Source organism: Lactuca virosa, chromosome 4 (assembly GCF_052849685.1).
Source record: "Lactuca virosa cultivar CGN04683 chromosome 4, Lactuca_virosa_CGN04683_v6, whole genome shotgun sequence".
Lineage (NCBI taxonomy): Eukaryota > Viridiplantae > Streptophyta > Magnoliopsida > Asterales > Asteraceae > Lactuca > Lactuca virosa.
In genome coordinates, this window is record NC_136429.1 from 523,253,597 (window position 1) to 523,325,685 (window position 72,089).

Sequence of the window (72,089 nt, forward strand, 5' to 3'; positions counted from 1 at the left end):
ATCAACCACGTGAGTAAGGAATGCATGATATTCTTTTCGTAAGTACTTCTAGGCTTGTATACTTAAGATGATTCGAAGGTTCGTGCCTGGTTTGTCACCATAGATAACTAAGGTTTTGCTATTCGGTAGATTAAGACGAACGGCTTTCTCGAAATACATGATGTCAGCACAATGAAGACTCAACCAATCCATGCCGATAATGATGTCGAAACTTTTAATTGAAACAGGCATGAGGTCGATTTGAAATGAATGGTTATCTAGAGAGAGAGTGCATCCTATGTATATATCGTTAGTGTTCTCAGTTTTCCCGTTAGCCATTTCTACAGTGAATGTTTCTTTTAGTGCTCGTGGTTGTTGTTTAAGTAAGTGTGGAAATTTTTGGTTCACGAAACTCCTCTCCGCTCCATTATCAAATAGTATGCATGCATAAGAGTTATCGAGGAGAAACGTACCAGTGACCACTGTAGGGTCTGCTACTGCTTCCTCATGGCCTATCGCCAAAACTCTTCCCACTCCGCCAGTATTCCCTGCCTTTGGGCAGTTCCGTTTGTAGTGACCAACTTCGCCACACCCGTAGCATGCCTGGCCTACTCCAATGCCAGGGACCTGGGTGATTAGTCTTGTCAGAGCTTTGCAGAAACGAGCAGTATGCCCTTTCCTGTTGCAGTTTGCACAGTGCATCTCCCGAAAGGGTCCGACTATTGGGTTTTAGTATACTACAACATCCTATGGTGCACATACAACCCTAAATACCTTGGATCTATGTTTTCTCTATTATACATGCAAATGGTTTCCAAGTCATTAAACCTATAACTAGCATGCATTTGACATAAACCATATAATATACTAGTTAGGGAAACATACCTTTTATGTGGCTTGAAGTCTTGATGTATTTGGCCTTAAGAGATTAGCACCAATAGTATGAAATGACTCAAATGGAATCACAACACACCTAGGACAAAGGTGGCTCTTCAGAGAGAATTCCATGCACCAAAACACCTCCATATTTCTCTAAGAAAAGAAGTCGTGATTTTGGCTATGGAGTAACCTATTTATATGTAGGATTCCAAGGGTCATGGGTATAACCCATAATCCATACCCATGGGTTTTATGATCCATGGTTCATGTGGCCCAACTCTTTATGTATCCATACATAAACTTGGTCCAACATGGATCATAAGCCCAACACATATAAATATAACTAATTATCATAATTAGTCCCCATAGATTTAATTAGTCTCTTTTGATCACTAAATTAATTCCAAATTAATTCTTGATCGATACTAATTAAAACATATGATTTCATATTAATATATTATAACTTATAATATATTAATAAACCATAAATAACCTTCTCTCAAAAGTCCATCCTAACAAATTGTCCTGATGATATGAAACCCAAATGGACCATGCTACTCTCGGGTCAAGTACATACCAATAATAGTTATGGGCTTAGACATCTAATCCAACAGTCTCCCACTTGGATAAGTCTAAAACTATTATTGCAAGTACGACTTCATAACCCGACTAGCAATCGTAGCTCTTAAAACCGCTGTCGAACTCTGAACAAATCAATGACGCGTCCATTAGATAAGGGATCATATATTCCTCTATTATAGATATCATATGGACTGAGACATGGATTATAATCATTCTCTCTGTCCATTTGTTGTTTCCCGATTTTCGATTTATGATGACTGACTGATTGAACAAATCAAATCAGTCCTGGCTTGGCCAAGCACTCACATGTGTCATCGCTAAATCATCGAGGGGCCCACAGATATCGCTTTTATCTCGAAGGTAAAAGGAATGGATAAACTTCGACTCATATGGCTTGTTCTACTACTTGTTGAATCATACACAAAGGCACGTTTTATAACATTGAGTTACCAAATGTGTTTTCGTGCAATCAATGTATAACCAACTCATAGTAACAACTCATATCTCTAGGTTTGAAGAATATAAGATATTATCGTCTCATGATCACTCGTGATAAAATCCATGAAGTGATTCAAATGAGCGCGAGTTGAATCCAATACTCAGAACTTATGAGCACTCATGTGTGTTGTAGCACCACTTTGTCCACCAACTTGGACCTCTACAAACCAACCCATGACAGTCTTGATTCATATCTACTTCCAACATATGACCGACTGTGGATGGTTTGAATAACTTAATCATTCAGGAAGAGCGACTTAGTTATTCTGGAAGTCAAAACATGCAAAGTGAAACACAAGAATAAATGAATCAAATATGGTATCAAACCCTATGAATATAAATAAACACTTTTATTTATCACCATACTGATTACTCATTATTCATTGTTTCGGTTTTATCAACTTTATACTTGAATTAAAAACACTAGTTGTCCCATGCTCCAAGCATGTACACTATGTTTTTCTTAAACAATAGCTTTGCCATACACCAAGTATGCACTCTATGTTTGTCTATGATCCTTACTTTGTGAAATAAACGAATTGAACATAATTTCAATGATTCTAATTTCACACTCCTAAATCCTTATCGAAAAATGTGAGAATTTCAAATTCCTATCATTTATCGAAATCTGTTTAGATTTTAAACTTATATGCACTGACCCTCCTGTAATGAATATGTACAAAGTCACAAAGACTTGTCAACAGTCATTATAAGGTATTCCAATGGAGATCAACTCCATGGAAACTAAGTCTCATATTCAAAGTACATTGCTTTGGACATGCTTCTTGCATTAAGTTTTCTAATCTTACACATATAACTTCCACCTATGGAGACAACTCCATATTCTCATTTTGACTATCACTTCTGAATAAGAGATGCCTCTTTTCAGAATATGTCAATATGGTCCTTCCAAAATTAGCACTATACTTCCAACTGTCCCTGAGCAACCAATCTTTGGTAAACCTTAGATTGTCCTCGACAATTGCTTAATCATTTTAGTCATATCCAATTCTAGACCTTTTCCCTTCATAATGCCCCAGGCATTTGGAAAATTTTTAGAAAGGATGAATATAGCACATGTAATCGATCCTATATCCGAAGCATATGGGACACGATTCATGATGTCTCACATAAAGACTAAACCAGTCTTTTGCTATAATATTTTCATTTCAATTTGCCAAGTTCTCAAAATTCAGATTATGAAAAGGGATGCCGTAATCATAATCGAATTTTAGAACGCAAATAATGGACCCCTATATAGAATTTCCTTATGTTGAGCCATTCCAACATGAAATTCATATATATATCCTTGATTAAATACGATTAAAATCTCAATCTAAGCTTTTAGAATTGAAATGAAGTATAATTTCCTCTCCCTTAATTATAGCAAAACAACTTTTTCAACCCCTGCAACCTCACGAATTGAAACTTTTGTTTTCTATAATTAACATTGCTAACTTGCAACCTTTTTCATAATTATCATGCTCCCACTAACATGATGATTATTAGCATAACACTTATGCTCCCACTAGCTTTGACATGTACTCAGAAATCAGCTGACTTTCTTACCAAAGTTCAGATTTCTGATACTAGATTGTTTTGATAAAACTTTATCAAAATCATACACCTCTCTTAGATAGCTCACATGTGTATCTAAACAATTTTAGAACTATGAAAAGGGATGCCGTAATCATAGTCTCAATTGTTTAGACCTTTGCCACTTCTCACAAGTCCATGTTAGTGTGCCGGTGAACCACACACGCTCCACTAACGACTTTGAGAATGCAAATATCATAATTGCTATCTAGCTAAAATCTACTTAGTGAAAGTGTTTCGTCACCATCATTTTCATGAATCGGAGAGAAACCTTATGACACTTAGATTTAATAGTGTATGTGTTCTTATCCATGTGAATTTGTCAAAACCATAATCACAAGACAAGGTTAGTGACAAATCCAAACTCATATTGATTAAACTTGTGCAATCTTAAATTCTTGCCATTTGGCAGCTCAGGTGCCTGCCATTGCTTCCAAGTAGCTGTGCAACCAATTGAGAACTCTCAGAACTCCTATGCAAAGCCAACTTGAATAGGCACAAAAATTTCAACACGATAGGTTATAAACCTCAAGTCGTGTGCTAGTGAAGGACTTTAGGTTTTATTCTTGATTAAGTCTTGAAACTTTCAAGAGCTTTAAGACTCCCACTGTCCTCTTGACATATAAGACTCCCTTGTCAAATATTCAAGAGATAGTGCGGATTCTTTATCAAGACTAACACTTTACACAATTGGCCTAAGTTGGTCTCTGTTTTATCCAAAACATCACAACTTACCAATTTCAAATGTACAAGAGTAGATAACCTTTTACTCTTACATTTGAATAGTGTTAACAAACCCTCTTTAAGATATATCACTCAAGTTACAATCTTGGAGTATGACTCTAAGAATTGTTTTGGAACGAAGTATGACTCATTTTTTTTTTATTTAACAATTTCAACAATTCATGACTCCTCTTCTTAGTCATAAGAATGCACTAAGATGACTTTAGAGGACCAATTGTGATATGGTATCTTAATCATTAAGATGATCATAAACATGATACTAAAGTACTCTCCCATCTTTTCAGATTTGAGAAACTTTTATCTTTCTGCCATGCTTTGATTCTTCTTATTCGTTCTGTCTCACATTGAAACTTCTCCAATGCTACAGACTTATACTTAAACTTATAAGTATAACCATATTTACTGAACTTAAGTAAATCATGACGAATGGTCTTCTTGATCTTTTGTGGTGGACTTGACCAGTGCACAAGAATGTGTACTCGATCCCTTAGTCCTTTCCTTATTCACATAAGGAATTAGTCTTAATTTTCCAAGCTGAAAGTTCTCATTCATCATACTATACAACTTGCATGATTCCAAGTTTCGGTCCAATTGAACCTTGGGTGATGAGAATCTTTCCTTATTTGGTAATATTAGACACTACCACAACCGAAAGAATCAAATCCATTTTTCCAATATTGCTATCAATGGAATCTTATAAGCAACAACTTTTCACAAATGCCATTGTAAGGATACTTAAAATAAATAAAATCAAAACCTTTTTCTTTTATTTTAAAACTTTGCGGAAAAACTTATCCTTACAATCCATATGAAAACCTTGTTGTTATCTATTCCTAAGCAATATAAATATCATAACTCTTAAGTAATAGCCCAAAATTCTGATCACCGAACCATGCGATTGAAATCCATCTTCGCGATCAGAATCAGCATGTACTTAATAGAGTTAGACAATGGACTTTACCTGAAGTAGAGCCAAACTTATTGACTTTAACATCCTTAGGTAAATTTGGCAGCTTTATAACCAATGCCCCTTCCTTTGGCAATAGTTACCTATGGACCCTTGATAATGGGACTATCTCAGACTTCGCCTCTCTCTTTACCATTGGGTCAACCGAGTTGACTATGGCCGATCCCTTTCTATTGGGAAGAGAGAGCTTTACTGGATATCCAATGTCATCATTGTCAATGTCCATAGCGTTTTAGGAAGTTGATCTTAGCAAATAGATAAGATCATTAAGGCTCTTGTCTTAGTCTGTTTCATAGGATTCCCAAAAGAACTCACTATGTGACTTAGAAAGTAGTTGAGCCACCAACTTTCTCAAGACTTTGACACCCAACTCTCCCGGCTTGTCAATATGTGACTACATCTCCAAGATGTGATCACACCTAGACCTTGCCTTGCCAATAGGGCTTGAGTGACCTTAAACTTTTTAGGAACTTGTGGGTTAGGGAGAATAATTGGAGGAGGTGAAAGAAGTATGATATCCATGGGACATCATCTTCATTTAGGAAAGCTTGTTTCAAGAGATTTGGGAAGATCATAAATGTCTAGACCAGACATCTTTTTTTTTTGGGAGATATTCAAGATAGTTGATTTAAAGTCCTTAATATGACACCCAATATGAAATATTAAGGCTAGGACCCAACAAACTATTTTATAACTTAGAAGAGGGATGTCGTAATCCAAGCTATAAAATATTTGAAGGTAGGTGAATGACGATTCACCAATTTCCACCATGAAAAACGAAATAATTTATTAGGTTTTAATTGGATTTGAAAGTCCTAGATCTTTGAGATTCATTGAACTGTTCAAAGGCATGTTTCAATCTCGAGTGTGCCCTTCAGGTTTTGTGACTGGGATGCCGAGGATCACAAAACAAGGTGTGAATAACCATGCAAATATACTTGGTACCCTTAATATTTACCCCTTAATCAGTGTGCCGGTTAACCACACACGCTCCACCGATACTATGATAAATATTAAGTTACCCTTTGCCTACCTTGTTAAGTCCAGGTTAGTGTGCCGGTTAACCACACACGCTCCACTAACGACTTAAGCAAAGTGCAAAGTGTAATTTCATGGGTTAGCACCAAATTCACATTTTCCTAAGTAACTAAGATTGGGTATTAATAAGAGTTTAGTTACTTAGTATTTATCATTAATACTTTTAATGAAAGGAGAATTATAGTCCTTGTCCTACCCGTTCGGCTAACGACCCTCCACCAGTCAAGGAAGCGGTGGGTGAGAGTGGGCACCCATTAAACTGCCATTTTATAGGCAGTAACCTTATACCCCCCTTATAGACCGGCTTCGTGAATGAGGCCTACTAACGGTAAGACTGACTTTACTCTTATACATATATATAAATATTATTAACTTATAATATTATAAAGTATAAGGGTTGAATTTTAACTTTTAAAATTCTAAGGGCTAACTTGGAATTAAAGTATTCATAAGTGAAAACTTTTCAAATTCCAAAACTTGAGGGCAAGTTTTGAAACTATTCAAAACTAATTAATTCCATAACTTATGAGTTTAAAGTAGTTTTAATTAAAAAAAAAACTCTTCAAGTTCCATAACTTGAGGACAAGTTATGGAAGACTTTAAACTAATTAATAAAAAAAATAACTTTTTTTATTGTAACTTATGGAACTAATTAAGGTTACACTTTTTTTTTTAATTTAATGAAGAGACTCTTCATTTTGTAACCTTTGCCAACTTTTATGAGTTTTATGATTCTTAAATGTGACTTTTCATATAACTTGAGGACAAGTTACAAAAACACACTTTGGAATCAACTCTTAGATTAAAATGGATTGAAAACAACTATTTCACACAACTTTTCTATTAATCTAAGAACCTCATAAGAACAAGATAATTCAAATCATCAATCTTCAAGAAATTAGCATGAACATACAAACTAATACAAATCTTGAAATTATGACAATTATCTTAGAAATTGGATTAGCATGAACATTATCACATCAAAAACAAGTTTATAAGTCCAAAAACATCTTAGGGTAATGTTCCTAGTCCAATTCCAGCCAAAACAATCGAATATATGCATCCAACTCGATTTTTCAGCTACTTTTGCAAGTATAACAAGAAAACAAGCCTAGGCTCTGATACCACTGTTGGGTTTTAGTATACTACAACATCCTATGGTGCACATACAACCCTAAATACCTTGGATCTATGTTTTCTCTATTATACATGCAAATGGTTTCCAAGGCATTAAACCTATAACTAGCATGCATTTGACATAAACCATATAATATACTAGTTAGGGAAACATACCTTTTATGTGGCTTGAAGTCTTGATGTATTTGGCCTTAAGAGATTAGCACCAATAGTATGAAATGACTCAAATGGAATCACAACACACCTAGGACAAAGGTGGCTCTTCAGAGAGAATTCCATGCACCAAAACACCTCCATATTTCTCTAAGAAAAGAAGTCGTGATTTTGGCTATGGAGTAACCTATTTATATGTAGGATTCCAAGGGTCATGGGTATAACCCATAATCCATACCCATGGGTTTTATGATCCATGGTTCATGTGGCCCAACTCTTTATGTATCCATATATAAACTTGGTCCAACATGGATCATAAGCCCAACACATATAAATATAACTAATTATCATAATTAGTCCCCATAGATTTAATTAGTCTCTTTTGATCACTAAATTAATTCCAAATTAATTCTTGATCGATACTAATTAAAACATATGATTTCATATTAATATATTATAACTTATAATATATTAATAAACCATAAATAACCTTCTCTCAAAAGTCCATCCTAACAAATTGTCCTGATGATATGCAACCCAAATGGACCATGCTACTCTCGGGTCAAGTACATACCAATAATAGTTATGGGCTTAGACATCTAATCCAACACCGACGTGGTGGAAGTTGCACTTGTAGCACTTCGGCAAACTCCCAGTGTATTGTTTTGTTGGTGCAGTGACAGCAGGTGCTATTGCGGCATGAACAGCCACAATCTGTTGTTTCTTGGCAGAGTTATGTGTTGAGTTGTTCATCTTCCTGTCCCAAGACTTCCTCTTGTTGTCGGTTGTTTTGGTTGATTCTGGGACAGCAGGGGTTGTTGTTGGTGTGCAGACTCCATGGTCAATGAATCATTGTGCCAATTGCTTGGCACTGTCGAATGTAGTGGGGTTTAAAGACAATGCGTTCCCATGAAATGGAGGTACCAGTCCCCAGATGTACATCTCAATCTTCTTGCCCTCAGTGGGGACCATCCCCGGACATAGAGCCAGCAGATCACTGAACCTAGCAGTGTAGGCTACTATGTCTGAGCCTTTCATGGTTAGGCTCCAAAGTTCTTGTTCAAGTTTCTGAACTTTGCCCCTCGGGCAGTACTCCCCTATCATCAGGTCCTTCAGTGCTTCCCAGCCCATCGAGTTAGCCACTATTAGAGTAAGTGACTTGACATGGCCATTCCACCATGTGAGGGCTCTGTCTGAGAAGGTGCAGGCAGCAAATTTTACTTTGCTTCCTTCTAGGCAAGAGAAAATCTCGAAGATAGACTCTGTTTTCTCTATCCATTGCGATAGAGCGATAATTCCTCCGCTGCCATTAAAGGATTTAGGTTTGCAGTTGGTGAAGTCTTTGTATGAACACTCCCTAGGGTGCCCATGACGATCACCTTGGGTCGAGTTAACACCCGTTCCACCTCCGCTAGTACCGCTAGCGCTTATTTGAGTTAAGACTGCCATTACAGTCGCGGTCACTGCAGCTTGAAAAACTACAGGATCGTATTGTGGAGGAGGTGGTGGTTGAGTTGGAGTTATCGGAGGATTGCGTCGTGTTGATCTACGAGTAGGCATCTTTCAACTGTAAGTTTACAAAGATGAAGATAATAGTAAGCATTCAATAGTGAGAATAATGAGAGTGATCCCTGACCTAAGACACCATAGATCAATATGTAATTAACAAAATGTTTGCAATTGAGTTCTACCATTAGAAAGATGAAAGGATTTGGATAAGGATTTTCCAAGAGGATTGGATGTCTGTCAATATCATTAGTATTATAGATGTAAAGAGTTCATGAAAATTTGACCTTTTAATAGGTCTACAAATACCAATATAGGGAAAAACTTGACATCATAAAGACCTAACAAAACTGAAAGTTCAAGGTCTAGATACAAACAGGAAACAATACTAGAGTCTAAAAGTAGACTTATTCTATATCCAAAAGAGTAAGTAGAGTAGGCTCTACTCGCGAGGAGTATTGTTCTGATTGGTACTGGATTTTGCCCTGGATTCAGCCAGCTGCTGTTTTGTTTCCCACACACGCCTTTGCAATGCCACTTGGTTCTGTCTAAGATCTCTAACTTTGGATTGGCAGGCATTCAGTTCAATTTGTAGGGCGTCAGTGTGAGTCCTGGTTAACTCCTAGTCATCGGTCAGGTGGCGGAGACGAACTGTGTTGACTCCTGAGTTAGCCCTGATCTCCATGACTTGGTTGAAGTTTGCTCTTCCTTGTTCAACGTTGCGAGCAACATGGAGAACCAAGATAGGAAGGACTCTGTCTTCCGAGCCCCCCTCATTCAAGTTGTAGAATCTTCAGTCTCCATTGTAAGGAGGTGGTTATCCCTGTTCGTGGCTCCACCTTCCCACGTTTACAGCCTACGGAGGCGTCGGGCCTTGAAAATCCTAAGGAGGGTTAGGATTTTGAGCAACTTGGGTGGATTATAGACCTCGGGTTCTGAGTCTGAGTCTTCCTGTTCATCATCTTCGTTCTCTTCCTCAAAACTCTCCTCGGGGTCTTCTTCTACTGGGACCATCGGGTTCAGCTTCAAGCCATCCACCATTCCCTTGATCGGGAAAGTACGGTTCGCCAGGTAGATGGAATCCAACCATGATATCTAAGCAAGAAAAGGGGTGTAAGAGACATATAATAGATGTATCACTATAGATAATTATAGGATGATCCTTACCAGTTACTTCAACACTTGTGTAGTGCATACTAGTTATATATAACCAAGATAGAATAGACCTTCGAATAAGTGATCCAACTCTAAGACCACAACCAAACAAGGAACAGGAAGTAAAGCGAAGATCACAGATTCTAAGTCTATGACATCTTAGGAACACATAACCTTAGTTCATCCACTCAGGAACTATTGACCTACTAGCAAAGACATTTTTAGTTTTCACATAAGTAATTATAGTACAACAAAATACTCTTATAGTATTTTAAGTTTATGTTATGTTCTAGTGTTTCATTGTACTAGAGTTGGTAAGTTTTTAGATTTGTTGCAACACCACAACCATTCCTAGGAACATGCTAATCACTTCTCGGATAGATATAGTTGATCAAGCTATATCCATCCCAGACCTGATTATATGTCCCCAAGCCTACCTGTGCTGTTCAACAACCGCACTACTTTTGTTCTGTTCTAGTATGACACTGATTTTAGTATGAATGCATGTATGTATACTTTAGTAAAATATTTTATTATTTAAAAAGTATAAACTCTTGGTCAGAGTGTTTCAATCCCGATGTGTTTATAGTTGTATATCTTTTATGGGTTGATATACTCAGTTCACTATAAACAAATCTCTAATACCAATCTGTCACACCCCCAAACCGAGAACGGCGGAAACATTCGGGGGTGGAGGACGTCATGTACAGTATCATAACAATGCACAATAGTAAAACAAGCAACAACATCCATTGCATTAATAATATAGTTTATACAAGTGTGTTCTGTGTATAGTTGTAAGACACCAAAAATATATATTTAACAAAATATAAGACGAGTCTTGAACATGCTTCGTCTTCTCAAAACCTGGTCCAGTGTACCTGTCTACTGGTGACCTGAGAATACAAGTTATTTTGAAAGAGGGTATCAACATAAAAGTTGAGTGAGTGCATAAGTATTTATGTTTAAAGTTTGTTTTCTGATCCAGAAAATCCCATATTTTCTACTACAATTGAAAGTTAGTTTTAATTTCCATAAAACAATTTGGTGTAAGTGTCATTGTACTTATAAAATAGTTTTAGTTCCCCATAAGACTATAAGAAGACTGTTTTATATATTGTTATGTTTTATTTGTTATAACCCGGTACTTTGTAGATGTACCCCATATATAACTCGGTACTTTGTAGATGTACCCCATATATAACCCGGTACTTTGTAGATGTACCCTATACATAACCCGATACTTTGTAGATGTACCCCATATATAACCCGGTACTTTGTAGATGTATCCAAAAAGTGAAAAATTGAGGAATTTTTAGAGCTATAGAAGTATCAAAGTTTGAAGATCAAAGATCAAAAATTCTGAAGAAATATAAAAGTGAAGATACCAAGAATTACACAAGAAGGTGGTGAATTCGAAGAAATCAAATATCAAATATCAAAGAACGTGAAGAATTCAAGAGCTCCATGGTGTGGTATCTAAAAGTTGTAATTCTCTAGTTTATGTCTGCTTGGGTGGATTTACAAAAATACCTTGAGGTTAGGAGGTTTTCTGAGGATGGATTCGGAGGGATGCATAAAATGAGCATTGTTCAAAAGAAGTGGGCGCGTGTTTATGAGGATTGTGAGTGTTTAGAATTGAGGGAGGTTACTTAGGAAAATTTTTAGACACAAATGCACGCGTTGAGGTCTTGGCATAATGGTTGAGTTTGAGTTGGATTGTTCTATGTGATGTTAGTGATAAAGGTTTAATTTAAAAATAATTAGATTTGCTTGAGGGCAAGCAAAGCACAAGTGTGGGGTATTTTAATATTGTCATATTTATACATGTTTTTAGGCAATATTTATTTACATTTTTATTAATAATTTGGTTATTTGCATAGAATAATGGTACTTATAAGCTTAAATTATATTTTGCAGCCAAATTGAAGCATTTTCGAAGAAAGGGACTAAAAATTACAAAACATGGAACTTTGGAGACTTGGAGTACAAGAATAGAAGAAACCCAAGAATTCAGCTCAAATCACGACGTGAACCACAAGATCACGACGTGGCATGAGTATTCTGGAATATAAGTATTCGCGAAGTAAAATCCTTGCCCGATAAGGATTTCTCCGAAGTCACGACGTGAAGATGTTATTCACGACGTGAAACTCAAATTTCGAGATTATTATAAAAACCTGAGATCATTACGATTGGGGAGACTTTTGGCTGCCTTGGAGGGTTCCTGGAGACGATTTTGAGAAGAAGAAAAGTTCTGGAATTGGTTATTAGCATCCAAGGAGAGAAGAAGTTCATATTAGCTTAAGAATTTGTTACACTTTAATTATGTCTTTAGATATGAGATATTTGTGTTTGTTAGCTAGTATGTCCAGCTAAATCTAGCTGCTTCTGTTAGCTAGATGAAGTTGGAACTCATGGTTTTAATACATTAGATTTGACTTTACTTGTTGGTATTATGCTTGTGTTTGGTTGATTTACCTAGCATGTTTGATTCAATTTTTGATTGCTTAAATTTCTTGTTCTGTGTAGTTAGTGAATACAAATCTGCATGAATTTGAATACCTAATAATTCAGTGAAAACTAGTTTATTAGAGCTAAGATCAAACCAATCTTAGATAAGTAATTGGATCATTGAATTAGGCTGTGCTAGAGAACTCATATTATGACCATAATTGTGTTTATCAAATCAATCTTACATGGCTCCAATCTTATTCAATAATTAATTATGTGTTAACTATTGTGTGACCATACATAGACTTACATTAATTAATTAATGTTAGTAGATTTAGAATTAAATTGCTAATACTATCTTAATTGGTACCAACAGTAATTGTCATAGCTAATTTATAACCCATTGAGTGAAAGTGGATTTGAACTAACAGAAGTGTTTGTTTATTGATTGAGTTTGCGAATTAAGTTCATCTAAACTTGCAAAATTAGATAAAACCCCTTCCTTTGTTAATAATTAGATTAATTTAGTAGTAGATAAATTAATCAGTCAAAACCGTTCCCTGTGATCGACACCCGACTTTCCCGACTATTCTATAATTTGACTAGGTACACTGCCTAGGTGCAATTAGTTAGTTAATGTAGTTAGGTTATAAATTTAAAATTAGGTGTAGCTATTTGCACGCATCAAATTTTTGGCGTCGTTACCGGGGAACGACTTATTTGTTAGTTGATTTATTTGCTTTAGGTTGATCGATCCTTTTTGAGGGGTAAAACCTGCAAAAAGTTACTTTTTCGGCTTAGGATTTATTTTCAGTACTAGACTCACGACGTGAGTTCAGAAATTTTTAGATTTTCTTCGTTTTTCTTTTCTGATTGTTTTCTGCGACAACACGAGGTGGTAGCCCTTACCACGTTGTGGTGCCCAGTCCGTAGGAAAATTTTATTTAGTTTTTTTTTCAGTTGTACGTTTTCATTTTGTCTATTTTGCAGGAGTATATGACCAGAGGTTCCAAAACACCTTTGGTGCCACCACTTGAAGATCCAGAGTCGGCCCTTCATAACAACAAGGATAAGAACGTGACAGATCAAACACCCAAGAAGACACCTTTACAAGAACTCAAGTCAGTATTCCCAAAGAAGTCAGGAAAGAAAATGGGAGAGTCGAGTTCATCTTCAAAGGACAAGAGCAAGATTGAAAGCTTAGATCAAATACCTATCCCAAACAAATCTGAATACGAGTCCGAGAACGAGTTTGGACTATATACGAGCGAACCCGAAGACGAGCCAAGCAACGAAATGGTGAACATTGAAGAAATATCGATGGGAGCCTACAAAAAGCGTATTCGAGAAGATGTTGGTCCGGGATTAGTACAACCCGCGATTCCTGCCACTGCCACATTCGAGTTGAAGGGACACATCCTTAATGCACTAAAGGATATTCCGTTTTATGGAAAGGATCATCAGGATGCTTTCAAACATCTAAATGAGGTCAACGACATTGCTGACTATTTCAATGTCCCAAATGTTAATACAGATACTGTCTTGCTGAGGATGCTACCAGTTACTTTCAAAGGAGCTGCAAAAGACTAGTTGAAAGCACTCCCTCCTGGTACAATCACTACTTGGGCTCAAATGCGTGAGCAATTTCTAGACCAATTTTTCCCACCATCCAAGATAGCTAAACTCAAGAAGGCAATAGCCAACTTTGAGCAACAACCGGGGGAGTCACTGTACGCAGCATGGGAGCGTTACAAAGGATTGTTAAGAAATTGTCCTCAACATGATCTTAATGTTCAACAAGAGATGTCTATTTTCTATGATGGGGTCAATGTTATGACAAGGCAACTCCTTGATTCTCAAGGGCCACTGACAAAGAAAAATCCAAGGGAGGTCAAGGAGTTAGTTGAAGAATTCGCAAAACACTCTTATGAGTACCACAACCCAAGACAAGATGGAATAAAAGGCAGTGGAGGTGCACATTCTGAAGAGATGGCTGCTATGATGGCAATGTTGAATACTATGGACCGGAGATTGACCCAAATGGACCAATCAATTCATGAAATAAGAGTTGGATGTGAAAGGTGTAATGGTCCACACTTGACCAAGGATTGCAGCTTAGATGATAACGGGAATAAAAAGGCTCAAGTTTGTTACTCGAGTGGGGACAAGTATGATGAGGATTGGAGAAAACCAAAGAGGGTGTGGCTGCCATACGATGAGTATAAGAAGCAGAATGAGGAGAAATACAGACAGACTGGCCGGGGTTTCTACCAAAAGGAGCAACCACCAGCTGAGAAGAAAGCTGATCTGGAGACCATGTTAGTTCGTTTCATGGAAGCTTCATAGAAAAGACATGATGATACGGATGCAACATTGAAGGATCAAAGAATAATGATAAAGGAGCATCAAACTATGATGAAAAATCAGCAAGCAATGATGATTGACCAACAAACATCATTAAGGAATCAGCAAGCCTCCATCCATAACCTTGAAGCTCAACTTGGTCAACTTACGACTTTGGTGAATGAGAGATTATCTCCCCAATTTCCTGAAAAGAAGACTAATTCCCATGTTATGATGATTGATACCAATGAAGAGGCCATCTCTGATTTCTTAGAAGCACTATAGGTGGAGCCAAAGCCATCCGAACCAAAGCCAAAGAAGTCGAAGTTCGAAAACGAAATTGTTGCTGAAACACCAGACTCACGTCGTGAGCCCGCTATGCTCACGACGTGGGCTCGGTCTGAACAGAAAAATTCAGAATATGTTTTGGCTTACCGACCGCCTTTACCGTTTCCGTCTTGAGCACATCTCAGTCCACTGGAAAGGGAACATCTGGAGTTTATTCAGCAAATAAAGGGTATTCCTATTAATACCCCTTTTATTGATTCACTTTCAAAAATTCCAGAATACGCGAAGTTCCTACTAGATCTTATAGATACTCGTCAAAAATTAAAGAACCCTAAAGTAATTATTGGCGAACAAAGTTCAAGAATTGTATTGGGAGAGATACCTAAGAAGATGGGAGATCCTGGACGCCTCACTCTTCCATGTGAGTTTGGTAATAACTTGAAGACTTATGCTTTAGCCGATTCTGGGGCTAGCATAAACTTGATGCCATATTCATTCTATCAAAAGCTGAATATTCAGAAAATGAAGGCGACAAAGATGACCATCCACATGGCTAATTGTTCGGTTACTCATCCAAGGGGTATAGTAGAAGACATCCTAGTTAAAATTGGGAAATTTGTTTTCCGAGTTGACTTTTTGATTATGGATATGAAGGAGGATGTTAATGTCTCAATTATTCTTGGTCGCCCTTTGCTTAATACTTCCAGAGCTTTAGTATATGTTCGTGAATCCAATCTTACATTGAGGGTTGGTGATGATGAGGAGACTTTTGGAATACAAGATGGTTTTCAAGGAGAAGATGTAAAAGGTGAGGTGTTCAATATGGATGAAGATAATGATCTTGAAGAATTGGAGAAGCTCATGGAGGAAGAAAGCAAGACAATTCATCAAGTCAAACGCACCAAACCGAGAGCATCTGTCCCGTTCTTCGTTGAAGTCATTACCTACACAAAACCAACAACGTTGATAAGTGAGGAAAGCGATGATTTGACGAGTGATGAAGACGAGGCTACTTCCAAGGAGACGAGTCCAGTGGTGAAGGAAGAAAAGATTCCTATGGAGCTTAATAAGAATGATGAAAAATTAAATTCTAAAGGGATCAAACGCAAGCTCGATGTAGATGAAGCCAAAGCTAAAAAGGGGAATTCAAATAAGGCGTACATTAGATGAGTTCAAGCGTACAAGAGGCGATGGAAAGAGCAGAAAATCCAGGTGGTGATGGACTCCTCTGACAACTCAACGTAGGAGGCACGAAGTCCGGCCCACGACTCCATCAAAGAGAAGCGCTTCTCGGGAGGCAACCCGAGTTCGGTTTGAATTTTCTTTTCTTTTTATTTTTACTTTTTGCATTTTTAGGAAATTGATCATTTCATCTTCTTAAAATCTCTTAATTAGTAAAAATCAGATGTGGGGTGCTTTATATATTAAGTGGTAAACAATTAGGATAAATAAGTTTCATTATTTAAATTATATTTTGGTTCAGACTATATTTCACGTCGTGAACACCTGTTCACGTCGTGAATTTGAAGCCCAACACGTGTAACTGTACATGGACCGGATATTTTTAGCCCAGCAAGATATTCACGTCATGAAGTCGCCGTTCACGTCGTGACCTTTGAAAAAGTCAGGGGGGGACCAGTTATAGAGACACTTTGACCATATTCCCCATTTGTTTACCTTTGTGCATACGAACAAAAGTAGTCTCCCCCACAACTGATTTTCTTCCATTTTCCTTCTAAATTATTTGCTTCTCTTGTCCCCTAACTACATTTGGTAAGTATTTCATCTACTAAATGTTGCTATTGTTTAAGTTTTATGCGTTTTAGGGGCTAGGGTTTATGTAGATGGTAAAATTCCTAAAATTTGTTGAATTAGTGGGTAATTTCTAAACTCATGGCCTTAGATGTATGGAATAAACAAACCCCAAGTAACATACATGTCGAATTTTGACTGTAGAGTGGCCAATCCAGATTCACGACGTGAAACACTAGTTCACGTCGTGAATTCTGGGCGATCATTATTCTGTTTTCTGTTATAATGTAAAGTCTTGGGTATTTTGTTTTGTTTCTTTTGTTTTTGATTTTTTCAGGAATATGGGTCCTAGAAGAGCAGACCAGCAAGAGAATGACCTTATTGATGTTGCGAGCATACACCCGCTATATCGGTTTCCACAAAACCTATCTCGCGCTTTGTTGAACAATTATGCAAATCGGTTGGGATGGTTATACAACCGCGAATTTGCAATTGTACCTATTGTTGATTGGGATTGGCTTCGAGGAGTTGGAATGGTTTTGGAATTGGAGAGATATTGGACGAAAGTGTTTGAAGGAGATGGCTTTACATTTACTTGCAATGGTTGGAGGAATCTTTTTACCATTCAAGAGCCTGTCTATCGGGAGTTGTCGGTAGAGTTCATTGCTACCGTAAGCTTTGAGGAAAGGAACATTGATTTTGACTACAACCAGGCGCTTGTTTTCCGGTTGGGAGGGGTGTATCGCGAGTGCAGTCTTCGCGAGTTTGCATGGCGTATGGGCCTATACACCGAGGTGGAAATGCAATCACCATTTTTTGTGCCATTCTTGCAAGGGTGTGTTCGGGATTTTACTCCCGGATTGATGGATGTCCAATTTTGGAGGATCATTTAAAATCGCTAGTATAATCCTCGTGATGCAAGTGAGGGACAAATAAGGAGTCCCGTTTATCGATTTTTGCATCGCCTCATCACTTTTTCTGTCAATCACAAACATCATGGAGACAAGGTGCCAATCCAAAATTTGTTTTACTTGTGGAGCATCATCACACCCTGGATTTGTTGTGATATTCCTTATATGCTTGCGCGGTTATTGGGAAAGAAGGCGGCTAGCTCTAGGCCCAAGAGTCCTATCACGGGTGGACATTTAGTCACCCGCCTTTCTCGGTCTTACAACATTTTGACTCCTAATTTTATTAGGAACCTTACTCGCTTCCCGGATAACGCTTTGAGAATTCAATTTTTGGGTGTTATGAGGGTTGTAGTGAATGTAGGGGAGGATTTATGATATCCCCGGAGGATGATGAGCAACAATATGGGCAACCCGAGCAACAACCTCAACCACGGCCCCGAAGAAGAAATGTAAGAGCCCGGGGAGACATGGAGAGAGATCGTCAAGCGGCGCAACAATATGCGGGTGGAGTACCCACCGACCCGTTTCAAAGTCGGGTTGGTTCTTATTTGGATAACCTTCGCGGTGGGATGACGTACAACACTCAAGTTCTTGAAGCCATGTTCTCTCATATGAATGTGGTGCGTCCACCTACCATGCCACCTCAAGGCCCGTACATCCCGACGTGGGAAGAACTTTGGATGCCAAGGGGAGATGGAGCGGGAACTAGTGGAGCTCATGAAGATGAAGAAGATGATTGATCATTTTGTTTATTTTATTTTAGTATTGATTTGGTTTATGTTTTAGTTTTTATTTGATTTGGTTTGTAAGACATTTTAAGTTATTATGTTACTTTTCTATTTTCTTTGGTGGTCATTTTCCAGATTTGCTAAAGGAGTCACGGGAAAGGTGAGTCGAGAGAGAGGATATAGTTAGCTAAGAGTCATAAAATGTTGCATTAGAAGAGTCTTACTCTATTAAGATGTTGGTGAGAGAAGAATTGGAAGATTTTATCTCGTGACCGTTCAGTTTTCACGACGTGACATACCTGTTCACGTCGTGAACCAGAGATCAATGATTTCCAGAATACATTTTTCAGCTACTTCACGTCGTGGTATTTACATTCACGACGTGAATCCATATTTTTCCCAAAAATGAAGTCCATTGTTGTATTTTACTTAATGGTTCACCATGTTTCTTCTTGGGATTATTATGAAGATTAGTATGGCTCGCTTCCTTTACCATACAATGTGGTGTATTTCACCACCTTCATTGAAGATTGAATTTTCGATTCCATATGTTGTTGGCACATTTACATATCTCCCACATTTCAAGATCCAAGTTCTTTATTCAAAGAAGAGGTCCATGTTCAAGATGCACAGTTCATCCACGCTTTTGGAGTTCGATCACGTCACTACTATCTCAGGGGATCTGTTCCTTTTTCTCCCTTTTATTGCTTTTAATTTAGTTTATGCATACAATGAGGGCATTGTATGTAATAAGTGTGGGGCAGGGGTACGAAAAAATAAATATTGCTAGAAATTAGTAAATTTAAAAATTTTAGAAATAGATTTGAAATAATAATCTAAATCAAGAATTCTAGTAATAATGATAATTTAAACTTAAGTTGCTAGCGTTGTATGGGATGATCCGATGAGAGCTCAAATGTTTAGTTGAGCCAATATACGTTATAGTGCATTTGTGGCCTCCTTTATTCTAGTGAAATCATGGGACAAAAACACAACCTCGCTTATTTTGAGGGATGCAATATGTTTAGCAGCCTGTACTTGAAATGTATCCAGGAAAACTAATATCTTTAACCAATAAGGGTTGAAGTTAAGCGCCCCTGCTTAAGCATGTAGGGTTTTGAGTGAAAAAAGTGAGTACATGTAAAAGAGAGAGAGAGAGAGAGAGAGAGAGAGAGAGAGAGAAATTACCAAAATGTGAAAATTTGAGGAATTTTTGGAGCTATAGAAGTATCAAAGTTTGAAGATCAAAGATCAAAAATTCTGAAGAAATATAAAAGTGAAGATACCAAGAATTACACAAGAATGTGGTGAATTCGAAGAAATCAAATATCAAATATCAAAGAAAGTGAAGAATTCAAGAGCTCCATGGTGTGATATCTAAAAGTTGTAATTCTCTAGTTTATGTCTGCTTGGGTGGCTTTACAAAAATACCTTGAGGTTAGGAGGTTTTCTGAGGATGGATTCGGAGGGATGCATAAAATGAGCATTGTTCAAAAGAAGTGGGCGCGTGTTTATGAGGATTGTGAGTGTTTAGAATTGAGGGGGGTTACTTAGGAAAAGTTTTAGACACAAATGCACGCGTTGAGGTCTTGGCATAATGGCTGAGTTTGAGTTGGATTGTTCTATGTGATGTTAGTGATAAAGGTTTAATTTAAAAATAATTAGATTTGCTTGAGGGCAAGCAAAGCACAAGTGTGGGGTATTTTGATATTGCCATATTTATACATGTTTTTAGGCAATATTTATTTACATTTTTATTAATAATTTGGTTATTTGCATAGAATAATGGTACTTATAAGCTTAAATTATATTTTGCAGCCAAATTGAAGCATTTTCGAAGAAAGGGACTAAAAATTACAAAACATGGAACTTTGGAGACTTGGAGTACAAGAATAGAAGAAACCCACGAATTTAGCTCGAATTTGCATAGACTGATAGGGAAAATGACGCAACGGCCCTATTATGTATTATGACTTATCTCATTCAGTCCCTAAAGTTATTTTCTTGCGTTCTAAGGGAACAAAGTTGTTTTTGTCAGGTTTAAAATATCACTTTCGAAATTTTGAAGGGGTAAACCGGTTACCCCTTTGCCATGTCACTAAATGAAATGGAAAATAAGAGTATTTCTTATTAAATGAGCGCCCACCTTCTCTCTCTCTCTCTCTCTCTCTCTCTCTCTCTCTCTTAAAACAGAAGACAAGAAGGGCTGCTGCCCCCCTCCATTCCAGCCTTAGTTGTAGCCTCATTGCTTCTTCTTCTTTTATGTCACTCCTTCGCCATTACCGTGGACGCCATTCTTTCTGGTCTCTCCTCTTCCCCCATCATCACTATTTAAAACACCGAACAAAATTTGAAAAAAAAACATTTTCAAACCTATTTTCTACGATCCAATCAAACCTAGAAAACAACTACATAAGACAATTATATTAACCCATTCAAACTCACGAAACAAGAACCATGAATCAAAACCTATTCAAACAAGTTGCAAAATATTTAAACCCATTCAAACCACATCACCTCCGGTAACCACCACCGGTCACCTCCGACCTAAAAGCAAAATTTGTTTCAGGAAGAACACCAACATCGCCGCTCATAAGCTTGCTTCCCAGCAATCTGAGTTCAAATCGAGCAATCAACAACCACATAACACTAAGAATGAGCAAACGGATTCAATAAGGAGAATTTCATCATCCAAAACTGAATCAGCCATGAAATCAGCAGACACGATGATGAAGACAAGAACCTTAAGTTGTACCACGGAAGAAGTGGGTGTAATTCTGATACAATTAGGCAGGCTTAGTCAGAGCAATTACTTCGGATCTCAAACTGTTCACATACTCCTTCTCAACCACCGCCGGTTTGAGAACCAAATATAGATCGATATGCAATGTTCATCGATTTCTTTGCACATGGAGACGATTTCAAACCTTTGAACCCTATATGGGGAGGGGAAAATTCTAGGAGACTGGGCAAGGTACCCATTTCAGATGAAGGTGGCGTTGAAGAAATCAATATGGGTTTGTTCTTCAAATCCTAAATAACGTTAGAGAGAGAGAGAGAGAGAGATGGATTTAATTTATTTTTTTAATTAACTAATGCCACCTGCTTCTATTAACCGGCTAAAAAAGTTTAAGGGGACTAGATGAATAGGTCACTAACCAATTTGTTCCTTTAAAAAAAACACACACACACACACACAAAAAAACTTTAGGGACTGAAAATGTAAAGTCGAAATACATAGTAAGGCCGTTTTGTCATTTTCACATTACTAATATTAGGGTTTCTTTCATTTTCTTCACTTCGCACATACCACATACGGTTGTTGAGCTCTCACAATCCCCACCAAGAGGCTAAGACCCAACGACTTTGACCTTTCCCGTCAACAGCTTCGCTAACGACAGACAGTCACCGACCGTCGATTGCCTTCCGTCGCTGATGCTCTTCCGCCTGCTGAAGCCGACGCCCTTCTACTGCCAACGCCGTTCGTTTTGCTGAAAATCGACTCAACAGTCGACCGTGTCTTCGATTGAACTTCGACCAAAAATCGACTTGACGTCTTTACCTAGTAATTTATCCTCTATGGTTATTCCGATTTCTTCTGAATTTCAATAATTTATCCTATGCGTATTTCAAAGTCGTGGAAAGCAACATCCTAAGTTTTCAGTAATTTATCATATGCTTATCATATGCTTATTCACAACTTATGTCTCAAACAAGACTTGAACTCATAACCTCTTATTAAATTCTTATCAAACTTACTGAAAAAATATATTCTAGATCAGATTTTCTTTTAGAACAACTTTTTAGATTAGATAACCAAATTATTAAACTTGTTAAAATAAAAAGAAAGAACTCTTTAATTACCCACAACAAAAATCAACCTAAAGTCTGATGAGGAAAAAAAGCTAAAATCAAAAATACAAACAAAACAAACAAAGCGTTCTCCATCCGACCACTGATTGGCTTGGGTTAGACTCTCACTACATGTAAATCATCCATAATCTTCTAATAAAACTTCATACATCTTCAATGATGGGCCTTGTACCTTATTTAAATATATACAGCCTTCTAAATGGATGTTATATGTTTACTCATTTATTTACCTTTAATAAGTTTTGTTTTCTGATGAATATGAAGATTGGTTTACTTCAACAGATTTTAAGAAATAAAGAGTCAATGGTCTCAAGCAGTCAGTATCGCTTTAGCCGTATGCATAGCTTAAGCAATCATAGTGCTCAAGCAGTCAGTGGTGCTTAAGCAGTCACAACTCAGTTGAGCAGCAATAGATCTTAAAATAACATTCTTTAATTTTTTAATGGTTTTATATCACAATGGATCTAAATCAAAGTAGATGTTGAGATATGATTGTATTAACATCATTTGTATAGAAACAAAGTATTGTCTTTTTTTCAATTATTAGGTGTAAGACTCATATATTACATGGGTTCATTTCAAAGAAAAAAAAATATGAAATTCTGAACATTTGAAAAGTTTGAATTAATAAGAAAAAAATAAAAAAATATTGAATTATTAAAATTAAATTGTTTTTTTTTTAATTAAACAAATAATTTAGATAAATAAACAAAGAAAACTAATGAAATTTTAATTTAGAAAATATGAAATTAGAAAGAAGTCAATTAATGAAATTGATATGTATTTATTATTACATTTATTGTAATTATTACATTTAGATATTATGTGGAAATTAATAAAATGAAAAAAACCACAAAATGTCATGTGGAAAAAAATTAATTGAAAATAACCACAAAATGACATGTGGCAAAATCAATAAGAGTGTGACATGTATCAAAAAATTCTTTATTTATTAGGAATGATGATTTCTTTACCTTTTTCTTATTAGAAATCCATAGGCAATTTATTAGAAGTAACCAATCATGATTAAAAAAACTTTTACTTGGTTTTTTATTTCTCTACCTTCCATAAGAAGGAAATCCATTTAGGGATGTCAAAAACCCCCGCGGGATCCCGTTCCCGTGGGACCCTTATACCGTACGAGACTAATTTTTTAAAAAATTCGGGAGCGGGAGCGGGAGCGGGGGCGGGGGCGATATTAACTCCCGTTTATTTTCGGGACCGGGGGCGGGAGTGAGTATTTCCGTCCCGTACTCCTGCGGGGGCCCCGTTTATATATATATATATATATATATATATATATATATATATATATATATATATATATATATATATATATATATATATATATATATATATATATATATACACATGTGTGTGTGTTTATAACTTTAGTGATGTTTTATGTTTGATCAATTCTTGATTTATCAAGGGCTTACATGTTTGTTTATATACAAAAGTTATTAAAAATAGTATCTTTAGCCTAAAACAAAGCAATTTTTTAGCAAAAAAAATTCATTTTTAAGCCTATAAACCGGGAGTACCGGGGGAACGGGGGCGATGGAGGTAACCGGGGGCGGGACCGGGGGCTGTGTAAGCGGGGGATCCGGGGGCGGGGGCAACCATTTCCGCTCCCGTTTGGTCCTGTTGACATCCCTAAATCCATTGGCAATTTCTTGAAAAATGCTACTTTTTTATAAACACAAATAACAAATTACACATTAATAAATAAAAAAACATATTTTTACTTCGATATCAAATTTAAAGAATCTACTTTACATGTTATAATCAAAGAACTCTCCAAAAATGTTGTCTCACCAGATATCATTCCTGATGAAACTATCCATTTATAAAGTAATTAGGTTATAGCTTGTGAAAACCACGGTTACAAAAATAATTCAATTTTTATAGTAAAAACTTATAATTATTAATCAATTACTTTTAATAAATTATTAATTAAGATATTTATGTTTTTTATATATGTAAAATTATAATATTTTTTCAAATAAATATGTGAAATTATTTTTCAAAATTTATGAGACATATTTTATTTGTGAATTAACGAAAAAAACAATGATATTGTATAATGAAATGCTAAATTGATTATAAAAATAAAACAATCATGATAAATGAAGTAAATTAAAATTGGTATATGGCAAATCAGAAAATTAAGTTGTTGAAATAAACATATATGAAAAAATATAAAAAATTACAAATGAAAATTAATAATAATAAAGTTTTATTACAATTAATAATAAAAGATATTGTTATAAGAAATAATATTCTACAAACTATTTAAAATTTTCTAAAAACTTATTCATACACAACATTAGAAGTCATATTTGTAAGTCTATAATCATTATCTAAAATTAACAATTTCAATCATTCTCTCGTTTGAACTCCAAATTTAACAACATGATATACAACTATACAACTTGTTTCAAACCTAAAAAAGGTATACCTTCGTTTTTTGTTAAGTCATCATAAAGAGCAAATAAAAAAGGTTTGTATTTTTTTCTTATTAGCTCAAATTAGTAAGAAAAAAAATTATACATATACTCCTAAACATATTTTAACATTTGTTATCTTGTACTCTTTTGTTAGATATTTTGTCCAAATAAAGGCAATATCTTTACATGCCTAACACTATATAACCTTAAGAGAAGAGATATTTGCATTCCAAGAGCTACATCATTTACACTATTTTTTGAAAAAAAATGAGTTGCATACAATAAGTTGGTGGAAATGAGAATGCATTAAATAATAAATTATTCATCTGTATTTACAACTGGTTGTGAGACCCATGTATTACATGAATTTATTTAAAAAAAATAAACAAACATGAATATCTAACAATTTAGAAAATTTACATTTATAAGAAAAAAATGTGAAATATTAATTATTAAAATTGAATTGCTTATTTATCTTTTAAATTTAAATTAATAATTTAAATAAATAAACAAACTAAAATAATTGAATTCTATTTAGAAATTTAAAAATTATAAGAAAAGTTGTATTAATGAATTGGATATACATTTATTATTTCATTTATTACATTTAAGTATTATGTGAAATTTAATAAAATGGGAAAAAAAATCACAAAATGACATGGATATAATTTAATCTAAATTTACCACAAAATGACATATGTCATAACGCATAAGAGAATGACAAGTGGCAAAATTATTTTCATTTATTAGAAAATATTTATTTTTTCGGCTTTCTACAAAAAAGATTTACCCTTTTCTTTAACTTTATTTTAAAGTTATAACTAAGTGGTATGCTATATTAACTAAATTTAAAATATTCCCCAAAATGAAAAGAGTAGTTTAAAAAATAAACAAAGATTAGAGTTAGTTTATTACTGGTAGGTATACAATATGTTTGGTAGTTATTGTAGTGAAGAGGTGACATCTATCATATTAGTGGTGATATAAGAGACCAACTTATAATATTCTCTTGTTCACACAACCAAAACGACTAGGTCATATTATATGATATTAATAGATCTTAAAATAACATTTTTTAATTTTTCTTTATTGTGGATGTTGGAAACATCGCAAGGAATTTTGTTTAAAAAACTAGTTTGGTGTTCATGATTATAAGATAGTTTGATCCATTCATAATTTCTAGGAAACTTTTATGTTAAAATCATTAGTATAGAAACAAATTATTGTCCTTTTATTCGTACAAATAACAAATGTCAAAATTTCCTTGATTTCTTTTTTCAATTATTTATTCACCTTTTTCTTCTTAGGAATCCATGGGCAGTTTCTTAGAAGTGATCAATCATGATTATAAAAACTTTTACTCGTTATTGACTTCTTTCTCTACCTTCCATACGAAGGAAATCCATTGGCAATTTCTTGGAAAATGCTACTTTTTATAAATAAAAATATAACAAATTAAACATTAATAAAAAAAACAAAATAAACACATCTTTACTTCGATATAAAAAATTAAGAGTCTATGTTACACATTATAATCAAATAACCCTCCAAAAATGTTCTGTCTTACCGTATATCATTCCTAACAAAAATAGTCATTTATAAAGTAATAACTAAAGGGCAAAATGTCGAAAACGCCCTCTTACAAAGTCTCTTAAATATTATAACAAATGGGATTTGTATAAAAAGATTGAACATAACAAAAACTACATAGTTTTTTGAGAAACTTGATTTGATGATTGAGTTTGGATATCTTTTGTGTATATATTTGTGAGTGCAAAAAGCAATAGAACAAAAACAACTTGAGCACTCACAATTCCAAAATGGCTAATACTGTTGCCAATTTCCATCCAACTTCCCGTATTTTTCACCTGTTATGTTTAAACATTAATTGAAAAAGGTTAAATACAAGAAATAGCAATATACTTTCATTAATTTATTTATTATAGCATCCTATGTTAAAAGTACAATGCTATAATTAAATCAATTTTTGAAAGCATTATAATAAGGATTTTAAGTATTCATACCAAGAAGAAGAAGTGAATTGTCATAACATCCGAGCATAAAATAACAAGAAAGTAACATCCCAAACGTGGAACTCTCACTAATTTAGTTATTGCACTAAATGCACATCTGCATTCAAAGTAAAACAAAAATAAATAAATCAAAAATCAAAATCCATTAAAATAAATTAAAACATATTCAAAATCTGTTGATAAACTTACATGACAAGCATGAATGGGATGAACAATTTGAAAATAAGCAAAGCAGCCATAAGAAACGGCTGTGATTGTAACACAAATTAATTTTTGTTAAAAAAATTACAATATTATATATTGAAAAAGTTATGTAAATCTTTTACTTACACTGAATATTGTGATAAATCGATAAACAGACGAAATCTCAAAACTTGCAATACTTGCAAAATTACCAGTTCCAAAAAATGCAATATTGAAGAACACCATCTAGAAAATGAAAATATTAGAGATGTTTAAAACTTAAATGAAAATTGAAAAAGAAAATAAATATTTTTACTTACAAAAACTATTGGGATTCTCATGTCAGATAATTTTAGGCATCTATCACCTTCCTCAAGAAGTATGTTATCATTTTCAGCTTCAAAGGAAGTCAAAGATTTGTTTGACTTTTTGACATAAAGAAGTGTGTTTTCGAAGAGTATCCATCCAAAAAGAGCAAGGCCAAGAGCCCCATAGAAAACAGCTTCATATCTGTGTTACATGGTTTTAATTTAAATATCATAATTTTATGCATTTACAAGATTTTTTTTTTATAAAATTAATAATTTAAATAAATAAATACCCGATGGATAATAATAGGAAAGGAGGTGCAAAACCAAGGAATATGGAAGTAAGCCGAGAGAGTAGATCAGTTGCAGAAAATAGTGGGAGCACCATGGATAAACCTACACAAACACAATAAATGAGTTAATTACACTTTTGGTCCCTAAGTATAGCTGATTTTTGCAATTTTGGTCACAAAAAAGATTTCTTTAGCAAATTTGGTCCTTAATTTGGAGTTTCCTAACGACTTTGGTCTCAGTGACGTCCATGTATACCATAGGGACCAAATATATAATTTTCTCTTATCTTTTAATCATGGTTTATAGCATTTTATGTGCGTGTGATTTCTTTTCTTAAATTTATAATAATTATAGAGTAAATAAATTTATATTAATATATTAACAAATGATTCAATTTACAATATACACAAAATATTATAAATTTAAAAAGTAATATGCACATGTAAAATGCTATAAACCTTAATTTACAAAAATATGAGAAAAATTACAAATCTGGCCCTTGTGGTATACTGTTTTATCAGTTTTGGTCCAAGGGAAGAAATGGTCATTTTTTAGGCTGTTAAACTTAGATGACAGAGGGACCAAAACCATTAGGAAACTTCAAAATGAGGACCAAATTAGCAAGAGAAAACTTTTTGGGACCAAAAATGTAAAAATGAACTATATTCAGGGACCAAAAGTGTAATTTACTCTATTAATAACCAAGGTAAGCAAAATGCTACCAGCAATGGACCAATTCATGAGTTGATGTAATGGAAGAAGTTCACGGTTTTCTGTTCTATGAGATGTTGAGATGTACACCAACACAGATGCTAAACCAACTAAAAGGGCCTAGTAAAAAAATAAAATTGTAAAATGTTTATTTTGAAATAGAAATTAAAAAAAGTAAAACAAATAAATAATTACATACCTGTAAGTGAAAGAGGAAAGGGAACTTGGGTTTTGAGACATGGTTTATGAGATAAAGCCAAAACTTGTTATCTTTGGTATGCATGTCTAAATACCTACTAACTCCTCCTATTACAATAATTATAACTCCACTCATAGATCTGAAAAAATAAAAAAAATAAAAATCAGATGATGTCATCAAATGATGATTTTTAACTAATGATGATAACTTACACTAGAAATGTATTGTCAGGAATCTCAGCAGGCATCAAGGTAAAAATTGACAAAAACCAACATGCTACACACAAAAAAACTGGAATCCCAGATTTCGATGGGATTGATTTAAAAAGATAGAGTGGAGAAATGATCCCAAAAATTAAAAAACACCAGGTGTAGATAACTCTGTTAGTGAAGCTTTTCACCTGCAAACGTATCAGTATCAGTGTCAATATCAGTATCAGTGTCAATATCAGTAGAGATGGACTTACTAGTAATTCAAGAATGATGATGGAGACAAGAGAGGTAACAAAGAGTTCAAAGACATGGTAAGATTCTTTTTCTTGTAAGTATCTACAAAAAGCTCTAAGGAATCGATATTCACTAAATATATTTGTCCAAAGAAACACTGTCATTGCAAAATACGCGTGATAGAGTGGAGGAGAGTGTTCCAAATATAGCACAACAAAAACCGATGCCATTACAAGACTTCCACATAGGTACACCTGCCACAAAAAAATAATTACAAGTTTAGAAATTCCACAAATGCCCTTTTGTGGGTTTCATAATTCATATCAATATACCTTTGATGGAAGGTCTCTTGTGAAAACTGCTTCCTCTTTTTTCAAGATTTTTCCAGGCAAAGATGTATAAGCTTGCAACACGTGTAGAATAAGACAAACCATCCAGCCAATGTAGCCCAGGGTTATAATGGTCATTAGCATGAACCAATCATAAGTTTGAAAATAGTGGAGTCCCTTTAGAGCCAAGCTTCTAAGATTTTGGGATAGTTGCATTGCATGTGCATAGTCTTTATTAGATATCAGAGAATCAATTTGTTCCAAAATTGAAGCATGATGAGATAGAGGCTCAAATGGCTTGAATCTAAATGAGCTTTCTTGCTTTAGTTCTGTGTTTTATTAAGGAAAAGTAGTAAAAGATGCAGAAAAAAAAAACATAAATATTTATATTAACAATTGTTGTCCTTTTCAGTCATAATAAAGGATACGTGATTTACGAAGAAATTGGCTGAGAATTTGCTTTGTATTAGCTAACACAGCCTCCACTTCATCACCCTGAAAAATATAAAGCAAAAAATGGAATAATGTTACTTATTAGATATGATAATAAAAGATACACTGCAAAATCAACATATTTGATCTTTCTACCTTGTTTAAATCCATGTAATCAAGGGGTAGACTTCCAACTGAGTTAACAGGACATGGCAAGCCAAGAAGAGTTGACTACAAAAGTCAAACATTTACAACCATGTCAGAAGTCAAAGTCAAAACAAATCAAGATTCAAGAAACACTTTTGAGGAAATAACCATCAATGGTGCAATATCAGCTTGATTCACATCCACTCTTTCTATGTTATTGAGACCCCAATCAGTAGGTGTAGGTGTATCATGCATATCATGTTCATCAACAAATCTTTCACCATGATTTTGATGATTATGTGATGATGAGGGCCTTGGATGCTTGACACCTGCCCCCCATACAACAAGTGGTGTATCTGTATTTGACCAATGCCCATCTCCATGACTTCCTATTGTTCAAGAGAAAAAGCATTTCATTTTCAGAATAAAAACTTCATAATACATACTTAAAGATAATTATAATTGTTGAACATATTTAGCACAAGTTTCCTAACCTTTATCACTCATGCCATGATCTGCTGTAAATATATATGCTGTTTGATTGTCTTTAAAATAGTTTTCAAGAAGATTATAAACACCTTCAGCAATACGATCAACAACTTTGACATTGTTGAGATATATAGAAGAGTAAGGGCGATGTGCATGACCATTTGAATCACAACCAAGAAGGTGCAAAAATATAACAACTTGATCTTGTTGAAATAGCTTTTTGAGTTTTGGGTCCTCCTTGGAATTATTCACAATGCTCTTGAACTGATCAAATGACCATTCGTCCAAGAAAGATGCATCTGTAATAACAATCAATGAAGTTTGAATAAGAAACAAAAACGAATCTTCAGTTAATTTAAATAACTAATGTATTTGCATACCAGTAGCAAAATCTTCAAACTCATGAGGATAGGTGTTCCATGAACTATGAGGCAAAGCTCCACAGAATATTGGAACAATATCTGGGCTACCATAGGAAAATGTATGTCTACTCTTGTTGAAAACTGAATCGAATTCCACAGGGTTTGCCTTCCATCCTGCATACATGACAATATGACATTATGACAAATTAGCAAGTCAAATGTTTCTAACATTGAAATGTATGCTTTCATGAAACTTCAAATCATCCGAACAGATAATTTACCTTTTGTGACAGCACTAGGATCCTCATAAAAACCTGCTATGATTGCAACATGTCCAGGTCTGGATTCTGTTGGAGGACGAGCATGAGAAACACCCCAACGCCCTTGTCCTTTGATTACACTTCTCAAAAATGGCGCTCTGTAATTCCCATCAGAATCTGGCTCAAAGAACTTGTCCGCTCGTAGTCCATCAGCTGAAATCACAATTAAAGTGTCCGTGATTACTTTGTTATATAGATCTCAAACAAGAAACCTCATTCATCAGTGACATATAATCGAACGGTTGGTGTGCAAAGATAGCATCAGTGTATGGTTACCTACAAGGAGCACAAGACGCTTTGCTGGGGGAGTAAAGCGAGGGGAAACGGGGTCCATGCCATGTACAATAGGGGATTTGAAGTAAATGTCGAAAATGCTGAGCATGTAGACAGCATGAAGTGCTATTCCTAGAGCAACAAGCCATATCTCTCTTCTTTTCAACCATCGTCTTCCTCTGATCCGAGCTGCTGATTGTTTTCTGGGCTTCACCCCCAATATTCCCTGTTCTTCCATCTTTCTTGCTGATTGCTTCACCAGCTTCAAACTGTTAGTATCGTTTGCTTATGCCCTAACAAACTTTTGAATATTACGGATCGGGCCTTCTGTATTGCTGGTTTGACCCGTCATTTGACTTTTACGAAGGCTTAGTATTATTTTGAAATAATTTTGAATCTGAAAGTATGAAACTGTTTTATAAAGATTATTATTACTTACTAGGTTATAACCCGTGGAAACCACGGTTAATAAATTTAAAAAGTAATTTTGTAGGACAATACCGTCATATTTACACGTGGCTAGCTTTAAATATGTACCGAGGTATATAAAATTATATAGCATCCAAGAGAATCTCCATGCACCTAGAATAAATAAAAAGTAATTTTGTAGGACAATACAGTCATTGTTCATTCTATTGTGTATAATATGATTTTTCTAAAAGTATATAACATAAGACTTTGAGCATCAGAATAAAAAATAAAGTTGTTACAACTAAATGGTATTTTAAAATGGTTATGAAACAACTTAATCTTGAATGTTTAACATAATAGGATTTTTTTACAAAAGAAGGATGAATAGAGCTGTAACAGAAATTCAAGTTCATTGCTATTAATTGACATAAAAAATATAACCTTTTTTTTCTTTTTAAGAAAACGCACTAACACGCAACTTCAATGCTATTAAAATCTTAAAACATAATTTATTGCTATTTAACATAAATGTTCTATGTTCTATTAATAAGACCGATGAGTTAAATGTTTTACTAATAATATTCAAAAATCTCTTAAATAGTCCCTATATAATTCAAAAATTAACACATATAGTCCTTATTTATAACAGTTAACAGAAGTGAAACTGTGAAAGTAAGATGGTATAAAGAAACATAAGAAATGATATTATTGACCAAAATGTAAACTGGCATTATAAACTAATTTTCATTAAAAACACAACGGTCCTGTTACACATTGACAAAATTATGTACTCCCATTTATAACATTATACTTTGATAAATGACCAAATTGGTCCCTGTTTTTTAAAATCTACTGAAAGTGCCCCTATTTCAATGAACATTGCTATAAGTTTTAACATGGACCATTATTTTTATATTTATTTTTTCCTTTTTTTTAAAACATATAACAAAGTAGAAGCTATTTAAAAAAAGTCAAGCATGTATCAGTTTTTATAAAAAAATTTTGCTCAACCACATGAGTTTTTTAATTTTTTTTGGTAACTGTAATCATTTTTTGTTCGAGTGGTAAATTATTCATTAAAAAGGTAATATGTTATTATGCCAATGGTAGAATGGTCATTTTTTGTATAGGGGCACAATGGTCCAAGTTGGAATTGTTTCAATAAAGCTTCTTACATCAGACCTCCATATTCATGTTATTTAATAGCATGTTCATTGTTATCAATAGACATCAACTTTTTTTTAAAAATGCATAAGATTAGTCTCACTACTCCAATCTTCTACGATGCATATTCATGAGAAAGCATAAGCATACTTGAATTTCGAATGAGAAAGCATATAGCATATTAAAACTTTACAATCATTTAATATCTCATAAAGTTAGAATGGGTTGTTCCTTCATTAATTTGTCAATCACTTCATCTCTACAAACCACAAATCAAACCGAATGACATAATTAGAATCGTGCTAAGCATAACTTTTTCACATAGACAATTAACCATACCCGATTCAGAAGTTCATGTGTAACAACGTAATTTTTCAAAACAATTTTTCATTTAAAAACATACATTCATTCACACGATAATCATAAAAACATAATGTATCCACTGTAACATAACAAAACATGTCCCAAGATCTCGATATCATAAACTCCATAAGTGTGTACGGATCATGCTGGTGCCTTCCCGCGATCCTCGCTAGTACCTGAAACACATCACACAACAATTGTAAGCATAAACGCTTAGTGAGTTCCCCAAAATACCACATAGCCCACATACGCCTTTCCAGACCACAACTCTGTAGGATCTTCCGATCCATGTGTCTCAGGGGACTTCCGTCCCAAATTCCGGTAGACCTTCCGGTCCGTACCCTCTTGACCTTCCGGCCCATATCATCTCGACCTTCCGGTCCTTACCATACGTAACATACATAGCACATACATACATATCATCTTGACCTTCTGGTCCTTATCATTCATAGCATACATAACACATACATATCACATAACCGCATATAGCACATACATCATAGCATACAAGACCTTCCGATCACACATAGGTACCCTTCCAGGTACAGTATAGTGAGAAGACTCACCTCAATGAAGTCGGATAACCTCTCGTGCTCAACGTCCCGACTTAGCCTCCTCCTATTATTCAAATAACATTCCCGATCAATACTCTCTCATGATCTCATCTCTACAGACAGGGTAGAAGGCCATTCTACCCTTCCCTGAACTCTCCTGAATCAGCCTTGACCAGAACCCTAAGGTCAACGAAAGTCAACGGTCAACTTTGACCCGACTCGCCGAGTGCACTAGGGTGACTCGACGAGTACACGCCTGCCCTCTACGCCCCTGGTCCTCCCTGGACTCGCTGAGTCAACCTTATACTCCACGGGTCGTCACAGGTCGCGAGTAGCGGGGCAACCCGACTCGACTCGTCGAGTCTGCTCATGGACTCGGCGAGTTCATTCCATGCTCACACTCAAATGACCTTCTGAGGTCAGATCTGTTCCTCTAATCCATAGATCTAACCTTCCCAAGCTCAATAAACACGTAAAGGTTCAAACTTGATACTCATGCAACGCCCAAATGACTCTACTTGATGATTTAGCCCCAAATACAACATCCTAAGTCCATTTCTTTCATATCTCATCATAAAGCAAGATGGATAAGGTTCTCTGGACCACTATGGGTCCAGATCTGAAGCCTAAACATGATAAGGGACCATATCTCCAACAAATCATCCCAATAAAGGGTATAGAAAACCCTAAATCCATGGATTCTTTAACAAAACAGAAAGAGGATCGATATGCTACCTCAAAGATGATGCCCTTTGCTTGAAAACCACAGATGTGCAACCTCCTTGGCCTCCTCTAAGCTGGAATCATCTTCTTCTAGCAAAACCAACCCACAAAGGTCTAATAATGGCTTTTTCTCTCTCTCAAACGCTCAAGCACTATTAGGGTTTCTCTCAAGGGTCTGGTAGCCGCAAATGGTGGCTATAAGGGTCCTTAAATAGGTCCCAAACCCGAGGAATTAGGTTTTCATTAAACAGCGTGGACTCGCCGAGTCCACGAATGGACTCGCCGAGTCCTTCATTAAATCAGGCCAACACATCGCGATCCAACTCGGCGAGTCTGGGCGCCTACTCGCCGAGTCCCCCCTCTAAAACTCAATATAAAATACTTAAAATAGGATACCTGGGACTCCGGATGTTACATCATGAACACAAATTAAGATTTTTTTTTCACAAAGAAATAATCTAATATGTAGATAAGAACAACAAAAAGTAGATGTTGAATTTTCAACAACCTTTTGCTAATTTTCTTGGCACCTGATTAATTCCAACTCTTATATTAGATCCAAGTGGAAACCAAAAGAAGATGTTAATCATTTTCCTTTCTAACTTGAGTTATTATCTTTATAATCTACAATCCTTTTGCAAACTTACCCAGAACATTATGCTTGTGTATGTAAGGCATATTACATTCTTTATGAACATTCCCTTACAGAACAATTAATCCAACTTCAGCCTCATCATCATCTGATCTTTCGAATAATAAACTAACTTGTGAAAAATGTTACATGTGAAGTATTTTAAAAATATTTGACACATCAACCCATATTTTCATAATATGTAAAGCTTAACCCAAATTCAGAACTGTCTTTAAAAGATTAAGATTAAAGAAAAGAGAATATTTAAGTGATATTCTGACCTGGACACGGACACTCCAGCTAAAAAACATGTCAATAATTATCAATCTTTTATTCTCCAGTTGCAACACAACTAAGATGCAACCCTGTTAAATTTTTACCAATCTTTAGATTAAGTTGTTAACATAAGAAAGAATAGAATAAAGAACTTTTCAAATGGCTGCACAAACACATACACAAATTGAAATTAACAAAATTGAAGAATCAGCTTGGCTGCAGAAGCAACATAGTATGAAGCTCTCCTTGAACTTGCAATATTAGCAAAAGGTTGTAAATGAAGGTGATGCACAAGATTGAACCTGCAATATTAGCAAATCTTTTTAACATTCTTACATCCTCACTTTGAAGTTAAATTATCAAGTTTTGAAACAAAATAAAAGCTAACATTTTGAAATCCAACACTTAGTTGACCATATTTCAATCATGATAGATGAGGAATTTAATTCCACTGGGTTCCTTCGAATCGCATCATTCATGGAATTGAAAATTTCTACAAAGACAAAAGGGAATTCAATTCCATCCATTCCCTTATCTGTTACAATACATAAATAGCACCATTATAAAGAAATGTAAGTTGTATCAAAGAAAAAGAAAAAAGCCATACTTTTCCCCTTATACGACATCTTCCATTTAACATAAAATTTGGGCCCGCTCCTTTCTTAACAAAAAGGTCGTTCTTTTTTCTCTCCCTCTCTTTCTCTCTAAACAATTTCTCAAAAGGAAGCAAGCTAAAGAACTTAGGGATTTTTTTTTCGTTTTATTGATTAATTGTAAGCAATTTTCAGGATGTTTTGACCTAAATTTGTAGGTGACAGCAAAACCATAGAACTAAAAAAATTAGGATTTATTTATCGTTTTCTTGAAATAGCCATAGAACAATTTCAAGAGAAGCATCAGGTGTCTATAAAAAGTACCAAACCAAGATGGAGAAAAATAGCAGGGGGGGAGGAATTGAAGGAAAAAAACAGAATACTTACAGAAGAAGAGAACCAACTCAACTATTGTCTTTTTATGAAAACCGTGCGCCATTGTTATGCTCCAAGTAGGAGAAGCATACAATCAAAGGTTTTGCGAAGCTATGGTTTTAGAGAGAAAATTAGAGATGAGGAGATAAATCTTATTTCAACACAGCTATTGATAGATAGGAAAAAGAGTATTATGGTTTAAGAATAGCGAAGAAAGACATGGGATTGGCGAGACTTACGGATCGTCAAGCAACAAACCAGCGATATTTATGGATGTGAGAATGAACAATAACCTAAATAAGATTGATTTTAAGGGATTTAAGATCAGTTTCTTCGTGATTAATTTGGTTTGATAGGCATGGGCGGGAAAAACAATTAGCAGGGAACTAAAATAGTGACACGTGGCAGAATGGGTTCTAGAAATTGCCAAGTGGCAAAATTAAGAGTCTTTTATTAGGTAGGTAGATTCAAATGATGTTTGTTAGTAAGAGATAAGCTGTTGTTTGTTTTTTTCCAAACCTAAAATTAACCATAAACGTCTTGCAATTAGAAAGCTATTTGTTTTAAAAAATAATTACAAAAGGTCAAATGTTACGCTTATTTTGCACAATGCAACCAGAAATGGTTGTAGAAATGATTTCTTAAAAAGAAACAAACAGTTGGTGTTTTGCAATTATTTATTATTTGTTATATTTTCTAAATGAAATGTTCATTACAGTTAACCTTTTTATCTAAAAGTAGTTTTATTTTACCCACCTAAATGTAATTATATTTAAGATTGTTACAAATTTAATATTTATGATAACCTATGATAAATTAAGTGAGGGATCTTTTATAACATTTTGCATAAATTATGATGAATTGGTTAATTTTTTTAAAAAGATTAAAATTGTTACATTTATTGATAAGAAAATATGAAGTTTGTTATACAAATTGTTACTGTTGCATATAACATGAAAAGAGAAATGATGAGTTGTTATATTAAACTTTTTTTTTTCCTTTTTTTCATTTTATATTACGTTTAAATATCATCGTACAACGAGTGAGATGGCAGACGCGCAACAAGCTGCGCCGCTAAGCCTTTTTGTATGGCAAAATTAATTCTTTTAAAGACTACATCAATAGATCTAGGGATATAACATTGTTATGCATGATCCATTGTACTCTATTAAGAAGCTCTACCGCATCCGGCGTGAAGAAACCAAATGTATCAAATGCAAATGGTATGAACATGTGTTGATTTTCCATTCATGATTTCTCATGTTTGGTGACTTTGCTTGTAGCAGCTTTTAAAGCCGCATGTCCCGCCGTGAAACCCCCAACCCTCAAGCCCACGAGAGGGGATACCCCTATAAGGTCCACACATGCGTGTTTCCCTCCGACCCATCCAAAAATCAAAATGTCAGCCGATCTGAGGGTTGACCTTCCTTCTGTCAGGTCAGTCAAGAAATTCACAGGTGTCTCTTTCCTAGCGGAAACCCCAGCACGCTTAAATATGTCAAACAAAACATCCTTAACCATATTGTGCCTGTATTTGAACCCCGAGAGTTCTTTACAGTGAACTGCATGCTCTCCAAAAGAGTCCAAACATGTCTTGCGACACACCAGGCATATCTCGTCAGCTGGGAATATTGGAATCACGAGTCGATATTTGAGGATAGTACGATACTCCACAGGAGACATATGTTGGCCAAGCCCATCTATAGGGATAGCTAGAAGAAAATCTTGAGCATGTGCTGCACGTAAGCACTGGAAAACCGCTTTCTGCCGAGCCGTCATGTCGAGATGCTCTTCCATATCTTGGACAATTTTACGAAAAAGGGCACTCGCCAGTGTATTCTGGGATTTAGGGGGGGGCAGTGTCTTTAGTAGTAAAACTGATAAGGTTAAAATCCGGAAGCTTGTTACGAAGAGACGCCAAGGCACAATCATAATCAGAATCCATACCATATATGATGCTATCCCGTAAGATGTGGTCTTGCAATACCCAAGATTGGGCCATTGAGGCAACAAAGGCATATGAGGTAGCCTCTACCGCCGAGTATAAACCCAAACCACCAAACCTAATGGGTAATGAGGCAATTCGCCAGTGTATGTCTCCAAAGAAAGGGTCACCACAAACCACAATGTCCTCAATCGCCCCACACAACCCATTGTCAAAGAATATTGCCGCCTCTTCCATGTGAACGGGTTGGGCACGTCCTCAGCCCAAAGAAAAGCTTAGCAATACCCATACAAGACTGAAGCAGAAGGAGCTCACTCTGGGGGTCAGACAATTGTGGAAGAAGGCGCATCAAATTCACAGCATTTCCGGCTCTCTTTATGGCTAAGCTGCTAATGAAACTAGCATCTCTACTAACAGCTCCACCAAGTATGTTATATATATTGTTGAAATGGTAAAAGTTGTTTGCATTTGCTTGTAGTTAATCCTATATGGATGCATATTAGATTCAAACTAAGGTTTTTGTAGTTATTTAAGGGGGTGTTTGGTTCGTAATTTTTTCCTTTTTTTGAAGGAATAAGAATTAGAATCTAAATAAATTGGATTTGAAGGAATTTAGGTCTATTATGTGATTTGTCACCACGGAATGGAATTTGATTTCCATTTGGTTTGCAAATTGGGAAAATAGCATATTAGACCTACTATGTATGCAAAGTTGTTAGTGACTTGCTTATTTGGTCCCTATAATCTCTCATTACCAGTTTCATACCAGATCACTTTTACTTAATTTAAAAAGTTAAATTAAATCCACCTCGCCTCTTCACCTATTGTTCACGTCTCCCCCCCCCCCATCACATACACACACAACTAGCTAATATTCCTTTTCATTTGTCACTGTCTTCTGGGTAATCAATCATCCATTTATGAATAAACAAAACCAAGAAGCTCTTAATTTCCTCAAATCAAAGATGTTATGCAAACCAATAAAACCAAAGAAACCAAAAACATTGGAGAGATAAAACCAATTAGTTTGTACCTTATGTAGATTGAAAGGAGATCTACGATGATATGTTGAAGAGTTTATTATTATGGTCGCCATACACAAAAAAATATGTGGTTTATGAGGGTGGGAGGAAGGAAAGAGCTCACGATGGATGGATAGCCGATAGAGACTAGAAGGAGATTGTAAAGAACACAAGAGATGGAAAAATGAGGCATTAGATGTTAGTGAGAGTGACAAGCTTGAACTGGTTGTCAATCGACTATGGAAATTTATGGAGAATCGCATCAAAAAGCATGGGGTCAACCTTGGTCTTCATAGAATAAATAGAAATCCAAAATTGATTTAGACTACAACTTACCAGGAAGTAGAGGGGAGGATAAGGAGGCGATTAACTTCATATTGTTTACCGGAAACTCGATCTTGTCAAACTCACAAGAAACATCATCAGATTCGTCTGAATCTTGATTAGATAAACATTGAGGAACAAATGGAATTTCTGACACATCAAATGGAAAAAAAGAAGAAGACGACATGTCAACAGTTTGGTTTTCTTTAAGGAAATCATTCCACTTCAAAATGGATTCTTCAACAGTCCACAACCCAAAATCCAAGAACCATTTATCCACCATCTTGACCCGAAAACCAGACAAATAGGGTAGTTTAACATCCATTGCAAATCTCAAAGATGTCATCAATGGCGGAAGCAGGTACCACTTGGAAAATCCAGTCAATTATAGTATGTTCAATGTGTGTTATCCAGTGAGTGAAGTTTCTAGCACACAGTTAGGGCCTGCGTTTCTGACTATCGTTCTAGTGATGCATAATCAAGATGTGTTTTGGAGGATGTTTGGAGCGAATTCGATGGTGAGATTTGCAGGTGAAGATGAAGATGGAGATCTGTGGTGCTTAGGTTTTGTTGATGTCGGTGAGAATCCGAGGAGTTTTGTGGTGATCGGAGGGCATGAGTTTGGAGGAGAAACGAGGGGTCATGTCAAAAGAGATGGGGCTTTTCAAAGTTAAAGTCTATGTGGCAAAGGGGTAATCGGGTTACCCCTTCAATTTGTTCAAAGTAACCAAATAGACCCGACAAAAACAAGTTTATTCCCTCATAAAGCACGAAAAGGCATTTCAAATGTGTTTTGAAAGAGCGGGTAGAAACGGGAAGAAGATTAAGAGTGTGAACAACAACGAGAATTGCTTTAGCCGAAAATATAGGTGGGAGAGAAGTTTGAAACATGTAAGCGCATAAAATATAGTGGATTGTGTGAATAGAGCGTTCAATTTACCATTTCGTTGTGACATGTAGGGGAACAAAAATGAAGTTTAATACCATTGAAGTCAAAAAAAATAAAGTAGAAATTAGTTATTACATCCGGGTCCATTGTCAGATTGAAAATTTTGTATATCAGACTAAAGTTTATTTAAAACGTATGCACGAATAAAGTTAAACAGAAGTACATCATATTTTACACGTAAAGATAACACCTACAAAAATGAAAAAATCATCAAAAACTAAAATTTAATATTTTATAACCACTAATGCTCACGTTCGGAGAAGTACAGAAAATTAAAATGGATTAATTGGAATAAACAAGAAGTTTTTGTAGTAGACGAGAAAAAAAGACAACATACAATGCTTGCCATGTTAACAATATGAGTGTAATCGAATTGAGTCGAGTCTCTCACAGGCCCCGCCTGTCTCTGGGCCTCGCCCGATGTACACATACAAACATATAACATACTAGCAGGTAAAGAAACATACTCTACTGTACTCCTGATCTAAGGCCTCGCCTATCTTGGGCCTCGCCCCTGTTCTGCTACTGAAGAATCGTGGAATCCCGTCCACATTCGGCTAGTGGTGAGATACAGGACCTCGCCCACACTCACCTCCCTACCAGGCACATACATGTATCACAGAGACAACAAGTATACTCTACTATGAAACATATAACATTCCTCGGGCTTACCCCGGCATCGGACCCTGGTCCAAAAACATACTACCGGCACATGCAAGAATCACAAAGACCTCTAGCATACTAACATACCTCGGGCCTCGCCCGGCATCGGATCGTAATCCGGAACATATATCATAAAAATGCCTAACCCCCGGGTCTTCCTACTATACACAAACATAATGGGCCGGCATTGTGGCCGTAGACCCATGCACACAGTGAGGAGACTCACCTCGCACTGCTGAAACCCTGTTGATACTCCTCCGCCTGCTATTTGGCAATTCCTCAACTGCTACTCCTTCGTCTCTCCGAGCTATCAATACCAAAATATCACTTAGTCCAAAACAATAATCCTCCTTAGGGTAAAATGACCATTTTACCCCCTAGTCCAACTTGGTCCATATCTAAGGTCCAAACCATGTTCTAAAAATGGCCCAACACTAAGTAGGCTTCCCAAGCCCAGTAATGGCCCAATTTGCCAAATTGGGCCCAAAACCTCTAATGGGCCTTACCCAAAGCCCAAACATCTTTTTAGCCCATATTATCTGACTTCTGATGGCCCACTAAGGCCCAAAGAACCAAAATCCTTTGCATGGCCCAAACCGAGGCCCAAAACAAGCCAAACCAAAATATGATGAGTACGCTGGGCGTACTCCTATGTACGCTAAGCGTACTAGCCAAATGGTGTGTACGCTGGGCGTACATGCATGTACGCTCAGCGTACTCCCCCTGTTAAGTCACTTTCCCATTAAGTGCTTAATACTTTATTCCAAAAGCTACAAACACAGATCCAAGTCCTTTTCAATGTATTAATCCATAAAGTCACTGACTTGGTGACTTTGCATGCCCCAATCAAGTCTAAACTCCAAAAATGATATTCCATTCACATAGAAATGCTCTTAACTCATGCATGAACCCAATAAGACATTCAAGATGGCAACTTTCTGCCTTAGGGACTTATATAGAATAGAGAGTAGCAACTCCAAGTCCTGGAAATCGGATTTAACCACAAAGCTTCAACCTTTGGACCAAAATGGTCCAAAAACTCAATCTAAGAGATCTAAGAAAATAATCACCAAGTTTAGATCTTTATACCTTGAAATGGCTAGAAATGAAGCAACAATCCCAGATCTGCAACCTCTCCTTTGAACCACCACCTTTCCTTGTTCCTTTCTTGCTTGGAAAATGGATCCACAACACCAAGATGCTTCTCTAGTGACCTTCTAAGCTCCAAGAACACTCAAATACGGATTAGGGTTTTGTAGTAGCTCCTTTAGGGTGGAAATTAAGGCTAGCCTTGGAGACATAAGGTTCTTTATATAGGGCTCAACCCTAAAATTAGGGTTTAGGAACTCTGAGCATACGCTGGGCGTACTTCTCGTACGCTAGGCGTACGCCCCTCCGCACCCGCGATCATTTTCCTTTATACGCTAGGCGTACTCCTGCATTGGCCACCTTGCATGCATGGTCCTTTCTTGCCATCTTTCTCCATTAAGGACCAATATTGCCAATAACTTCAAAGTGCTATAACTCCTTCATTCTAAGTCCATTTCCGACAAACTTTATACCCACGAAAAGGTGGCGAGAAGCCCTACGCTCCTGACTACATAGCCAAGCCTTAAAACCTTTCGAATAAAACCCGAGACCCATAAAAGACCGAATCGCTTATACCCTGGGTCTCCAAACCCGCAATCGAAGTACTTTTCAAAATGGGGTGTTACAACTCTCCCCTACTTAAATTGGACTTCGTCCTCGAAGTCCGCTATGACCAACTATCCTGCAACCTCTCACGGTGTTCCTATACGATGCATACTCTGATTGCTCGGTCCAATCCTCGAGGGACCGCTTCTATTGGCTTTCTATCCGGTCTTCCTGGGCGAAATGCTATTCCTCGATGGTATCCTCTTGAGAACCATCCCATAACTATAAACCCTGAGTGCATCGCTCTAACCCAATCGACAATCCTTCCGGTACTCCCCGAGTACTCATGCTCGACATCCAAGGGGGTCACCCTTTTTTCCTTGCGCGGCCATTGGCCTTCCCAAGACAACTTTCCATAAGCAACAATCGTCTCTATCTCTGTGTGGGAGAACCCCTCGCTGTAACAAATTTCCAGTCACTCCCAGTGCTGACTCATCGCTGCTACTTACTGAATGCTTCCTCTTATCACGCCTCAGTGCTGAACGCCCAACCCAGCGAATGGATCAGATAATCCTTCGAGTAGAAAATTCATCCCCACAACGGTTAAACTCATACGAGAGCTGTGCAACAAAGTCAGATCCTCTACTCTGAGATTATTTAATACTGTTGTGAGTGACTTAGCACCTCCCGGACAAATGACTGCTCCAAACAAGAATTCCCTTATTGCTACCCTCGCCCGATGATCCTGCTATCTCCTGTCCGCTTTCTGGATGAACCGAGACCACCCTGGTCCCAACTAATCTGCCATTATCTGGGTTACCGGACTCCCATCGGTTACTAAACCCAATATCAAACTCTAAGTCGCTCCCAGCAACTTCCGAAGAAACTTCGGCTATCTAAAACTGCTCTATCTACCTTGCCACCCTGGCTCCCTAAGTCCTGGGATCCTCGATCCCATGTCTTGACCCTAAGGTCTCTACTAGGTCCCACCTGCGCTGCTATAATCACACGGGCCTCGCTCACGGGTCTCACCCAAACTATATCTCGGAGTGGCCTCCCCCACAGCTCTCACCCATCTAGGGCTATGCAGGACCAACTCCATCTTGAAACTCAACAACTATCCTTTCTCGATCTCTATCATGCTAACTTGGAGATACGGGCCCTCGCCCACACTCCTTCAACTAGATGTTAACGAATGCTACGGCTATCCCGCAGTCTTACATCCTGACTCAACTCGCGCCCTACCGAGGAAATCTCCAACCTGGTTCCCAACCACTCATCAACTATTGTGAACACACGAACTCAACGTCGAGAAGTTTTCCCAAACTCCCGACTTCCACGCTGCTCTATCCAGGCAGCCACCCAGGCTGCTTCCCTTCTCATCAAGGATGCAAACACATCCAAGTTGCGATCTTACCTCAGCTCCTAACTATTGGGTGATTCTCCCCCACTTTGATTCTACTAAATCCCTACAGCTCCTAGCTTGGAAAGGATTCCCAATCCTTCTCCCCATCTAAAAGGGTCGATCTGCCGACAACCAACGCTTACCACCGCTAGTGCTCTAAAACTAACCAATACCAAATCTTAACCACTCTTGAAGACTAATAGAACACCTCCCGAGCCTCACTCACACTTGCTACAGTGACTACATCCTGAGAACCTGATTTTAAGGGAAACATCTTCGAACTACTACTCTAACATCCATGGTACATTAACTAACATCAATGCAGTACCATAACAGATAAATCACAAATAAAAGCTGATAGGAAAGAGAAGGATACGCACCTGCCACATCAGGGGTTGCTCGCGTCTCCTCTGCAACCAACTAGAATGCCCTGCTCCCTGGCGCAGGCGCCCCTGCCCGGCCCTGACGGCTGTCGGTGATCCTCAAAGTCGCAGGGGTAGGTGCTATCACCTGTCCTACTGAAAGCAGACTCGGACACTGGGCCTTCTTGTGGCCCCGCTGACTGTAATGAAATCATATCAGGTCTGATCCCCGGGTCGTGGTAGCTGTACAATCTCTGCTAAAATGACCAGTCCGGCCGCACTTGAAGCAGCCAGAATTACCACCACTACCGCTCCTGCATGCACCCTCGTGCGTCCTGCCACACTTCCCGCATCGGTTGCGGACCCAATAGTCCCTCGATCTCGAGTCTGACCCCTTGGGTCTCTTGCCTGAACTTATGGCTACCTGAATCTCATCCGGCTTCCTCTTCCTGAGGTGCTCTAGGTCGATCTCCTTCTCCCTGGCTCGAGCAATCATAGCCTCCAGTGTCTTGCAGCTGGACCTGCTCACAAACTCCCTGATGTCAGCCCTCAACATCTCATGATACCAGGCCTTCTTCATCTCCTCGTCCGCGACATACTACGGAACAAGAAGAGCCCTCTCCCTTAACTTGGCGGTAATCTCCGCCACAGTCTCAGTCGTTTGCCGGAGGTCCTGAAACTTCGGCGCTAGCTGCTGCACCTCAATCATCGGTGAAAACTCGGCCTTGAACCTGGCCGAGAAATCACTCCATGTCATCGCGTCCAACGCGGTATCATCCCCAATGGCATGTCCAACCTCCTCCCACCAATCTCATGCTCTGTCCTTCAAAAGACAGGAGGCAAGTCAGTCATTGTCCCCCTCGGGACACCGGCTCGTACGGAAAGCGTTGGCAAAATCGGCCAACCACCTGCTACTAGCGATGGGGCCCCGAGCCCCATGATAATCTGGAGCTCCACAAGCTCTGAACTCTCGGAATGTCAGGGTACGCGCCCCCATCATCGCCATCATCTCCGTACGGAAAGCTCCCAGCTTCTCATCCAGAAGCTCTAAAATACCCTCCTTGACCGAACCAAAGATCACAGGAGTCTGGTCCAGAATACTGCACGTAACCTCTGCTGAAATAAACTCTCTCATCTGCTCCCCGAGCTGCTCGGCTCCTGAGCCCGAGCCCGATCCCTCATCGGCGCCTGATTCGCCAACTGGTCTACCCCGTAGCGTCACCATTTTGCAACATATCATAATCATCATCAGAATACTCATCACTACTGAGGGATCACACATGCCCTACAAGTTTCCTGGTTTTATCTCAGCCCTCTTTGATTCGAGTACAGATCCTCTGCTTTCAGTAGTATGCGCCCCTACTATCTTCCACATCTATCCGTACTTTCCTCAAAGATTGCCTTGACTCCACTAAGTCCCTTGCACTACTACTATTGCTCCCAGCATTAATCTCATCCTAGGCTTACCCTAGGGAAATCTATAACCCAACCCAGTCCTCAGCTGCTGAAGGACCCTTCATAATGCCAATTAACCACTATGTGAATACCATCACATGTAACGAGGCTTAGATAATCCTTCGAGTAAAGGACTCATCCCTACAACGGTTGGACTCATACTAGGCCTGTCGAAAAAACCCGAAACCCGTTCTACCCACCCGATCCATTCCGAATTCGGGTAGAATGGGTAACGGGTAGAACGGGTAACGGGTATGAACATTCAGGTAATAGGTTAACCCAATAATAATATAGGTCGGGTTTTAGGTATGAATATTTATTTTCGGGTATACCCGAATACCCAAATTCGTTTTTTAAATAATACCAAATATACAATGCAGTCACGTACGCACACTTCAAATAAAACAAAACCCTTCGTTTCCTTCTTATGAACGACGACTCGACAGTCGACGCAAACTTGCAAAGGGAATACGACGCTGAAGCTGAAGTCCTGAACCGTCATCACAATTCTTAGTTTCTCACCATCGCACGGAATGTAATTAAAAAAGTAAATAACATATTATAATGATTTATATTGTTATTATATATGTACTTGTTAATTGTATGGAGTATTTTCCTACCCGATTCTTTATTAAACCAACCAACATGTAACAATAAAAAAAAAAATTATCAATAAGTGTCATTTAAGAAATTTTCGGGTATACCCGATAATTACCCGACCCGACCTCAAACCCGAATACCCGAAACCCGAAAACCTGAATTACAATATAGGTCGGGTATCGGGTATTATTTTCTTAAGGAAATACCCGTTCTACCCGACCCGTTCTACCTGAAACCCGAAAATTTTACCCATTCGAGACCCCTAACTCAGACACGAGCTGCGTAATAGGGTCAAATCTAGTACTCTGAGATTATTCAACCCTGGTCACATGTGACTTAACGTATTCACCTAGTAGTTAACTCCCATCACTCAAAGTCCCACCAAGCACAGAGCAAGCAGCATTCAGACCAACGGAAAATCTAACTAGAAACATAATCAAACAATTATGTCCACATATCAGGAATCTGTACTAGCATGCAACCCATAAAGCTCATACACACATAACAGACATATAAGGCATCCTCCTAGATCCTTAGCCCTAACCTAGCATGCAGTTCTCATAAGCATATCATATTTAAACCAACATGTATGGGTAATTTGGGAGAACTTACTTGAGCTCGGCTGATTGCATGCACCACACCCTTTTCTCTTTTTCAAAGTTCTTTTCTTGTTTCGAAATTCTTTTCCTTTTTCTCAAAGTTCTTTTATAAAAATGATTTTTCTTTTGAAAATTCTCATACCAAGTCCTCAGTTTGAGTTCAGACACACCCGAAAGTATGCCCGAATCCTTCAAACCAAGGCTCTGATACCAACTTGTAACGATCAAAAAATCATGACCAAAATTTTTCATTTTAAAACCATAATAAAACCCATAGTTGTCAAACCATTCATTCAAAACATATTTAATCAGAGTATCATGTCTAAACATATCATATTAGAGTAAAATATCCCAGGCTAAAACATCACGGTGTGTGCGATGCAGTCATCCCGAGCTCTTCCCTCCGCTACTGGAAGTACCTGAAACCAAAACTGAAAACCGCAAGCACGAAGCTTAGTGAGTTCCCCATACTACCACATACCATAAATATAACCACATACTGGGCCCCCGCCCGCTGCATCGGGACTTGCCCGACATCGAACTCGCTCCGGCATCGGGCCTCGCCCGACATCAGGCCCCGCCTGGCATCGAGCCACGCTTGGTATACAGATTTGTCTCTCATAGGCCCCGCCTGTATCTGGGCCTCGCCCGCTGTACACATACAAACATATAACATACTAGCACGTAAAGAAACATACTCTACTGTAATCCTGATCTAAGGCCTCGCCTATCTTAGGCCTCACCCCTGTTCTGCTACTGAAGAGTCGTGGAATCCCGTCCACACTCGGCTAGTGGTGAGATACAGGACCTCGTCCACACTCACCTCCCTACCAGACACATACATGTATCACAGAGACAACAAGTATACTTTACTATGCAACATATAACATTCCTCGGGCTTACCCCGGCATCGGACCCTGGTCCAAAAACATACAACCGGCACATGCAAGAATCACAAAGACCTCTAGCATACTAACATACCTCGGGCCTCGCCCGACATCGGATCGTAATCCGGAACATATATCATAAAATGCCTAGGGCTAACCCCCGGGTCTTCCTATTATACACAAACATAATGGGTCGGCATTGTGGCCGTAGACCCATGCACACAGTGAGGAGACTCACCTCGCACTGCTGAAACCCTGCTGATACTCCTCCGGCTGCTATTTAGCAATTCCCCAACTGCTACTCCTTCGGCTCTCCGAGCTATCAATACCAAAATATCACTTAGTCCAAAACAATAATCCTCCTTAGGGTAAAATGACCATTTTACCCCCTAGTCCAACTTGGTCCATATCTAAGGCCCAAACCATGTTCTAAAAATGGCCCAACACTAAGTAGGCTTCCCAAGCCCACTAGTGGCCCATTAATGGCCCAATTTGCCAAATTGGGCCCAAAACCTCTAATGGGCCTTACCCAAAGCCCAAACATCTTCTTGGCCCATATTATCTGACTTCTGATGGCCTACTAAGGCCCAAAGAACCAAAATCCTTTGCATGGCCCAAACCGAGGCCCAAAACAAGCCAAACCCAAATATGATGAGTACGATGGGCGTACTCCTATGTACGATAAGCGTACTAGCCAAATGGTGTGTACGCTGGGCGTACCTGCATGTACGCTCATCACACTCCCCCCGTTAAGTCACTTTCCCATTAAGTTCTTAACACTCTACTCCAAAAGCTACAAACATAGATCCAAGTCCTTTTCAATGTATTAATCCATAAAGTCACTGACTTGGTGACTTTGCATGCCCCAATCAAGTCTAAACTCCAAAAATGATATTCCATTCACATAGAAATGCTCTTAACTCATGCATGAACCCAATAAGACATTCAAGATGGCAACTTTCTGCCTTAGGGACTTATATAGAATAGAGAGTAGCAACTCCAAGTCCTGGAAATCGGATTTAACCACAAAGCTTCAACCTTTGGACCAAAATGGTCCAAAAACTCAATCTAAGAGATCTAAGAAAATAATCACCAAGTTTAGATCTTTATACCTTGAAATGGCTAGAAATGAAGCAACCATCTCAGATCTGCAACCTCTCCTTTGAACCACCACCTTTCCTTGTTCCTTTCTTGCTTGGAAAATGGATCCACAACACCAAGATGCTTCTCTAGTGACCTTCTAAGCTCCAAGAACACTCAAATACAGATTAGGGTTTTGTAGTAGCTCCTTTAGGGTGGAAATAGAGGCTGGCCTTCGAGACATAAGGTTCTTTATATAGGGCTCAACCCTAAAATTAGGGTTTGGGAACTCTAAGCGTACGCTAGGCGTACGCCCCTCCGCACCCGCGATCATTTTCCTTCATACGCTGGGTGTACTCTTGCACTGGCCACCTTGCATGCATGGTCCTTTCTTGCCATCTTTCTCCATTAAGGACCAATATTGCCAATAACTTCAAAGTGCTATAACTCCTTCGTTCTAAGTCCATTTCCGACGAACTTTATACCCACGAAAAGGTGGCGAGAAGCTCTACGCTCCTGACTACATACCCAAGCCTTAAAACCTTTCGAATAAAACCCGAGACCCATAAAAGACCGAATCGCTTATACCCTGGGCCTCCAAACCCTCAATCGAAGTACTTTTCAAAACGGGGTGTTACAATATTACTAAGCTCAATTAAGCTCACAAGCCTCATGAGTGGAGTATTCTAATACTTAGGATCGACTTGATAATATACTCGATAGCTTGAACTCTAGCTTGACTTGCCTCGAACCGAGTCGATTTCGAGTCAGCCTCTAGTATCTCACGAGTTGACTAGACTCGATTACACCCAAAGGTTAAAAGCATGCCAAGTTGTTTTTTTATTTATAGAGCTAATATAAAATTACAAGACTAAGAAAATTAGAGAACCAGAGAACTATCATGGTCAATGAGACAATCCTAGGTAGGAAGTGACATCGAGAAAATAGCGGTAACAAAAATGGAGATTCTAGAGGACAGTAGAATCATGTATAAATCACCAACTTTGTCACATCATTGGATGAGTGTACCTAATTTATGATCTTTATTTGAGAAACCAAATGCGTCAAGTTCCACAGAGATATAGTTATCAATAGCAAACCAAAGAACATATACTAAACTTTTAACCTTTTGATTGAAAATAAAAAAAAATTATTTAGAGTAAAACAATTGTGTGAAGAAGGAAAAAAGTTAGAACAATGAAACTAGCCGGTAGTAAATCACTATTACCAACCATTAGGGATTTAGAATTATTACCTGATGATAAGGAAATTATGTTACCTTGATTGAAAGATATGAGAAATCTTGCCCCGAAATCGATGTAATAGTTGTTGTCTTAAGGTTGTTAAACAAACATAAACTAGAAAACATATGCAAAATCAATGTTTTGGAAGCTCTACTATTTACCCAATTAAATGAATTTAAAACTATGGAATCAAAAATAACGTTTCTACGAATCGGATTGTTATCAAACAAGACCGAATTCCTATGTCTCCATAAGACCCAAACTGTTGTGAAAATAATCACCTCCAAACATTGTTTTTCCACCATTATTCTCTGTGTATCATCCACCCAAGAGAGCCATTCCGAAATAGACCCCGACAACGGAAACACCACATTACACCATTGAGCCACCAACTTCCAAACTTCTTCCGCTACTTCACATAGAAAAAACCGATGACATGTTGTTTCAGTAACACATTCACACACCGGACGTATCAGCGAAGGTATGTCTACCCCTTTTTTGACAGATTTAATAGGGAAGGGAGTCTGTCAAGTAAAAGTCGCCAAATAAAAATATTGACTCTCCTTGGGACTATTTTATACCACCGTGTTTGATAGTCCCCACTAACCAACATGCAATTATCAATATGACATCTGGTCAACTGCACATAAAAATCCCTAACGGATCTAATCCCCACCAATACGTATCAGGATAATCAGAAACTTTAACACCCTGTAACACCTCCAACATCCTATGAAGCTGCTGTACTTCCCTCCCTCCCCTAACCGACCTTCTCCATGTCCAATTCGAATTGTCATTATATAACCGATCAGGCACAAAACAATCAGGATTAATATCAAGTCTATATAACCGGTCAAATCTAATAGTAAAAGGTTGATGACAAGCCCAAATACCTGTAACACCCCGATTTCCAGGTATGAGATTTATTTCTTTATGCATGATTTTCCTCTGAAACACGGCGTAGTGAAGCCTCACCATGGCATGTTGAGGAACTTCTGGGCCGCGTGTTTTTATGGACCAACACGGCGTGTTGGCGGCTGATTGAGAAAAACCTAATTTTCAGGGTTTTACACCATATATTACATCCTTAAGTCCCAAGGGGTGGTATTTTATCAGCCTCCAACTCCCCATATCGACCATTAAGAACCCTAATCATCTTTCCCTCACTTTGTGAGCTAGTGTGGTGTTTTTTGAGTAAAAAAAGAAATAAGTTGGAAGAAGGAAGAAAGGATCCAGCAAGCAAGCCCTCATCTTTCAGTTTGGCACTCTTCAGGACCTTTTTAAGTGTCCAAATCCGATTTTTATTCCTATATGTTACTAGATCTTGAGTTTTGTCCCATTTTCTTGTTGTTCTTGAGCGAGGGAATGGTTGGATCTCATAAAGTTAGCAACTTTATGAATCTCCAGGTCTAAGTGACCTTGTAGAGTCTTGGATCTGGCATATAGTCGAGTTTTGATGCCATGCATGGAGAGAAGGTCATAAATCCCCATTTTTGACCTATTTTGGGTTCAAGACATGAATTAGACATGCATGTCAATAAAGCACCGACCTTTGGGATGGTTTTGGTGCTAGAATCTCTTCTGGAAAGAATGGGTTTCAGACTTCAAGGATTTAGTGCTTATTGGTTAAGCCCTTGAATCTTCAAGCCTTGTGGTTGGGTTTTTGGACCCTTGGAGTAGTTCCAATGGATAAAGTTGGAAACTTTATCCTTTTTGTTAGCATTTGGGTCTAGATCTGAGTCTTGGAGTCCCTAGAATCGAAGAATTAAGCTGTTGGAACTCGGGCAAACACGATGTCTTTGCAAGCCAACACGGCGTGTTGGCTGGAGTTTTCCTGATCATCTGGATGCTATCAAAACACCGCGTGTTTGCTAGTAAACATGGCGTGTTGGGTCAACATGGACTGTTGACCTTGACCATTGACTTTGACTTTGACCAAATTTGACCTTGAGGGCATTTTGGAATTCTGATGGCATTTGGCCATTTGATGGATTTAAGTATCGTGTAGAGAGCTGAGATTCGAAGTCAGGCCTCATCAGTTCTACTCAGTTTGCGAGGTGAGTTTTCCTCACTATACTTTCGGGTCAAAGGCACCAAGTCCGGCCTATTGGTTTGATAACCTGATATTGTTGATATGTTGAGTATGGAATAGATATGCATGCTAGCTTTTATATGCTAGTCTAGTAGATCGTTAGGACTACCTGTGATACTGTTTGTTTATCTGTATATGATATTATCTGTTATATGTCGACATATTGTGTGGGTTGGGTTGAGGTTGTACTGCTCCGTGTTGTAGCCAACAAACCCTAGAGTAAGCCAGATATGAGCCGCGGGTCGGGGAGGGCATGTCGGACTCATACTGAGGGCTCATGAGCATTCCAGATACGAGCTGAGGGTCGGGAAGGGCATGCCAGACTCGTACTGAGGGCTTAGTGGTATTCAGTCTGGGGACTGATCAGGCCTGGGAGCAAGCCAGACATAAGTTGTAGGCCAAGGGCAAGCTAGACTTATGTTGTGGGCTCAGGAGTAATCCAGTCTATTAGATGTGGACCCATTGCTTGCTGTTATTATATTTGTGTTATTTGTTTATGTATTGGTATTTTGGGGGAACTCACTACGCTTTGGGCTTACAGTGTTGGATTATGTTTCAGGTACCTCAGAGGATCGTGGGAAGGCTAAGGCGTGATCGTGCACCTCCTCACATTTTGTTTCATGATTTTGGGATTACTTTAATATTGAACTTGTTTTGAAAACTATTTGTAAACAATGATGATTTTGGGTTGTTTTAAAAGTTTAAATTTTTTATGAATTTTATGGATGTTGCAAGTTGGTATCAGAGCCTTGGTTTGAGTGAATTAGAGGAACACTCATGTAAATCCAGTCTCAAACTAAGGAAAATGATTTTTAAAATGATTTTTCAAATGGTTTTCAAAATAATCAAGGAGGATATGATGTGTACGATCAGCCAGAGCTTGTAAGTAGACCCCCAAATACCATACTATTATTTGATATTGTGATATGTTAGAACAGCATGCTATCGATAGGCTAGGGATATTCAGGATTTTTCATGATAGAATTGTCTGATTATATGATGCGTGATAGCCTAGGGTTCTTCTCTGATGGAATTGACATCATTATTATAGTTTCTTAGTGTATGCATCATGGTCATGCATAACTAAGATTTTATAGCCTGAGAATGTTTGGTCTGACCTTATTTCCTGTTCTTGTTTGATGAAGGGCTTAGATTAGGATCAGATATTTGATTGTCTATAGGGTACAATGTTATGTATGGCTAGCATACACGAGTGTTGCAGTGTTGGTGGAAGTTTCACGGATGAGTGGTGTGGGGTCTGTCGGCCAGTTTTGAGATGTTTAGCCTTTCCTTCTAGTGAGTGAGGATTGAGTGTATGGTTATGCTAAATGGTATTATTAGGGTGTTGTGATGATCCTATGAGACAAATATGGGTAGGTGTGGAAGGTAGTATGGGCCCGTACTATTGAAAGCACATGAGCCGTACGCGTAGCAAGGAAGTCACAACCTCTAGGGCTTTGTTGGGAGTTGGTTCCCTTGTTATGATATGCTTGTTATCTGATATCCTCCTGGTTTATTTTCAGTACGGTGACTACACGCCGAGTTGAGGCAGGGTCCGGTTCGGGATCAGGAGCTGGCCGTCAGGATGCGTCAACTGCATTGGATGATAGGATCAAGGAGATGCTGCAGGAGGAGATTGTTGCTCGTTTTCGAGCTTAGTTGCCAAAGATTTTTGGGTCTATAAATACCGCCATGGTTGAGTACTTTGATGAGCGTTATGATGCTTTGTGTGAGGCTGCTGCTGCAGCCGTTGCGGCTGCAGGGGTTTGATCGGGCCGGGTTTTTCAGTACAGGTACTTCGACAATACGAAGCCCCCGCTTTCGATGGGGTGCAGGACCCGATCATCGCCATGAGGTGGCTATCTGATGTGGAGGGGTGTTTCTTCACTTGTTCTTGTCCAGCTGATCAGAAGGATAGGTGTGCTCTGAACCTTCTGAGGACTGGAGCAAAGGATTGGTGGAGGCTTGCTACTAGCTCTTATTCTGCTGAGTAGAGAGTTGTTGTGTATTGGGAGCAATTCTCTGAGATGTTTCGCTCCAGATATGTGTCGCTGGTGGAGCATGAGAGGTTGGCCCAGGAGTACCTAGTTTTGAGACAGGGTTCTGAGATGGTGACGGAGATCACCCAAATGTTTACGGAGAGGGCTATGTTTTGCCCTGAGTTTGTTGCATCTGAGCAGGCTCAGATGACCCGTTACTTGAGCATGCTCAAGACGGATATCAGACAGTTTGTCTCCACCAAGTGCTATGGTAATTTGTTGGAGATACAGGAGGCCTCTAGGCGGCATGATATTGAGATTGATTTGGAGTCGAAGGAGCAGAGGTCGGCCCCGGCGCAGTCGCAGCCTGCGCCAAAGCGGTTTAAGACCGCTGATGTCAGATCTGGGGGACGGAAGGGTCGCACTTGTGGGAAGTGCGACAAGGTGCATGAGGGTGCTTGCCGATCGTCTTCAGGGTGCCACAATTATGGCCGGCAGGGCCATATGGCAATGGATTGCCGCCAGCAGGCCCCAGCACTCAGTTCCAGGATTTGTTATCATTGCGACCAGGTTGGCCATATGAAGGCCAACTACCCATCACTTGCTGCTACGTAGGCGCAGGCTCCAGCGCCGGCTACTTTGAGGATTACAGATGGGAGTCAGGGCAGGGCGGAGCCCCTGAGGGCTCTAGGTCGCACTTTCCAGCTTACTGTCGAGGAGGCCAGAGCAGCTCCAGATGTTGTGACTGGAATGTTTCTATTCCTTATTCTATTGATTATGTTTTGTGTGATGCTTATGTTGTACCTCTGTTAGGTACGTTTCTAGTGAACTCCTTGCCTGCTCTAGTGTTGTTTGACTCGGGTGCGAGTCTGTCTTTTGTGTCTCGATCGTTCAGTAGGGAGTTTGATATGCCCATTGGAGAGTTAGAGTGTCCGTTGCGAGTCTCTATCACCAACGAACATGGGGTTTCAGCATCATCAGTATATCAGAGTTATATTCTGGAGATCTTCGGGGTGCCTTATCCGATCAATTTGATCCCTATCCCCATGGGGGATGTCTGTATGATTGTGGGTATGGATTGGCTGAGCTGTTTCGGTGTTATGATTGATTGTGAGGGCCGACGCATGGTTATTTGAACCCCAAGTGGGGGAGAACTGTTTATCTATGGAGAGGGAACCAGGATGGGTTCAGGGTTTTGTTATGCAGCCAGAGCTCGGCAGTATATTCAGAAAGTGTGTGTCCGAGTTATTTGGCTTATGTGGTGGATATACGTGTTGGGGATCAGGTTTTAGTTTCATAGGTCCCAGTTGTGAGGCGGGTCGAGTTCAGGATTGACATTGTGCCAGGTGCGGCCCCGGTTTCCAAGGCGACATACCGCTTGCCACTGCCTGAGATACAAGAGTTGTCATCTCAGTTCCAGGAACTGCTAGGCAAGCAGTTCATCAGACCGAGTAGTTCTCTGTGGGAAGCACTGATTTTGTTCGTCAAGAAGAAGGATGGTTCACACCGGATGTGTATTGATTACCGGGAGTTGAACAAGCTAACGATGAAGAACCGTTATCCCCTTTCGCGGATTGATGATATCTTTGATAAGTTGCAGGGTGCATCTTGGTTCTCCAAGATAGATCTGAGGTCTGGGTACCATCAGTTCAGGGTGAGAGAGGAGGACATAGAGAATACCGTGTTTCAGACTCGTTATAGGCATTACGAGTTCGTGGTGATGCCATTCGGGCTCACTAATGCGCATGCGGTATTTATGGATTTGATGAATCGGGTATGCAGTCCGATGCTCGATCGTTCGGTTATTGTATTTATTGATGATATCTTGGTATATTCCAAGACCAGAGATCAGCATGAGGAGCGTCTTCGAGAGCTTCTAGGGGTTTTGAGGCTAGAGCGGCTTTATGCTAAGTTCTCGAAGTGCAAGTTTTGGTTACGAGAGGTTCAGTTCCTTGGACACCTTGTTAACCAGGATGGGATATTGGTCAATCCGGCCAAGATCGAGGCTGTGATGCAATGGGAGGTTCCGAAATCTCCTTAAGATATCAAGAGTTTCTTGGGATTGGCAGGGTACTATCAGAGATTCATTCAGGATTTCTCCAAGCTTGCAGTACCCCTCAATCGTCTGACGAGGAAGGGGGTGGATTTCCGATGGGGCCTTGAGTAGCAGTCAGCGTTTGAGACCCTTCGACAGAGATTATGTGAGGCACCGGTTTTGACCCTCCGAGAGGGAATTGAGGATTTTCTGGTATTCTGTGATGCTTCCATCACTAGTTTGGGGGCAATCCTCATGTAGAGAGGACGGGTGATAGCATATGCTTCGCGACAGCTGAAGTCGCACGAGACGAGATATCCCACGCATGATCTGGAGTTGGGGGCAGTGGTTTTTGCCCTCAATATTTGGAGGCATTATCTTTATGGGGTCCGCTGTACTATCTACATGGATCACAAGAGTTTGAGGCATAGTATCGATCAGCCGAACCTGAACATGAGGCAGCGTAGGTGGCTGGACGTAGTCAAGGATTATGATTGCGAGATCCTTTACCATCCGGGTAAAGTGAATGTGGTGGCGGATGCGTTGAGCCGCAAGTCGGTTGGGTCTTCAGATGGAGTATCATGTATGAGGATATCAGTGGATTCTCCACTTTTGGGATTGATTATGGAGGCTCAGACCGAGGGTGTTCGGGAAGAGAACTGGAAGATAGAGAGGATCAGGGGTGAGATCGCCAGATTTGTTCCAGATAGTCAAGGATTGTTAACCCGTTGCGGTTGGGTATGGGTTCCTATGTATGGTGGGGTCAGACAGATTCTGTTGGAAGAGGCTCATAAGTCTTATTTTTCTATCCATCCGGGGGTCACCAAGATGTATCGGGATCTAAGATTGAGTTATTGGTGTCTGTGTATGAAGAAAGAGATAGCCTGGTATGTGGAGAGGTGGTTGACCTGCAGGATGGTCAAGGACGAGCATCAGAGGCCGCATGGCAAGCTGCAACCTCTGGAGGTTCCCATGTGGAAATGGGAGCAGATTTCGATGGACTTCATCACCAAGTTGCTGAAGATGGAAAAGGGTTTTGATGTTATTTGGTTCTTCGTGGATCAATTTCCAAGAGTGCCCACTTCTTGGCGATTCGGGAGAGTTCTTCGGCCGAGAAGTTGGCTGATGAGTATATTCGTGAGATCGTGGCTCGACATGGGGTTCTGGTCTCCATTGTTTCAGACCGTGATGTTCGGTTAACCTCCCGTTTTTAGCAGAAGTTCCATGAGGAACTGGGCACGAGGTTGCACTTCAGCACATCTTATCATCCGCAGACTGACGGCCAAAGTGAGCGGACGATACATACCCTTGAGGATATGTTGCGGGCATGTCTCATTGATTTGGGTGGGAGCTGGGACTCCTACCTACCTCTTGCAAAGTTCTCCTACAACAACAGTTTTCATTCCAGCATTGGTGCTCTGCCTTTTGATCTCTTGTATGAGCGGAGATGTCGTGCCCTGGTTTAATGGGGTGAGGTTGGTCACAGGATTATGAGGCGGACCAAGGTGGTCCTTCATACTACGGAGATGATTCAGCAGATCAGGTAGAGATTGCAGACTGCTCAGAGTTGGAAGAAGAGTTATGCCGACCGGCGCCGATCCGAGTTGGAGGTCGGCGATATGGTATTGCTGAAAGTCTCAGCTTGGAAAGGAGTGATTCGCTTCGGGAAGACGGGGTAATTGGTTCCCCGGTATATTGGGCCAGTCCTGATTATTGCCAGGTTTGGCAAGGTGGCGTACAGATTGGATCTTCCTGAGGAGCTCAGTGAGATTGACAACACTCTCCATGTTTCGCAGTTGCGAAAGTGCATAATGTATGAGGACGCAGTGGTGTAATTGGATGCGCCTGAATTATGTTGAGAGGCCGGTAGCTATTCTGGAAAGGAAGGTAAATCTAACATCCCGAAAATCATAAGGTAAAAATTTCATTTTTATTATAATCAAAACACTCATGTAGCCTTTATTCAAACATTTCAAGATAATACAATTATCGAAGTTCATTCTCAAAATCAAGTATTGTGGAAAACACGGGTGTATGCGTTGCGATCAAGCCGGTCCCTTCCCTTTCGAACCGGAAGTACATGAAATCATAAACCACAAATGGTAAGCACAAAGCTTAGTGAGTTCCCCAAATACCAACCATGCATATCAAACGAGACATACATATCATACATATCCAGTAATCAATAAAAAGTGATATGTGCCAACCATAGTCTTGCCATTATGCTACGGGCAATATCATGGTCTTCCTTGCCAGGCCGGGGGACAAAACCCTGGGTCTTATGGATAAGTTTCAGGAGCCACTTCCTGGTCTTCCATGCAAGCATCACAAAGACAACTAGCATGCAATCTACACTACTTAACTAATTAACTGCCAGAGTTCAGACTCTGGTCTTACATACAGTTTTACAGGAGCCGCCTCCTGGTCTTTCATACAAAATGCCAACGATCACCCCCGGGTCTTCCTATAATACATAACCCAAAGGGGCCGACATTGGTGCCTTCGACCCATAGAACAGTGAGGAGACTCACCTTGATAGCTGAACCCACGAATAAATCTCTGACTGCTGATCCGCTAGAAACCCCGAGCTATCAAACAAATAACACCCAATTAACAATTGTGTTCCAAACCAAATCCAACAATCCACATATATGGGGTAAAAAGACCATTTAACCCTCACCTAGTTTGGTCCAAGACTAAGGCCCAAACTCACAATCAAAGGCCCACAAACCAAATAATCAACTAAGGTCCACTTATGGCCTAATTTTCCAAATTTGGCCCAAACCCTTACATGGGCATTAACCTTAAGCCCATTAACTTTTCCCTAATCCAAAACACTTGTTCTCAGATGGCCCAACAATGCCCCAAACAACAAAGCCCAAAAGATAGCCCAAACCTAAAATACCCAATGGTCAACCCTGGTCAACTGCAAAAGTCAAGGTCAAGGTCAACAGTCCATGTTGACCCAACACGCCGTGTTCTTCCATCATCCAGATAATCTGGAAATCCCTAGCCAACACGCCGTGTTGTATTGCAAACACGCCGTGTTTTCTCGAGATTCAACAACTTAACCAATAAGCACTTAATCCTTAGAGACATGTCCCTAAAACATAGATCTGACCTCCTTGAGTTGGATTATCATGTAAAGTTGCCAACTTTATATCCATATATGACTAAATGAAGCTCTTAAGCTAAAAAGGGACTTAATAGGGGACTTGAAGCATGCATGACACCATTCCTCACATAAAGCTTGCACCTTTATGCTCAAGGATACCAAAACAAACCCAGATCCGAAAGAACAAGCCCTTAAACAACTCAACTCATCCAAAGACCCAAAAAGGGAGACCAAAATCATAATAAACTAGCCATGAAGAGATCTAATCATACACAAGCCAAGATGAAAACTTGATACCTCAAAGAGACGGCAAGAAGTGGAGAGATTCTGGATCTATGATCTTCCTTCCAAGCTAAGCACCTTCAATCTTCAAAGCATCCTTTGGAAATGAGCAAAATAATCACAATAATCCACTCAAGGCTCAAGAACACCACCGGGAAAGATTAAGGGACGAATTAGGGTTTAAGTGGCAATGGAGGCTGGTAAGGAGACCAGCCCATGGGGCTTAAGGAGATTATATAGGGTGAAATTTAGGGTTTCCTTCCCAGCTGCCAACATGTCGTGTTTAGCTACCAACACGTTGTGTTAGTCTTAATGAAAACTGTGTTTGTCCTTAACTATACACGCTGTGTTGCTTCCTCCAACACGCCGTGTTCCAATCCCCAAAATAGGATTCATTACTTACAATTGCTCCTCAAGATTTCGGGTGTTACACTAAAGGTTTTGCGTAGCAAGGAAGTACCTTTGGTATAGGTACAATGGCAGCACCGGATGGGCTCCGAGTGGACCTAGGAGCCGGAGGATGAGATGCGGGAGCATTACCCAGATTTGTTCACCGCAACAGACTTCGAGGACGAAATCTAGTTAAAGTGGGGGAGAGTTGTAACACCCCGATTTCCAGGTATGAGATTTATTTCTTTATGCATGATATTCCTATGAAACACGGGTCGTGAAGCCTCACCACGGCGTGTTGAGGAACTTCTGGGACGCATGTTTTTATGGACTAACACGGTGTTTTGGTGGGTAAACATGGCGTGTTGGCGGCTGGTTGAGAAAACCCTAATTTTCAGGGTTTTGCACCCTATATAACCTCCTTAAGTTCCAAGGGGTGGTCTTTTATCAGCCTCCAACTCCCCACATCGACCCTTGAGAACCCTAATCATATCTGCCTCTCTTTGTGAGCTAGTGTGGTGTTTTTGGAGTCAAATAAGAAAGAAGTTGGAAGAAGAAAGAAAGGATCCAACAAGAAAGCGCTCATCTTTCAGTTTGGCACTCTTCTGGACCTTTGTAAGTTTCTAAGATCCGATTTTTATTCCTCTAAGTTGTAGTTCTTGAGTTTTGTCCCTTTTTCTTGTTGTTCTTGAGTGAGGGAATGGTTGGATCTCATAAAGTTAGCAACTTTATGAATCTCCAGGTCTAAGTGACCTTGTAGAGTCTTGGATCTGGCCTATAGTCGAGTTTTTATGCCATGCATGGAGAGTAGGTCATAAATCCCTATTTTTGACTTATTTTGGGTTCAAGACATGCATTGTACATGCATGTCTATAAAGCACCAACCTTTGGGATGGTTTTGGTGCTAGAATCTCTTCTGGAAAAGATGGGTTTCAGACTTCAAGAATTTATTGCTTATTGGTTAAGCCCTTGAATCTTCAAGCCTTGTGGTTGCGTTTTTGGACCCTTGGAGTAGTTCCAATGGATAAAGTTGGAAACTTTATCTTTTTTTTTTTTAGCATTTGGGTCTAGATCTGAGCCTTGGAGTCCCTGGAATCGAAGAATACAACTGAATGTATTAAGCTACTGGAACTCGGGCAAACACGACGTGTTTGCAAAACCAACACGGTGTGTTGGTTGGAGTTTTCCTAATTGTCTGAATGCTATCGAAACACGACGTGTTTGCTAGTAAACATGGCGTGTTGGGTCAACATGGACTGTTGACATTGACCGTTGACTTTGACTTTGACCAAGTTTGACCTTGAGGGTATTTTGGAATTTTGATGGAATTTGGCCATTTGATGGATTTAGGTATCATGTAGAGAGCTGAGATTTGGAGACAGGCCTCATCAGCTCTACTCAGTTTGTAAGGTGAGTTTTCCTGACTATACTTTCGGGTCGAAGGCACCAAGGGCGGCCCATTGGTTTGATAACCTGATATTGTTGATATGCTAAGTATGGAATAGATATGCATGATAGTTTTGATATGCTAGTCTGGTAGATCTGTAGGACTACATGTGATACTGTTTGTTTATCAATATATGATATTATCGGTTATATGTCGACATATTGTGTGGGTTAGGTTTAGGTTGTACTGCTCCGTGTTGTAGCCAACAAAGCCTGGAGAAAGCTAGATATGAGCTGAGGGCCGGGGAGGGCATGCGAGACTCACACTGAGGGCTCATGAGCATTCCAGATACAAGCTGAGGGCCGGGAAGGGCATGTCAGACTCGTACTGAGGGCTTAGTGGTATTCAGTCTCAGAACTGATCAGGTCGGGGAGCAAGCCAGACATAAGTTATGGGCCAAGGGAAAGCCAGACTTATGTTGTGGGCTCTGGGGTAATCCAGTATGTTAGCTGTGGACCCATTGCATGCTGTTATTATATTTGTGTTATTTGTTTATGTATTGTTATTTTGCGGAAACTCACTAAGCTTTGGGCTTACAGTTTTGGATTATATTTCAGGTACCTCAGATGATCGTGGGAAGGCGAATGTGTGATCTTGCACCTCCTTACATTTTACTTCATGATTTTGGGATTACTCTGATATTGAACCTATTTTGAAAACTATTTGTAAACAATGATGATTTTTGGGTTGTTTTAAAAGTTTAAAATTTTCATGAATTTTATGGATGTTATAATATCCTTCCAGAACATATTGGAATTTCCCCATACCACTCTTTTTTGTAAAGTGGATAATGGAATAACACCTGTATCACGCGTCTTTCGAATAGATCGTACTAGTTTTTCCCAAAAACCATTCGTAACACTATATCTATTAACAACATCGAAACCCCCAGTACCGTCATGTATAGGTTGTATAGTCTTAACCCAATCAGCCTCATTTTCATTAAAAAAATGCCAACGCCTTTTTTGCAATAAAGCATAATTAAAAGCTGGCAAGCTACCGATTGAGAAACCACCGTTATCAAAACTAGATAAAACTTGATCCCATCTAATCCAAGCAATTCGGAGATCAGAACCATCACCACCCCAAAAAATCTCTACGAAGATTCTCTAGTTCCAGTAAAACACCAATTGGAGTTTTGAAAAGCGACATGTAATAAATGCTTATACTTCCAAGTATCGACTTAATTAGAGTAAGTCTCCCCCTGGAGATAAACAATGTTACCTTCCAACTCGATAATCGCTTCTTAAACGTTTCAATAACAGGCTCCCAGGTAGACTTTCTAATCATACTTGATCCAATAGGAAGACCAAGATAAGTAAACAGTAATTTCCCGCAACTACACCCATTGGATTCAGCAACTCATTGGACATCCGACCACTCCAAATTAACCCCATAAATATGTGATTTATTCATATTTAATGTTAAACCTGAGATTATATACAAATCATGAAGAAGCCGCGAGATATTACTAATTTGCACTTGATTCCACTCTGTAAGAAAAACAACATCATATGCATATAGTAAATGTGATAAATGAAACATCGGTTCTCCAACAGAAACACCTTGAATCATCTGTCTTTCCACTGCGTCTTCTATTGCAACATGAAGACCTTCCATAGCTAATATAAAAACAAATGGTGATAAAGGATCTCCTTGTATTAGTCCTCTATGTAGCGAGAATTCTAAAGTAGGGCTTCCATTTACATTAATAGAGGCCTGATCAGATGTTGAACAAGCTTTTATCCAACCTCTCCATTTTATACCAAAACCAAGAGCCTCCATGACATGATCTAGATATTTCCAAGACAAATAATCATAAGCATTTTCAAAGTCTATTTAAATATCATGAGCCCTTTATTTTTCTTCTTATACCAATCAACTACCTCACGCAACATAATAGGAATGTCTAAAATTTGACGCCCTTTTATGAATGCAGTTTGTTCGATACTTACCACTTCACCCATCACTTTAGCTAATCGAAGCGCCAAGATCTTGGTGATTATTTTATATTTTACCCCTATCAAAGAAATTGGATGAAAATCTTTTAAAAATAGCGGATTTTGCACCTTTGGAATTAATGTTATAAACGAAGCATTACAACCATGAGGTATAACTCCTGTGAGAAAAAATTCTTTCACATACGCAACTATATCATCCGCTAATACCGACCAATAACGTTTAATGAACTTAAACGAGAAACCATCTGGGACCGGAGCTTTATCTCCTGCACACAACCATATTGCATTCTTTATTTCCTCAATACCAATCTCAGCTTCTATGGATATTCGGTTCTCATTTGAAAGACTTTTGAAGCAACTGTTAGCAATCCCAATATTAATTGTGTAAATTGGTTGATATTTCTCCTTAAAAAATTATGAAAAATTTGTGTTTCATTTCTTAAATAAGCTTGCTCATTCCCCAAAATACTGGAATGTTGGTGTGAAATCGAGTAGTGATTACCTACAAAAGGGTTAGTAGTAGTGGAACCACTTGAATTACCCCTAGAAGCACTTGTCATTGTTATGAGTTTTTTCTACTTATTTCTTAATCTCCCAAGGTTAGGGGTAGTAGAGAAAAGAGTAGGGTACAAGGAAAATGTGGGATCAATAAAAAGATTTAATGGTGTTGTGATAGGGTGAGTCAACACTAGAAAGGGCATCAACAAGATTTTTAAGTGAGTGGAAGAAATCAGTAACTAGAAAAGCTTATTTTTCGTATTACGCAATTGATCTTGAAGTTGAATCATCCTAGATATTTTAGTGTTTAAATAGAATTCATCTAATTTTTCATAAAGGTCTTTGACAATGAAATTTTCACTTGAAATAATTTGAAGTAAATCATGTCAAGTAAAACCAAGATTTGACATGTGACTCAATGAAAACCCAATCTCTGTCATCATCGTGTGAAGGTTTGTTTTTTCTGTTGATATTACTGGTAACTTTAGTGCCACCCTTATAGATATCTAAGAAAATATCGTGTTAGAGTTTTTATTTAGAACCATCGACGATAAGTTTAAAACTGAATTAGGAGTAGACATTGGTTAAGGGATAAATAAGTTGATTGGAGGAAGGAATAGGGGTCGATGAGGCAAGAAGAATGTCTTGAGGGATAGGGACATGAAATATGAAAAATAAAAGAATAAAATCCAGAAACATAAGCCAACAATACTTACCATGTCTGGAAGGATTGTAGTGATCGGACTACAAGAACCTGATATGACATGTAGCGGAATAGAGACTATGACACGAGGTATCGTCGAATAGAAGGAAGCAGATTAGATCCATGATACAAAGGCGACGATGAGATAAGAGTGGGGCATGGATATAACGACTAAGGGACGATGACGGTAGGAGTGCCTGGTCGGGGGGAAATCCAGATGAAAGGGCACGCGAGGAACCTTTAAGATGGTGGATCGATCGTATTTTGGATAGTGGGAAATATTCGTTATGGTTTGTGTTGTATTGCTCAACAATATATACTACAATAAGTTACAAAATAGGTTCCTTCATTATACAAAAGGTATGAAAACATTATGCAATAAAATACTTTAACAAATAGGGTAATTCATTTTCTTACTTATATGATAACCTATGACAATTTCCAAAAGAAAGAGATGCGGATGAGAAGAAAAATAGTATATTTTATCGAACTGTTATCATATAGTTTACCATTAACCAGTGGTGAGTCTTAACATAAAACCATGTAGTTCACTATTTAAGTAAAATCGATAGAAAATGAGAAAATCAAAAAGTACTTGTTGTAGGTCCATGCGGGTCATAAACAAAAAATGACTTAAAGTTCTTAAAATTTTACCCGACTAGGTCTTATATCTTGATATATTTTCACAATTATTTCATTATTAATACCTTCTAAAACACTTTTTTCAATATATGACACCAAACTATCACTCAAAATTTGATCATCCATTTTCTTACATGCATCAGTATTTACCAACTTCATTGCTGAAAATGTACGTTCCACATTCACAATTCACAAACAATTTCACAATTAAGAATCATGGAAAAATGAAACAATAAAAAATATACATGATGTGAACTGGAGGGTCAGGCCGTTGAGGATGGACTGGGAAAAGACTTGTAACATCCATAAAATTTTGAAAATTTTAAAACTTTTACATAAATTCAAAAACCATCATTGTATACATATAGTTTTCAAAATAAGTTCGACATCAGATAAATCCCAGAAATCATGAAACAAAATATGAGGAGGTACACGATCACGCCTTCGCCTTCCCGCGATCGTCTAAGGTACCTGAAACATATTCCAAAACTGTAAGCCCGAAGCTTAGTGAGTTCCCCCAAAATACCAATCATAATACAAAAACTAGAATAATATCACAAACAAAATGCATTCAGAGCCTTCAGTCTGACTGGAACGCCCCACCGGCCTACAGTCTATCTGGTACGCTCACAGAACCTACAACAAGACTGGTACGCCACCTCGCGCCTTCAGCCTATCTGGAACGTTCTCCGGGCCTTCGGCCTGACTGGTACGCCCCACTGGCCTTCAGTCTATCCGGGACACCCTGGGTCTGTTGGCCTTCAACACAAAGCAGGTCCGCCTCAACCCAACCACACATAACATGTCAACATATACATAACAATTAAACATATAACCAGTCAATCAGGCAAATAGACAGATCTTACAGATCACTAAGTATAGTATCATCCTATTATCAGGATACAGATCTAACAGATCACTACAATACTCAATCATGCAATAATCGGGATAACAATCCAAAAGGGCCGACATTGGTGCCTTCGACCCAACAAGTATAGTGAGGAACACTCACCTCACAAGTAGTGTTGAACCGGTAAAATCCAACTTCAAGACTCAGCTTCGGACTCAAATGCCTACAACCACCATGTGACCATTTCTATCAAAACCCCAAAATACCCAAAATGCCCTCAAAGTCAAACTTGGTCAACCATGGTCAAAGTCAAAGTCAACAGTCAAGGTCAACAGTCCATGTTGATCCAACTCGTTGAGTGCACCTACCAACTCGTCGAGTTCCCACAGTATCCAGAGAAGCGGGAAAACCCTAGCCAACTCGTCGAGTTAGCTGGACAACTCGCCGAGTTTTCCCAACTTAACACATTCAGTCCTTTTTGTAGTGGTTTGATTATGATGGCGTGTGCATAATTAAGAATGATTTAGTGAATCATCAAGTAAAATCAAGAATATGAACACAAGAAGTAAATAATTCTTTTAAGCTCTCATTAGTTTCATAGAAAGAGTACAAAATGGGTTTTGCAAATTCTCTCTCAAAATGTTCATTAGATAAAATGAGTGTCACTCACTTCCTTATAAAGGAAAGACAACTCATTATGCACAATCAAAGGAGTAAGCCCTCATGACATCCAAGAGTGACTTTGCACCCTTACATTCTCCTCCTCAAAGTTAGGATTGGATGTCCGACTTCAATCTCCAACGAGCACGCACGATCAAGACCAAACTCCCCCTCAAAGTAAACACCGATCTTCAAATCCGCAAATGAAAGATCCGCTTCGAATACCCATCATTCTCCCCCTTTTTATAATCAAAAAATGATTATAAAACCCATTAAGGGTGAGAAGCGCTCGAGGAATGAACTTTACAAAACTCCCCCTTGATGTGTGCCAAAAATGAAACACCAAAAATCTTGCACGGAAAAACAATCATGAAAAAGCCACAAAAAATTTCCAATTTATGAAAATTTTTGACTTTTTGGGTGAAAGTTGCAAGATTTTTCAAAAACCGGGTAGAATTTGTCACTTTCTGAAACTTGCAGGGACCCATTGTGTAACATCCATAAATTTTACGCCAAATTTAAACTTTTTCAATCATAAATAAAGGTCAAATAGTATGGTTTACAAAATGTTTTCAAATCAATATCCATCAGAGTGTCCCAAAACCATAACATAAGGATGAGGAGTTGTACGGTCACGCCTTCGCCTTCCCACGATCTCCTGAAGTACCTGAAACAATAAACTGAAAACTGTAAGCCCGAGGGCTTAGTGAGCTACCCCCAAAATACCAACACCACACTGACAATGTCATATCAGTAACAATCAATCAATCAACATGCATACTGGGCCATCGGCCTGACTGGACCGCCCTACCGGGCCTGCAGTCTATCTGAATCTATCCCGAGCCTTCGACATGACTGGTCCGCCTCGTGGGCCTGCAGTCTCCCCGGACCGCTCGTAGGGTATGTTGGCCTTCAGCACAAAGCAGGACCGCCTCAACCCAACCAACAAGCAAATAACCATGTGCGCATAACTATCACATACTGGCATATACAACACCAAACATATCTATCACACTGATCATCAATCATAGAATCCTCTCGTAACTAGAGTACCGACCTAGTAGGTCACTAACATACCAATCCCTACGGATCATAAAAGCATAACATACTATCTACCCTGATTCCGATCTAGCAGATCATAACCACATGTAGCATACCATAACAATAACAACTAAAGGGCCGGCCTTGGTGCCGTAGACCCTATTGATATAGTGAGGATAACTCACCTCGCAGATGTCGACTCGGAAGATAAACTCCAACTCTCAGATCACTTGATACAGGCTCCACCACCTATGATCATAGTACAATATACTCATAAGTCCTTAACCTTATAAGGTACTCCACAACCCACTAGTCAACCCCTGACCAAAGTCAAAGTCCCCAGTCACGGTCAACAGTCCCTATTGACTCCAACTCGCCGAGTTCCTCGAAGTACAATCCACTCGCCGAGTCATCGGGGTGACTCGTCGAGTTCCTTCGATTCTCGTTCAAACTTAAAGGCCACCCGTCGAGTTCCTTCCTTGCAACTCGACAGACACACACGCATACATATCCTAGGGAAAACTCATCCGACTCGCCGAGTTGTTCTTCAACTCGCCGAGTCTTATGGTAATCTTCATCGGACTCGCCGAGTTGTTCATCCAACTCGTCGAGTTCACGGCCATCTTCATGTGACTCTCCGAGTCCATTCAGTCCTTTTTCCATACAGACTTGTTTTGAGCCATGCAGTGGCTCCAAATCACAGATCCAAGCTTCTACGGCATACTTATCACGTAAAGTTGCAAACTTTACGTGCATGCACGGCTATAAAGGCTCTAAATGCCTATTTTAAGTTCTTAATGGAACTTCATGCTCAAGAGGGACCCTAATCATGACCAAAACTGAAACTTTATGCTTCTAGAATCCAAGGAGGGTCTAGATCTGAAGTTACCACTTCAGATCTAGCCCATAGCTCATCCTTCCAACTTAACATCCCACCAAAAATCCTAGAACTCAACCAATAGAAGAGATTCACAAGGAAAAAGGCGATTTGGTTACCTCCAGAAGATGATAACTGAGATAAGAGCTGATTCCCACACTCCACTTGCTCTAATCTCCTTCTCCTCTAAGCCTTCTCCCTCCAAAAATCCTCTTTTCAAGCTTCAATCACACAATAGACACACACACACACACGCACGTATTAGGGTTTTAAGGGGCTCTCAAAGACTGCAAAGAGGCCAAAGGAGGCTGAGGCTCCTTTAAATAGAGGTGCCAACCCCGGGATTTAGGGTTTCATCTGCCAGCTCCTACTCGCCGAGTCCCAATATGGACTCGTCGAGTAGGTCACTTAACACGCGATCCCACCCCGCTGCTACTCGACGAGTAGGTCAACCGACTCGTCGAGTAGAGCTTCACCCAAAAACTCTTATTTAAACAATACCTGAGAATCAGGGCGTTAGAACTCTCCCCCACTTGAACTAGACTTCACCCTCGAAGTCCGTTGGAATAAACAATGCCGGGTAGTGCTCGCGCATCTCCGCTTCCGGCTCCCATGTCCACTCGGATCCCCTCCGATGTTCCCACTGTACCTTTACTAAAGGTATTTCCTTGTTCCGCAGGATCTTCCTCTTCCTTTCCAAAATAGCCACTGGTCTCTCCACATAGTTCAGGCGCTCATCGACCTGAATGTCATCCAACGATACCACTGCCTCCTGGTCCATAATGCATTTTCGCAATTGCGAAACATGAAACGTGCTGTGGATCCGGCTAAGCTCCTCCAGAAGCTCTAGTCTATAAGCCACCATGCCAACTCTGGCAACAATCCTGAATGGCCCGATGTAATGGGGACCCAATTTCCCCCTCTTCCTGAAGAGGATCACTCCCTTCCAGGGTGAGACCTTCAGGAGAACCATGTCAACCACCTGAAATTCCAGCTCAGATCGGCGTCGGTCGGCATAACTTTTCTGCCGACTCTGAGCGGTCTGCAGCCGCTGTCTAATCTGTTGTATCATCTCGGTAGTTTGCAGAACTACCTCTGTCCGACCCATCACCCTGTGCCCAACCTCGCCCCAGCAGACTAGGGTCCTACACTTCCGCCCATACAACAGCTCGAAAGGCGGGGCGCCAATGCTGGAATGATAGCTGTTGTTGTATGCGAACTCTACAAGCAGTAGGTGGGAATCCCAACTCCCACCTAAATCAATGACGCACGCCCTCAACATATCCTCGAGGGTCTGGATGGTCCGCTCACTCTGCCCATCCGTTTGCGGATGGAACGCTGTACTAATGGGCACTCTTGGTCAATCGATCCACGATGACCCATATAGCATTGAACCCCTTTGCCGTCTTTGGCAACTTCGTGATGAAATCCATCGCGATCCGTTCCCATTTCCACATGGGAATCTCCAGAGGCTGCAGCTTACCATGCGGCCTCTGATGCTCGGCCTTGACCATCCTACAGGTCAAGCACCTCTCAACAAACCAAGCGATATCTCGCTTCATGCCAGGCCACCAATAACTCGAACTCAAATCACGGTACATCTTGGTGGCTCCCGGGTGAATAGAAAAGCGAGACTTATGAGCCTCCTCCATCACTGTCTGTCGGACCCCTCCGGACATCGGAACCCAAACCCGACCGTAACGGGTCAACAATCCGCGGCTATCCTGAATAAACCGGGCGCTCTCACCCTTAATCTTCTCCAACTTCCAGTTCTCTGGTCTCATACCCTCAATCTGAGCATCCCTGACCAAACCCACCAGCGGGGAATCTACCGCTATCCTCATACACCTGGCTGGGGTCGAGGACCCAGCTGACTTGCGGCTCAGAGCATCCGCAACCACGTTCGCTTTACCAGGATGGTAAAGGATCTCGCAATCATAGTCCTTGACCACATCCAGCCACCTGCGCTGCCTCATGTTCAGGTTCTGCTGATCCATGATGTGCCTCAAACTCTTGTGATCCGTGTATATAGTGCAACGGACCCCGTACAGATAGTGCTTCCAAATCTTGAGAGCGAAAACCACTGCTCCCAACTCAAGATCGTGCGTAGGGTATCTCGTCTCATGCGGCTTCAGCTGCCGCGATGCATAGGCTATCACTCGTCCCCTCTGCATGAGGACTGCCCCTAAGCCTGTGATGGACGCATCACAAAATACCACAAAATCCTCAACTCCCTCGGGGAGTGTCAACACCGGCGCCTCGCATAAACACTGCCGGAGGGTCTCAAACGCCCTCTGCTGCTCAGGGCCCCACCGGAAATCCACCCCCTTCCTCGTTAGACGAGTGAGGGGTACGACAATCTTGGAGAAATCACGAATGAATCTCCGATAATACCCTGCTAAACCCAAGAAACTCTTGATGTCTGTGGGGGATTTCGGAATCTCCCACTGCATAACCGCCTCCACCTTGGCCGGATCAACCAAAATCCCCTCCTGGTTTACGAGATGTCCGAGGAACTGGACCTCTCGCAACCAAAACTCACACTTCGAGAACTTGGCATACAGCCGTTCTCACCGCAGAACCTCCAGTAGCTCCCTGAGATGCTCCTCATGCTGCTCTCGGGTCTTGGAATATACCAAGATGTCATCGATGAACACAATGACCGAGCGATCGAGCATCGGTCTGCAGACTCGGTTCA

General features: G+C 39.1%; 1 protein-coding gene and 1 non-coding gene across 3 annotated transcripts; both read right to left on the minus strand.

The window, feature by feature from the left end:
- Positions 1 to 14,368: 14,368 nt before the first annotated feature.
- Positions 14,369 to 14,475, minus strand: LOC145110152 (small nucleolar RNA R71). The gene has a single exon (XR_013709532.1). It is a non-coding gene; the product is annotated as a small nucleolar RNA R71 (small nucleolar RNA).
- A 12,098-nt stretch (positions 14,476 to 26,573) lies between these two features.
- LOC145109466 (sulfatase and phosphatidylinositolglycan class N domain-containing protein) lies at positions 26,574 to 31,926 on the minus strand. 2 transcript variants are annotated; one of them, XM_079046627.1, is made up of 18 exons: positions 31,563 to 31,926; positions 31,248 to 31,439; positions 30,985 to 31,140; positions 30,610 to 30,903; positions 30,284 to 30,504; positions 30,125 to 30,199; positions 29,965 to 30,031; positions 29,540 to 29,865; positions 29,228 to 29,461; positions 28,974 to 29,161; positions 28,762 to 28,900; positions 28,574 to 28,682; positions 27,851 to 27,953; positions 27,570 to 27,759; positions 27,397 to 27,495; positions 27,256 to 27,314; positions 27,058 to 27,163; positions 26,574 to 26,901 (listed from the first exon to the last, which is right to left on the minus strand). In XM_079046627.1, exons 1-18 carry the CDS (start codon positions 31,795 to 31,797, stop codon positions 26,737 to 26,739), a joined length of 2,958 nt encoding a protein of 985 aa, XP_078902753.1. In that variant the 5' UTR covers positions 31,798 to 31,926; the 3' UTR covers positions 26,574 to 26,736. The 2 variants fall into 2 exon arrangements, with proteins under 2 accessions (XP_078902753.1, XP_078902754.1); XM_079046628.1 differs by having other exon boundaries at positions 31,567 to 31,923.
- Between the last annotated feature and the right edge of the window lie 40,163 nt (positions 31,927 to 72,089).

What these genes read in the sequence shown, in the direction of transcription:
- LOC145109466 (XM_079046627.1), bottom strand. Translation starts at nt 31,797, where the DNA reads ATGGAAGAACAGGGAATATTGGGGGTGAAGCCCAGAAAACAATCAGCA. An exon ending in GTTTGAAGATTTTGCTACTG is followed by an intron (nt 30,904 to 30,984) that starts GTATGCAAATAC and finishes TTGTTATTACAG; the next exon opens with ATGCATCTTTCTTGGACGAA. An exon ending in TGAGAATCCCAATAGTTTTT is followed by an intron (nt 27,496 to 27,569) that starts GTAAGTAAAAAT and finishes TTCATTTTCTAG; the next exon opens with ATGGTGTTCTTCAATATTGC.